Here is a 72,089-nt window from a genome sequence, read left to right as displayed (position 1 = left end):
ATGGGTTACCTCAAATTAGAAAGTATTTTAAAAGTTTTAAAAACCATGAAGTTGGTAGCTTATTTAAGAGAAATGTTAATAATTGGGTTGTAGTATTCAAACAACTCACCAAGTTCATTGCTTATTCAAGTGTCATGTTGATAGTTGATCAATCTGAATGAAGGATTAAGTAGATCACGAAGTGGCTCATGCTGCCTAAAGCTTGAGCAAGGTGGACTACAAAGCGTAATTATAAATACAAGTGCAGGATTAAGTGGATGAAGCTGTGGCTCATGTTCCCAAGGCCTAGAACAAGGTGGAAAACATAGCATAATTATAAATACAAGTGAAGGATTAAGTGGATGAAGGTGTGGCTCATACTTCCCATACCTAGAACAAGGTGTACTATAGTGTATAATCATGGAAGTATTCTATGAGTTAGACAATTGTTCTCTTTTATTGGTATTTTTATAGTAATTTTTGTAGGAAATTCTATAGGAATTTTTTGGAATCTTATTTTAAGCTATGTAATCTATTAGGAACCTTATTTTAAGCTACGTAATCTATTGTAATTGAGAATTCATATATACATTTCAAAAAAATACTTTAAACGACTAAAATTCACCATCTTTCTCGTGAATTCATCTATACATTCAAAAATACATTTTAAACAACTAAAATCCATTATTTACCAAAATATTATATCTTAATATTCATGTAAAAAAGAAATTTAACAAATACATTGCTCCATAATTATATTTATTAAAATAAATTATATCTACAAAAATAAATCATATCCCAAAAAGATTCGTGATCTAATTAAAAATATAGAATATAGTTATATTATTTTTTAAAAGAGATGCGACCCTAGAAGAAGCGCGATATAGGTATATCATTTCATTTTACATCAGGTCAAAATTTATAAAGGCATACATTCTATATTTCTGATTTATAAAAACATTCATACTCTATTTTTTATTTTTAACAATAAATATTTAATTCCATTATTTATATATTTCCAATTAAAAAAAATATAACAAAGCTTTGCCTATATTAAAATGAATCCCTGTAAATTCAAAACATTTTGTCATATTCAAAAGATATAATGCATAATAAAAACTAAGCCAACTACCTTGCCATGCTATACAAAATAATTAATATAAATATAAGCCATAGAAAATCTTAATATTTGAGATATTGAGAAGATGGAATTATACCTAAATCGAGTTTTATTAAAGAAATCTTAATATGCGAGATATTGAGAAGATATAATTATACCTAAATCACGTTTGATTAAATATGCTTGATGAAAAATCTGAACTCATTCTCATGCATTTTTCAGCTACTTCGAATTGAAATATTTGGGCCCCTGCCATGCCATATAGAATAATTGGTCTAAGCATAACGCATAACTAAAAAAAATGAACATGACCAAGTAGATTTGCTTTATGCAAATGAAGATTTGCTTCATGCAAACTCTAAACCTACTCTACCTTGCCATTTTATATAGAATAATTAATCTAAATGTAAGCCATAGAAAATCTTAATATGTGAGATATTGAGAAGATGGAATTATACCTAAATCACGTTTGATTAAAAAAATCTTAATATGCGAGATATTGAGAAGATGGAATTGTACCTAAATCATGTTTGATTAAGTATGCTTGATGCAAAATATGAACCCATTCTCATGCATTTTTCAGCTACTTCAAATTGAAATATTTGGGCCCTGCCATGACATATAGAATAATTGGTCTAAGCCTAACCCATAAAAAAGAAAACGAGCATGACCAAAGCTAAGAACATAATGTAGATTTGCTTGATGCAAATGAAGATTGGCTTCATGCAAACTCTAAACCTACTCTCATATGGGTTACTTCAAATTGTATAGTGCTCTAATAGCCACGAAGTTGGTAGCTTAAATGTCAATTAGGTTTGATGTAGATTTGCTTGATGCAAACTCGAAAACTACACTCTTATATGGGTTACCTCAAATTATAAAGTATTTTAACAGTTTTGAAAACCATGAAGTTGGTAGCTTATTTAAGAGAAATGTTAATAATTGGGTTGTAGTATTCAAACAACTCACCAAGTTCATTGCTTATTCAAGTGTCATGTTGATAGTTGATCAATCTGAATGAAGGATTAAGTAGATCAGGAAGTGGCTCATGCTGCCTAAAGCTTAAGCAAGGTGGACTACAAAGCATAATTATAAATACAAGTGGTGGATTAAGTGGATAAAGTTGTGGCTCATGTTCCCAAGGCCGAGAACAAGGTGGACAACATAGCATAATTATAAATACAAGTGAAGGATTAACTGGATGAAGGTGTGGCTCATACTTCCCATACCTAGAGCAAGGTGGACTATAGTGTATAATCATGGAAGTATTCTATGAGTTAGACAATTGTTCTCTTTTATTGGTATTTTTATGGTCATTTTTGTAGGAAATTCTATAGGAATTTTTAGGAATCTTATTTTAAGCTATGTAATCTATTAGGAATATTATTTTAAGATATGTAATCTATTGTAATTAAGAATTCATATACATTTCAAATTCATATATACATTTCAAAAAAATACTTTAAACGACTAAAATTCACCATCTTTCTCGTGAATTCATCTATACATTCAAAAATACATTTTAAACAACTAAAATCCATTATTTACCAAAAAATTATATCTTAATATTCAAGTAAAAAAAAAACATTTAATAAATAGATTATCCATAATTATATTTATTAAAATAAATTATATCTACAAAAATAAATCATATCCCAAAAATATTTGTGATCTAATTAAAAATATAAAATATAGTTATATTATTTTTCAAAAGGGATGCGACACTAGAAGAGGCGCGATACAGGCATATCATTTCATTTTACATCATGTCAAAATATATAAAGGCACACATACTCTATTTCTAATTTATAAAAGTATACATACTCTATTTTTCATTTTTAGCAATAAATATATAATTCCATTATTTATATATTTCTAATCAAAATACTGAATTATAGATAAAAAAAATAAAAACAAACAATTAACAAAACTTTTCCTATATTAAAATGAATCCATGTAAATTCAAAACGTTTTTTCATATGCAAAAGATATAATGCCTAATAAACACTAAGGCAACTACCTTGCCATGCTATACAGAATAATTAATCTAAATGTAAGCCATATAAAATCTTAATATGCGAGATAATGAGAAGATGGAATTATACCTAAATCATGTTTCATTAAAAAAAATCTTAATATGCGATATATTGAGAAGATGGAATTATACAAAAATAATTAAGATTTTTTGGAGAAGCAAGTAGCGGACTGTAGGGGAAGAGAACTGAACTAGGGTTTGCAATAGGGCATTAGTGTTGGTTACCATGGAGGGGTGAGGAGGGGGAAGTTCCACTCCCTCATACAATAATGCAGTTGCGAACCGCTTCAAGAAACCAATGGAGGTAGAAACTGGGAGTATCAACATAGAAAAATAAAATAACATCAGATCACAGGAACAGGAAGAGAATCATGAGGAAGTCAAAAGAGAGAAGAGAACAGTAGGAGGCGGTCAAAGAGATGAGCACAAGAATATGACAGGACTATGTAAACCTAGGTCATCCATCACACCCCGGGTTGTATTAAGTGATCCAACGGTGCAGGTGCATAGGGATCACATGGCAGCGTATGCAGTAATATGGAAATTTATGGGGATATGGCCAATGGAGAAGGATTTGCATGCTTGGATAAAGAACCACTGGAAACCTAAGGGAGAAATAAATCTTCTCCTTGGGTCTAAGGGTTTCTTCACAGTAGTTTTCACAAACTTAGAGGACAAAGACAAACTGTTCGAAGCAGGACCATATTTTTATGCTGCTGCAAGACTCTACATGCGAACATGGGTGATGAACTTTGTCACGAAACAAGAGACATTCACATCAGTGTCGGTATGGATATGACTCTACTCCCTACCTTTAGATTATTGGTTGCCAAAATCCTTAAAATCCATAGGCAATAATCTAAGTCATTTTTTAAAAATATCAGATGCGACTCTGCCAGAAAAATACACCTCCTTTGCCCGAATATGTGTAGAAATGGACCCATCTGGAGCACTTCCAAATGAAATCATTCTAGAAGTATATGATGAAGAATGGCTATAGGCGGTGGACTATGAACATGTCCCATTCAGATGTCGCAAATGTCATGATCACGGGCCGCTCTTCAGAGACTGCCCATTAAACAAAATGGAGAGCAATATTAAAACCAACACAGGCAAAGATACTGAAGGCTTTACTAAGGTTGGAGGCAGAGGGAAAGGAGGGAAAAAGAACCAGAAGAAAATCAATGAGGAGAAGCAACCAAGTCATAATAGATTCAAGATTTTAGAAGAAGAAGAGGGGAATAATGGAAGAAACCAGATACTAGAGGACAATCCTACAGAGAAGGAAATAGATGACAACATGGAGGATATACATGAGAACAACAAACTAAATAAGGATCTGCCAATCACTATGGAACTTGACAGGGACCTGTTGAGGCCTCGAAAATCGCTGTAACAACATAGGGGAAACCACCCGGTCCGAACCTTGATACAGCTCCTTTTCCGTTTGGAATAGTGGCTCCGACTGGGGATAATGGGACCAGTTTCCCAAAAATTATAGGTAGACGGGATGGATGAATGACTTATAGAATATGCTGGCGATAAGCGAATAACTAAAACTATCGGCAAAAATATAATAACTATGATCTATCCCGGGAACTTATCGATTTTCTAAAGCGTAGCGTTTGATGGTCTGTGCTTTTAAGACAGGCATATAGATGACTCCATCTCTAAAACATAGATATTAAATCATTCAAGACTGTTGTGCATAAATAGTTACGCAAAGCGATAACAGCGAAATTACTACACTTCATCATTTATATCATTGTTACATGCATGATTAAAGAAAAAGGCATATCGCAATACATCCAATAGTGGAATGAGATAGAGATTTGCTGTTACAGCACATACATGTATTCAACAATAGCAAGAATAATTACACAACAATTCATATAAAAGGAATGAATACAGATACAGATAATAGTACCATATATGCTGATTAACACTCCCGTATATCAATCGCTATGTCACAGTTCTTCCTTCAACTCAGAAAACATCTCCAACAAAAGACAGTAGTGCACAATTGCATAAAGAAACTTCCTTGTCAAATTAAGAACGATTGGTCGAGTTTCATAAAAGAATATAGGCTGAAGCAAAGTAGTGCAAACTTCAGTCTTTAAGTCTATTACAAAATTTTATGACCCTTTCCAAAACAATGAAAGGGTCTATAAATACTAAGCTAATCTAAATATCTAATAAACAGAAATCCTACATAATTGGTATCAATAACTATTGATCCTATTTCTTGGAAAAATCTGGCAGTCGGCAGCAATGATTCATCAGGTAGGCTCTTTGCCTTTAAACCTGAGCTGATTTATCACTAGCATTGGTTCTACTTCAGGCGGTTTGTTGAGGCGCGAACTAAGTTGAGCAGCGTATGTGGCATCTTGGATATCGGGAATTATACACCCGAGTGCATCAGTTAAACACTTTAGGGCAGACCTTTGTGTGTGTGGCTTGATCAGAAAGAGCCAATATGCATCGAAAGTCAAAGTGTTAACCCCAGCGATTAATCTTCCCTTCTCCTCCAAGTCAGGATAACTTGTTTTCTCAATCACATTTGCTGTTGTTATTCTTCCAGGTGTACACTGGGAGATCATGTTTGCCAGGTAGAGGGTGTTGTTGACTAGATCAATCATATTGCTTGCAGTTAATTTACATCTTGAAGCCGCCCTTTCTGCTTTCATCACTTGAGTGTGCCATTCTGTAAAGAGTATGTCCTTATATGTTTCTTGGATTCTAGGCAACTTCGCTGCTTTTCCCACATCAGAATCTTGCCAGTCAAGATATCCACTTATGAGCTCATCGGCCTGGTCCAATTCATTTCTGGCCTTCTCTACCTGCTGATTAATGGATTTAGTTAGCTCGCACAATGGTTCTGCCTCAGTGAGTTGCTGCTTTTCTTCCTGCAATTGCTGGGTTAATTGATTATTTATTTGTTGTTGTACCAGCAACTGCTCCTCTGCTTGCGCTGCCCTCTGTTTTGCCTCGGTCACCTCTGCCTGTAATGCAAAAATATCTTGGTCCTTAGTCTTCAGCAGAAGACTTACCTCCGATGCCTTGTCGATAGTTGCTACAGAATAGGCACATGCATACTATGACAGCTTTGTTAGGTCATCGGAGGGGTCCAATTCCTCCTTCCATACTACATTGCCCGTGACTGTTTGCTCTGGAAAGACAGAAGGTTGATCAATCCTTCGTCTTTTTCTTGATCGCTTCACAAATGCCATATGCCTTGGGCTGTAGAAAACATCCAAGGGAGGAATATCTTCCACTTGGAGAACAATTTGATCGGAAGGGTCTTTAGGAATTACCTCAACATCCTGGGAAATGGGTGGGCCGCTGGTTCCGCTTAGAACCTGAGGAGAAGTGATGTCCTGCGTATCATTTGTCTTTGAAGTGTCCCCATCTTTTGAACATTCCAATCCACTGATAATGGAATGAAATTGCTGCCATTCTTGAAATAATTTGGGGTCTATGGTAGTGTCTATATTGACATCGGTGGTTTGCTTCTGCTGCTCTTTTTCCTGCTCTTTCTTCTGTTGTTCTTCTTGTTCCCTTTTCTGCCTATCTGCCAGTTCTTTTTTCTGTTTCTCTTCTTGTTCCCTCTTCTGCTGTTCCTCTACCTCTTTCTTTTGCCTTTCCACTTGTTCTTTTCTCTGCATTTCTGCCTGTTGCTTCTTCTGATTTTCCTCCTGTTGTTTCTTTTGATCTTTTGTTATAACAGGAGGCTGGTTTGACTGTTGCCGACCACACTCGCTTGAAGACGTCGCTGGGGTTGTTTCTAGTAAATCTAGAGGCAGAGTTTGCAACCTCTGCTCCCTAAGTTTATCGAACTCAGTTACCCCTTGATCATTATATTTTAATCGAGCAATTTCTCTAGCTTGACCTATTTTTTCATTCGAAACAAATAGGTCGTCAAACCAATCTTCTTGATGATCAAATTTAGTTAATTTGGCCTGTTCTAATGCAGCATAGGCGTGTTTGCTTGGATCATATAGCCTATTCGGGATAGTGTCCAAGGTTAAAGACTGCATCTTTGTGGCTTCCTTTTCTGCGTGTTTGAGATCATGCAGAGTATATACACCAATTCTCAAGGGAAAAGAGGGCCAACCCCTCTTCTTTTCTTTCTTGAGAGTCTGTGTAGTACTCTCTGCCATAATTTGATAGGAGACCTCTCTTGCTAGCAGTTTATCTGGAATATACAAAGGGAGAACATGCGGATTGGCTTGGCTACCAAAAACTCTAATATAGGTAAATCTTTCTTCTCCAAACCAACTCGCTACTGCCGGTAAATCAAAGGAAGCTAGGTAGGAGATCCTAGGAATGGGCTTATCAAAAATAGAATAATGAATGGGAACCGTAAAGCCATTGTAGATTTGATACAAATGGTCCTTGTAAGAGGATTTCCACAATTTCTGGTGGTATATATGAATGGGTGAGGGGTCTTGGGTAGTCCACCTCCAACCAAGGACGGGAAACTCAGAATTAAAACATAACGTATCTAAATTGTATGCACTGTAATAAAACGGGGGAATTTTCCTTTCAATAACAACAGAACCTTTTCTAAAATCACGAACAGCTACAGCTAACTTATCAGAGAGAATAGTAGCCCAATCCATAATTATGCTGTTTACTGCTGCTTCCATTAGAGGAACCATCTCTATGGTAAAATTAGCAGAGTCATGTAATCCCCATAGCCTACACATCATTATCCCCGCATAACAATAGGGAGAAGCCAAAGAATCGACTGAGTACTTACCGGAAGACTCGTGCTTGTGTTTGGCTGGATTCTGCCTCCAATCCCGGATGGGTTCGGATTCTACTTCATTATCAGCTGCAAATTTCTCCAGGAACGTCTTGTTATAGACTTTCTCTGGCTCAGGCAAATGATACATTTGCCTTAGATGTTCTGGCTTGAACGATCCAAAAATCCTCCCATCTCTGGTGCAAAGATTTCTATCGAGGATTGGAATTTCCTCAATTGCCCATCGCACGACGTCTGTGTAGGGGAGAATCTGTTCTCTGCCTGCTATCCTGTGAAGGAAAGAGTCAGCTAAGTCTTTGAGAGTGGACTCAGACTTGCGAGTAGGATCTGCAGTAGCTCCTGTCACTGCCTTCTCTGGTTGTTCGGCTTCAATCAAATTATATGTGCCTTGCCATGTAGCTCTAGTAAGGCCCGTGCATGTAGTATCCGATATTAAGCCCTTCTTTTTATCTGTGGCAGCTTGTCCTGCAACTGATGAAGCAGCGGAACCCGCGGTCTTCTTAGATTTCTTTCCCATCATGCTCAGGCTTCTGTTAGAAGATGAATCCTGCACAAAGGCAAGAAAAACCGTAACATAGAAATATAATGATGAGGACTCATGGTGGGAAAGATATATCAATTGAAGCGTGCTGAGAGATTAATTCTCAAAAAATGGCTGTGGATCCAATCAATGGGCAGATATTACAGATATATTAAATGGCCGTTTAAGGCCTGCTACTCCTTAAATGCTTATTATGCCATTATCTGGTTGAATGACTCCCTTAAGCGTGCAATGGATATTTTGGCGGTTGAGCGCAAGTGATCGTTAATCGAAGGGGCAAAACTTTAAATATGAATACATCACCTTATCCCTCCATTTAATGGCTTTTTTGAAATCCGCGCTTCATTGATCGGAAATCAATAACACTTTAGATCTTCAAACTATACCTTTTGAAATTCCGATCGCCGATGGCGATATCGCATCGCATGGGGAGAATGGGCATTATATAATCATAAGCATAAGATCTTCCGAACGCCGATTGCGACGTCGCATCGGATTAGCGTGAAGAAATATGAGAAGGTGCATTTAGAGTGAATTTCCAATTTCCCGATTGCTGATATCGCATCGCATCGGGGGTAAGACCTAAGTGCCTTATTAATGTGCATGGGATGCTCCCGACTGCCGATTGCGCAATCGCATCGGATCAGAGTAAATGAGTTAAACTGCCTTGACCGCATATGGAGTATCGCCGATACCCGATCGCCGATATCGCGTCGCGTCGGTGCTTATGTTATGTGTGTTCTTTAAGATGTGCATAAACTTTTGCCGATCGCCGATTGCGATATCGCATCGGGGGTAATCAATGTGCCGCTTATTTATATTTCTTATGTCATTGCGATATGCGATCTTGCGATCGCTTTATCGCAAAGACAAAGATTTGCCTTATTTCTTTTTAGGGTCTTTTCAAAAACGGTTTTATGAAATGAATTAATTTGATTATCGGACCTCTTTTAAGCAATAAAAGAATTGATACCAATTAAATTTTTAAAGGGACCCATTTCATACGTTAATATTTATAAGTAAAGATGATATGAAATGGGGGGTTGTTGTAGAGCACAACAGGACCATGAGATGACCCCATGTGAGGTTGGAATGGAGGACCATGATCTGCAAGAAATTCTTGAAAAGGAGAATCTTGATGTAGAAAAGTTCTTGGAGCAGGCAACCACCAAAGGGGTTGATTCTCTACCACAAGAGGAGTTTGACAGAGTACAACAACTCTTCTTTTGGAGATCTCAAGAAAATGGTTCTGGAGTCAAAAGAAGCCATGATAGCTAGGAAAACATAGGGGTAAAAATGATGGAGGCAACATTAGGACATGCTCCCAAGAACCCAGGTAGGAAAAGAGGAAAGAAAAGACAGACTGAGCTGCTGATAGAGTGTGGGAAACTCATGATCAACTCAAGTAAGATGAGAGACCTTACTATTTACTCATTTACAAACCTTTCTTAATGAAGCTTACAACCTGGAATATTAGAGGCCTATGGAGCAAAAGGAAACAAAGAAATATTAGTAATAGAATAAAATAAGAAAAACAAGATATGGTGTTTATCCAGGAAACAAAATGTTCAATAGATAAAATAAGAGAGATACATAGCAAATGGCTCATCAAGTATGAATATCTAGAAGTTAAAGCAGACAACATAGCAGGATGGATTCTCACACTTTGGAACCCCCAGAAACTTGGTATCCTAGATGCTGAAACATCTAGGAACTACCTATCGATGGTGATCCATCCTTTGGGTGATAAGGAAGTCTATTTGGTAAAAAATGTCTATGTTCCTCAAAAACTTGAAGAAAAACTCAGGCTTCTTAGCGCACTGGAGGAGCTAAGAGAAAGATATCTTGTTATTCCCTGGATTCTGGGAGGGGACTTTAATATGATTAGATCTTCTTTAGAAAAAAACGCGGGGCTAGAACACTAGGCAAAGACTCCATAGCCTTTCATAACTTCCTAAAGGACATGAGGCTAGTGGATATGGAGACAAAAAATGGTACCTTCGCCTGGAATAATAAGCAAGGAGGGACTTCTCAAGTTGCCTCTAAACTAGATAGATTCATAATCTCTGAGGTCATCATTCTCATAGGCCATGACTTGTTTGCTTTAATCCTCCCTATTGGAGGCTCGGATCACTGGCCTGTCCAGCTTGAAGCTTCTTTAATAGGCACTCCAAGAAATAGAACTTTTAGGTTTGAAAATATTTGGCTCACCCACCGTGACTTCATCAGCAATATTGGAAACTGGTGGGGAGAAGATATGCCCATTCAGGGAACTAATATGTTCCTTCTACATCAGAGACTGAAACACATTAAACTCAAGTTTAAATAGTGGAACAGAAATGAGTTTGGAAATATCTTCAAAGCCAAAAAAGAAGTTGAACAAAAACTACAGGGAATTAACCAGGTCCTCATCATAGATGGATTTACCAAGGAAATGAAAAACACAAGCAGAATCTCTTCAACAAGAATGGGAAGAAAAATGCAAGCAAGAGGATATCTTCTGGAGACAGAAATCAAGAGTGCAATGGATAAAGGAAGGAGAAAGAAACAAAAAGTTTTTCCACAAGTCAACCATGGATCACAGGTCTCATAACAGGATTTCAAATCTCAGAGATACTCAAGGAAAAAAACTCAGCACCCACGAAGAAATAGAATCTGCTCTGGTACAACATTTCCAAAGCATAGTAGAGGAGCCTGTCATAGATAGATCACAATATATCAACAACTTCACAAAGAACATTCCTAAGCATGTGACAAGAGAAGACAATTACAATCTTAACAAGCCAGTGACTAAAGAGGAGGTCGGCGAAGTCATCAAAGAGATGCAAAATGGGAAAGCTGCAGGTTCGGGTGGTTTCAATGTAGACTTATTCAAAGCATGTTGGGAAATAATTAAACAAGATATCATTGATGTGGTGGAGGACTCGAGGAAAAACAAAATTGTTTTGAAGGTGCTTAATGCCTCTTTCATAACTTTGATTACAAAGCAGGAAAAAGCTATGACACCAGATAGATTTAGACCCATAGCTTTATGCAACGTGGTGTACAAAATTATATCCAAAGTAATTGCAAACAGGCTCAAGCCCCTTCTTCCAACTCTTATGTCTGAGGAGCAAACTGGATATGTGGAAGGAAGGAAAATTGTAAATAAAATCTTTCAAGCTCACAAGGTGGTTCATTCTCTCAAGAGAAATAAGCAAGCAGGTATGATCATACATCTTGACCTAGTGAAAGATTATGATAAGCTAAGCTGGGCATACATCAGGGAAGTATTAAAAGTGTATGGCTTTGACCATAACTGGATAAGATGGGTAATGGCCCTTGTCACCACAACTAGTTTTTCAATCCTGCTTAATGGCTCACCATCCAGAACCTTTAGGCCTTCAAGAGGCCTCAGACAAGGAGATCCGCTCTCCCCCTTCCTCTTTATTTTCATGATGGAAGGTTTAGGAAATGCGATCAAATCAGCCAAAGAAGAAGGAAAAATCTAGGGTCTCAAACTCACCCTGAATGGGGATGCCTTGACTCATTAATAATTTGTGGATGACACTATGCTGTAGGGTACACCCACGGTCAAGGAAGTTAAATATTTCAAGCAAACCCTGAACAACTTTTCTATGGCTCTTTGTACAGAGGTAAGCCTTTCCAAATCAAAGATTTCTTTTTTAATATTGACATTGCTATTCATAAAAACCTCACCAGAATTCTCGGCTTTCAAAGAGAACAGCTACCCACCAACTATTTGGGAATACCTCTAACGGACAAACCTCTGAACAAGGCAGTTTGGGAGACAGTCGCTAATAAACTCCAGGACAAAGTCCATAAATGGACAAGCAGGTCTTTGAATTTAGCAGGTTGGCTAGTGATAAGAAAAGTTGTCCTACAAATTGTTCCCGTCCTCATGTTTTCAGCCCTTCGTGCTCCTAAAGGATTTGTGCAACACATCAAAAATATCCAAAGAGACTTTCTTTGGGGCAAAGGGGAAGAGAAAAAGAAATCAGATTTGGTAGCATGGGATAAGATCTGTAACCTAAGACACATGGACGTTTGGGAATTCATGATCCTAAAACCCTAAGCAAAGTTTTGGGGGTTAAACTATGGTAGAGATGGCTAAAGGAATTGGTAGCCCCTTGGTCCAAGGTTTGGAAACAGAAGTATGCAAATAATTAGCAAGAAAGGGATCACATTCAAATGTCTAGGCTCATTAAAGGCTCCCACATTTGGAGCAAAGCATGGGAGAATAGAGCCATTATTCAGAAACACATTTTCTGGGAGATCATAGATGGAAACCTAGCTTGGTTTTGGGAGGACAACTAGCAACAGGAACCTAACCTGTTAAGAGAAGAACTAGCCAATCTCAAGAATGACACTGACAAAAAAAGTTTAATCAGGGTAAATGACTTCTGGGATCATGCTAGGAACAAGGGAAAATGGAGAATATGGAAGGACCTGGTATATAGTGAAGAAACCCCTTTGAAGGCCTAGGCAGAAGTTCTTACAGTGATCTTGGAACAGAGAAAGATTTTGATATCAACTTCATCAGACCAACTGATATGGGGAGGAAACAACAAAGGTAACTTCAACCTCAAAGAAGCTAAGAGAATGGCCCTAGGGCCTGAATTTCCAAATCCTGATAAGGTATGTAAGGACCTATGGTATAACCAACACTGGATGAAAATCAAACTGTTCATGTGGTTGGTGCAACATAAAAAAATCTGACTTGGGAAAACCTTCAGAAAAGAGGTGTAGATGATCCATCTAGATGCCAGTTATGTGAATTAGAAGAAGAAACAATAGAACATCTACTCAACCTCTGCCCATTCACCTCCACCTTGTGGAATTGGGTGGCTTCAATCTTCAAACAAATAGATAGGGACAATTTCAGCATTACCGGCACTTTGAAGAATTAGAGGAGAAACTTCTCTGAAAATGAAATAATTAACAAAGCTTGGACTATGGTTCTAGGCTTTCTAATCTGGGATGTATGGAAAGAACTCAACAATAGGATGTTCAAGAACATAATTGGCTCATCCCTGAGCATCATAGCTCAAATCATTAGACAACTCAAAGAGACTGTAGGAACCCTTCTAAAGAAACCCCTCGAGAACCCACCTTAAGACCAGGATGCACAAATACTATTACATTTGGGTATACAGGTGCCTTTCCCCCAGGGCATAAGCAAGGCTATAAGTCATATAACAAAAGATAACGACTTCTGGCAAACTCCTCCTCATGGCTTTTTGAAATTCAATATAGATGGAGCCTCTAAAGGAAACCCTGGGGTGGCTGGTTATGGTGGAGTCATAAGAGATGAGCAGGGATACATAAAAGTCATATTTCATAGTCATTTGGGGAAGGCCACTAATAATATGGCGGAACTCATGGCCCTAGAGCAATGCCTAGAAATCTTGATTGAATCAAATTTACATAATACTATCATTGAAGTTGACTCTGAATTGATAATTAATTCGGTCAAGAAAATATGCAATGGCACAACACCAGAAAGAGTGTCGAAACACTGGAGGTTATTGCAGGTCTATCAACGTATACAATCCCACCTGAGAGCCCTGAGAACCCTCAATTTTTTTCATGTACGCAGAGCAACCAATAGGTTAGCAGACCGTTTATCGAATGAAGGAGTACTCTATTCAAAAATTAATAGAAGATATGACTGGATGTCGAATCTCGCAGGGAGATTGCGTAAAGACTGTCACAGACAGGCTACCAAAGATAGGGAGTACTTTCAAAGCATGAGAAATAAGCAGAGAGACGAATGGTGCTCTGAGTAAAGACAGAGTATGGTAAAGAAACTGGGGTTTAAGTGTAAATCCATCGATAAGCAAAAGATCAACAACATAGACATAAAGGAATAGGAACCGTCAGATCTTTCAAATCGACGGATAGTAATGGTGAAAGAGCATGTAGTTAATTTGCAGGGAAAATGGTTTTGAAATAGTAAAAGTGGTATTTCAGGTGACCTCAAACGCTTAATCAGTTTTGAAGGGCGAGTAGCCGATGCCACTCATCAAGCAACACGTAGTAGCGAGGAGGAGAAAGGAAATCGCTTTTCAGGCGGTTAATCCTCGTGCTACTTGTCCGCCCAAAATTCCTATCAGTCATTGGATCTAGTACGAGCAGATCAACAGTTTTGGTTTTTCGTGCAAGTTGGCTAATCAGGACAATGACAACCATTGGATCTAGTGCTAGATCAATGGCCTAGATCTAATCGCTAATCGCATTAGAGAGAGGTCAATGGACGACGAAGATAGACTTGCGATATGCCGATGGGCGATTAAGAAAAGCGTTGATAGCCATTGGATCGGACATTGGAATCGACGACGAAGATTGGGCCAAGTAGAGATCTGTGAATGGAGAGTGCAGTAGATCGCCGATGGACCAGGAGTGCGGACCTGCTGATATTTATATTCGTGGGTGTAAATTTTTTTAAGTCCGGCATTTTCGGTGTTGAGCGGGATTTCCTGTGTTTTCCTTTGTTTTTCGATATATGGAATGGTCCCGGTTTTTCAAAGGAAAACCCGATAAAGTGTTATGGTCGGGTTTTAAGGCTTACAGCCTCAGATGAACACTCCCGATAGATTTTGTGGGCCATAAGCCACATGCGGACTGTTCATGGGTATTTCTTGGTTTCTCTGCACACTTGGTTGGGTAGATGTTTTGTTTACAGCTCCTTTGTAGTCTTGTTCAGGCCTTTCACAGTTTTTGGAGTTAGGTTCGGGTTTAGACAACCCGACTGCCTGTTGAATTTTAATAGAGCTGGTGCTGCTCTTTGTACATTATGTATTTTTCTTGATGAATGGAAGGTACCAATCTTACTTGATCAAAAAAAGAAGAAGATGAAATTATACTTAAATCACGTTTGATTAAGTATGCTTGATGCAAAATTTGAACCCATTCTCATGCATTTTTCAGCGACTTCAAATTGAAATATTTGGGCCCCTGCCATGCCATATAGAATAATTCATCTAAGCATAACCCATAACAAAAAAATGAACATGAAAAAAAGCTAAGAACATGGAATTATACCTCAATTAGGTTTGATGTAGATTTTCTTGTTGCAAATGAAGATTTGCTTCATGCAAACTCTAAACCTGCTCTCATATGAGCTACTTCAAATTGTAAAGTGTTCTAATAGCCACGAAGTTGGTATCTTAAATGTCAATTAGGTTTGACATAGATTTTCTTGATTCAAATGAATGTTTTCTTGATGCAAACTCTAAACCTGCACTCTTATATGGGTTACCTCAAATTATAAAGTATTTTAAAAGTTTTAAAAACCATGAAGTTGGTAGCTTATTTAATAGAAATGTTAATAATTGGGTTGTAGTATTCAAAAAACTCCCTAAGTTCATTGCTTATTGAAGGGTCATTTTGATAGTTGATAAATCTGAATGAAGGATTAAGTAGATCACAAAGTGCCTCACGCTGCCTAAAACTTGAGCATGGTGGACTACAAAGCATAATTATAAATACAAGTGGAGGATTAGGTGGAGGAAGTTGTGGCTCATGTTCCCAAGGCTTAGAACAAGGTGGACAACATAACATAATTATAAATACAAGTGAAGGATTAAGTGGATGAAGGTGTGGCTCATACTTCCCATACCTAGAACAAGGTGGACTATAGTGTATAATCATGGAAGTATTCTATAAGTTAGACAATTGTTCTTTTCTATGGGTACTTTTATAGTCATTTTTGTAGGAAATTCTATAGGAATTTTTAGGAATCTTATTTTAAGCTATGTAAGCTATTGTAATTGAGAATTCATATATACATTTCAAAAAAATACTTTAAACGACTAAAATTCACCATCTTTCTTGTGAATCCATCTATACATTCAAAAATACATTTAAACAACTAAAATCCATTATTTACCAAAAAATTATATCTCAATATTCATGTAAAAAAAACATTTAATAAATAGACTGCTCCATAATTATATTTATTAAAATAAATTATATCTACAAAAATAAATCATATCCCAAAAATATTTGTGATCTAATTAAAAATATAAAATATAGTTGTATTATTTTTTAAAAGGGATGCGACCCCTAAAAGAAGTGCGACAAAGATATATAATTTTATTTTACATCATGTCAAAATTTATAAAGGCATACATACTCTATTTCTGATTTATAAAATAAGACATACTCTATTTCTAATTTTTAACAATAAATATTTAATTCCATTATTTATATATTTCCAATTAAAAAACTGAGGGAAAAAAAAAAACAAAACAGAAAAACAAAACAAAAAAAACACAATTAAAAAAACTTTGCCTATATTAAAATGAATCCATGTAAATTCAAAACATTTTATCACATGCAAAAGATATAATGCCTAATAAAAACTAAGCCAACTACCTTGCCATGCTATGTAGAATAATTAATCTAAATCTAAGCCATTGAAAATCTTAATATGCAAGATATTGGGAAGATGGAATTATACCTAAATCATGTAAATCACGTTTGATTAAGAAAATCTTAATATGCAAGATATTGAGAAGATGGAATTATACCTAAATCACGTTTGATTAAGTACGCTTGATGCAAAATCTGAACCCATTCTCATGTAAATCACGTTTGATTAAGAAAATCTTAATATGCAAGATATTGAGAAGATGGAATTATACCTAAATCACGTTTGATTAAGTACGCTTGATGCAAAATATGAACCCATTCTCATGCATTTTTCAGCTACTTCAAATTGAAATATTTGGGCCCGTGCCATGCCCTATAGAATAATTGGTCTAAGCCTAACCCATAACAAAAAAAATGTACATGACAAAAGCTAAGAACATGGAATTATACCTCAATTAGGTTTGATGTAGATTTGCTTGATGCAAATGAAAGTTTGCTTATGCAAACTGTAAACCTGCACTCTTATATGGGTTACCTCAAATTATAAAGTGTTTTAAAAGTGTTAAGAACCATGAAGTTGGTAGCTTATTTAAGAGAAATGTTAATAATTGGGTTGTAGTATTCAAACAACTCACCAAGTTCATTGCTTATTCGAGGGTCATGTTCATAGTTGATAAATCTAAATGAAGAATTAAGTGGATCGTGAAGTGGCTCATGCTTCCTAAAGCTTGAGCAAGGTGGACTACAAAGCATAATTATATATACAAGTGTAGGATTAAGTGGACGAAGTTGTGGTTCATGTTCCCAAGGCCTAGAACAAGGTGGACAACATAGCATAATTATAAATGCAAGTGAAGGATTAAGTGGATGAAGGTGTGGCTCATACTTCCCATACATAGAACAAGGTGGACTACAATGTATAATCATGGAAGTATTCTATGAGTTAGACTATTGTTCTCTTTTATGGGTATTTTTATAGTCATTTTTGTAGGAAATTCTATAGGAATTTTTAGGAATCTTATTTTAAGCTATGTAATCTATTGTAATTTCAAATTCATATATACAGTTCAAAAAAATACTTTAAATGACTAAAATTCACCATCTTTCTTATGAATTCATCTATACATTCAAAAATACATTTTAAACAACTAAAATCCATTATTTACCCAAAAATTGTATCTTAATATTAATGTAAAAAAATACATTTAATAAATAGATTGCTCCATAATTATATTTATTAAAATAAATCATATATAACAAAAATAAATCATATCCCAAATATATTTGTGATCTAATTAAAATTATAAAATATAGTTATATTATTTTTTAAAAGGGATGTGACCCCTAGAAGAAGGGCGATATAGGTATAGCATTTCATTTTACATTATGTCAAAATTTATAAAAACATACATACTCTATTTCTAATTTATAAAAGTATACATACTCTATTTCTGATTTTTAGCACTAAATATTTGATTTTTAGCAATAAATATTTAATTCCATTATTTATTTATTTCCAATTAAAAAACTTAATTATAAATTAAACAAATAACAAAACAAATAACAAAATAAACAATTAACAAAACTTTGCCAATATTAAAATGAATCCATGTAAATTCAAAACGTATTGTCATATGCAAAAGATATAATGCTTAATAAAACTAAGCCAACTACCTTACCATGCTATATAGAATAATTAATCTAAATGTAAGCCATAGAAAATCATAATATGCAAGAAATTGAGGAGATGGAATTATATCTAAATCTAAATGTAAGCCATAAAAAATCTTAATATGCAAGATATTGAGGAGATGGAATTATATCTAAATCACGTTTGATCAAGAAAATCCTAATATGCGAGATATTGAGAAGATGGAATTATACCTAAATCACGTTTGATTAAGTATGTTTATGCAAAATCTGAACCCATTCTCACGTATTTTTTAGCTATTTCAAATTGAAATATTTGGGCCCATGCCATACATAATAATTGGTCTAAGCCTAACCATAAGGAAAAAACAAAATAAAAAATGAATATGACAAAAGCTAAGAACATGGAATTATACCTCAATTAGGTTGGATGTAGATTTGCTCGATGCAAATGAAGATTTGCTTCATGCAAACTCTAAACGTGCTCTCATATGGCTTACTTCAAATTGTAAAGTGTTCTAATAGCCACGGAGTTGGTAGCTTAAACCTCAATTAGATACGAAGTTGGTAGCTTAAATGTCAATTAGGTTTGATGTAGATTTGCATGATGCAAATGATTTTTTTTTATGCAAATTCTAAACCTGCAGTATTATATGGGTTATCTCAAATTATAAAGTGTTTTAAAAGTTTTGAAAACCATGAAGTTGGTAGCTTATCTAAGAGAAATGTTAATAATTGGGTTGTAGTATTCAAACAACTCACCAAGTTCATTGCCTATTCAAAGGTCATGTTGATAGCTGATAAATCTGAATGAAAGATTAAGTGGATCACGAAGTGGCTTATGTTGCCTAAAGCTTGAGCAAGGTGGACTACAAAGTATAATTATAAATACAAGTGGAGATTAAGTGGACAAAGTTGTGGCTCATGTTCCCAAGGCCCAGAACAAGGTGGACAACATAGCATAATTATAAATACAAGTGAAGGATTAAGTGGATGAAGGTGTGGCTCATACTTCCCATACCTAGAACAAGGTGGACTATAGTGTATTATCATGGAAGTATTCTATGAGTTAGACAATTATTCTCTTTTATGGGTATTTTTATAGTCATTTTTGTTGGGAATTCTATAGGAATTTTTGGGAATCTTATTTTAAGCTATGTAATTTATTGTAATTGAGAATTCATATATACATTTCAAAAAAATACTTTAAACAACTAAAATTCACCATTTTTCTCCTGAATTCCTCTATATATTCAAAAATACATTTTAAATAACTTAAACCATTATTTACCTAAAAATTATATCTTAATATTCATTTAAGAAAAAAGATTTAATAAATAGACTACTCCATAATTATATTTATTAAAATAAATTATATCTACAAAAATAAATCATATCCCAAAAATATTTGTGACCTAACTAAAAACATAAAATATATTTATAAAATATAGTTATATTATTTTTTAAAAGGGATGTGACCCTTAGAAGAAGCGTATATCATTTTATTTTACATCGTGTCAAAAGGTATAAAAGCATACATACTCTATTTCTGATTTTTAGCAATAAATATTTAATTCCATTATTTATATATTTCCAATTAAAAAGCTGAATTATAAATTAAAAGAAGAAAACAAAAATCAAAATAAACAATTAACAAAAGTTTGTTTATATTAAAATAAATCCATGTAAATTCAAAACTTTTTGCCATATGCAAAAGATATAATGCCTAATTAAAAGGGTAATTAAAAAAGGATTGCACGCAGTGGTAGTCCCTGCCACTTTGATAGGAGAATGAGGAAATGAAATTTTTTGTCATATACAAAAGATATAATGCCTAATAAAGACAATAATCAAACATAGATAATCAAACAAGGAGTGCAAGCATTGGTAGTCCCTGCCAATTTGATAGTAGAATGAGGAAATGAAAATTAATGAGGAAATGAAATTTCGATAAGAGATATACTTATGGTATTCGGTATTCAAAGATGGAAATAAATCGCAACGCAAATGCTGGCAATTTTTTTTCTAACTTTACTCAAGCATGATGAATTCCTTAAATAAATTAGTTGGATGCATCTTAGTTTCAAACACAATGTGATTATTCTAAATTGGCTCACAAGACGAGAATCAACGGACCTACGACGTCCTTAGGTTGAAGGAGCAGAGATGATGTTGGTTGACATCTATTTTATTTCATTAATCATTCCTCTGGATCTATCGTAGAAATTAATTGCAGTCAATTAGATATTGAAAAATAAATCTTCTATTTCGAAATTTTAATACTATTTTCCTTTAATATGGATTTGCCCATCCCTTAAGAATCCATTCCTTTAATAACGATTTGTCCATACACTAATACCTAGGTCTGGCAAGATGCCATTAAACCTCAGGTTATTGTGAACCGATAAAAACAGGATAGTAACTTGATGACATATATCATGAGAATTATTAATTTGTTTTATATTATAAAAATAGACATAATTTTTTTTGATATCCTTTTTTTTTTAAATAAATAAAATGTTATGAAACCAGCTCAAAAAAATATAGAAAAGATAGATCAGTGCCTTAGAATTCAGCCTCTTCGAGGGGGCAACCTCCTTTACATTACATAAATGAACAATTCTTAGATGATTCAAATGAAAAAACCTCCTTTCTATATATAGGAGTCTAAGGAGTCACAATATAACCCAGTCAACCTAACAATAATAATATAAAGCCGCAAAAATAACAATAGAGGGATTCTATGGGGCACAGTAATAAAAATATGGGGACAATAAGGGAAAAACAATATTAATAAGGGATACAACTACAATAGTAATGGGGTAATCACTAGTATTATAGGGACTTAACATGCCCCTCTCCTTAAAAAAAGTGTTGTCCTCAACACTTGAGTAGTTCTGGATGCTTCTGTATAAAATTTTCATCCTCCCATGTGTAATCTTTAGCAGATAAGTTCTTCCACATTATAAGATACTCTGAAATTGATCGATTTCATAGCTGTCGAGTTCTTGTTTCTGTGACTACTTCCGGTTCCAATATAATTTTTCCTTCCTCGTCAAGTTATGGCAATATTGTTTGAAATGGGAGCTTGTCGCCTATAACGTTCTTTAAACATGAAACATGGAAAAATGGGTGCAATCGAGAAGTTTCAGGAAGCTCCAATTTGTATGCCATAGTACCAATCTTTTGCAACACCTTGTACAGACCATAATACTTTGGTGATAATTTATTATCCTTCTTAGCTTGCTTGAGGGACATTTTCTTCTATGATTATAGCTGTAGGAATACCCAATCACCTACATCAAAACTTATTTCGCTACGATCTTGATCTGCCTTTTGTTTCATTCTATTTTGTGCCAACACGAGGTTATCCTTTAAGAGTTGGAGGACTTGTTGTTGACGTTCGATGTGATGTTCCACTGCTTGAGCCTTAGAATTTTCTCTTAAATATGATGTGATGGATGGTGGCTGATATCCATAAAGTTCCATAAATGGGGTAATTTTTGTTGTTGTATGGAAGGAAGTGTTATACCACCATTCAGCCAGAGGCAACCATTTGACCCATTGTGTCTGTGTATCATATACAAGGAAACGAAGATATCCTTCCAAACATTTGTTTACTATCTCTATTTGCCCATCAGATTGAGGATGATAAGATGAGCTATGAGCTAACTGAGTACCAAGGCAAGAAAATAATTTTGTCCAAAAATTTCTAGTGAAAATGGTGTCTCTGTCACTTACAATAATCTTTGGGTTTCCATGTAGCTTTTGAATTGTTTCCATAAATGCAGTAGAAACTATACTAGCTTTAAATGGATGTGATAATGCACAAAAGTGTCCATACTTGGTAAGTCTATCAACTACCACCATGATGACACTCATTCCCTCAGACTTGGGTAAACATGTGACAAAATCCATTGAAACCTCCTCCCAATGTTGGCTTCGAATGGATAAAGGTTGTAATAGACCCGGTGTCTTAATTGTTTCAACTTTATTTCGTTGGAAAACCAAACATTCTGCCACAAAATTTTGAATATCTAATTTAAGGCAATCCCAAAAAAATTCATTCTTAACCCTATGGTAAGTTTTTAAAAATCCTGAGTGCCCTCCTAAGGGAGAAATGTGAAATTCCATAAGAATCATTTGTTTTAGTTGGGAATTCTTACAGAGGTATAGTGATCTTTGCACCATAACGAATCATTTTGCCAGCTAAATGTTTCAGATGTACTGGCATCTTGTTGTAACTTTCGAATAAGTGCCCACACTTCTTCATCATTCTTCCATTCCTCCCTTGCTTCATTTATCCAATCTGGTTGGATAATAGAAATGGCGCACAACAATGCTTCTACATCCTCATCCTTTCTTGAGAGTGCATGTGCCACCACCTTTTGCTTCCCTTTTTTGTAGATGATTTCAAAGTCATAACCCAACATCTTTGTGACCCATTTTTGTTGCTCTTCAGAGGATAATATTTGTTCTAAAAAGTGTTTAAGGCTATCATGATCCGTTTTTACCTTGAAGTGTCTACCCATTAGGTAGGGTCGCCATTTCTTAAGTGCGTGGAGTATTGCCAACATTTCCTTCTCATAAATAGCTTTGTGTAAAAACTTTCCCTTGATTGGACGACTTTCAAAAGCAATGGGTCTTTCATCTTGCATTAAAATAGCACCAATTCCATTTCCTGAAGCATCCAATTCCATAATAAAGGTTTTTTTGAAGTCTGATGTAGCTAAGACCGGTGCTTGGCACATTGCCTCTTTAAGATGTTCAAAGGCCTTTGTTGCTTCTTGAGTCCATGAAAATGCATCTTTCTTCAATAATGCTTCTAGAGGTGCTATTATTATCCCATAATTCTAACAAACTTCCGATAATACCCTATCAACCAGAGAAATCCTCACAAATTCTTAATGGATGTGGGGATTTTCCATTCCTTAATGGCTTTAATTTTGCTAGGGTCTACCTTAATTCCTTCATGAGATACAATATGACCCAGATATTCCACCTCTTCTACTTCAAAGAAGCATTTGGATCTTTTCGCATATAATTATTTCTCCTCCAATAGCTATAGCACGCTGTCAACATGTTCAACATGATCCTTCCAAGACTTGTTGCAGATTAGTATATCAACAAAAAATACTAACACAAATTTTCTAAGGAAGGGTTTAAAAATGGAATTCATCAAACCTTGAAATGTAGAAGGTGCATTGGTAAGGCCAAAAGGCATGACCAAAAATTCATAATGACCCTCATGAGTTATAAATTTTGTTTTCGTAATTTCTTTAGTCTTCATTCTAATTTGATGATATCCTGAACAAAGATCCAACTTAGTGAAGTAAATTGATCCATGCAATTCATCCAGTAATTCATCAATGACAGGAATGGGAAAATTATCTTTAATAGTGAGCTTGTTGAGCTCCCTATAATCTAGACACATGCACCATGATCCATCCTTCTTGTGCACCAATACTACTGGAGTAGAGAAAGAACTTTGACTAGGTTTAATTATACTAGCCTCTAGCATTTCTGCAACCATACGTTCAATTTCACTCTTTTGCACATAGGGATATCTGTACAGCCTGACGTACGAATAGGTGGGGGACCTTTGGGAGTCTCAAATACCTTGGAATGATTGTCCAAGACTTTTTAGAGATATGTAGAAATAGATGATTCCAATGTGGAAACATCTACAAAACATAATTGTGCAATTACACCTCTTTGTTCCCTTTTTAGAAGCTCTGTCATACCGTTGAAGCTGATTATCTTTCCCGGTTTCCCTGCAATACCCCTTAATTAAAATTCCTTTCCTTCCACAGAAAAATTCATGAAAAGTTCTTGAAAATTAAAAGCTATTGTACCCAAGGATTGTAGCCATTAGACTCCCAGTACAACATCAGCACCTCCCATTGGAATGGAAAGCATTGGGCTAGTCAATACATATTCTCCCATGGATAGCTTGATATTATGGCACTTTCCAGAGTAATTTATCGTTCCTCAATTTGCAACCATCAGTTGACACTCTGGTGTTGGATATAGGAAGCAATTCAATTCTTTTGCTATGTTACAATGAATAAAATTGTGGGTACTTCATGAATCAATCAACACTATTACCTTTTTCTTCTTGATTTGTCCTTCTATCTTGATGGTTTGAGGAGTGGTAATTCTAGCCAATTCCTTACAAGATATGGTCGGATTCATTTCTTCTTTATCTAGGATTTGTTGCTGGAGTATATCCTCTTCTTTTGACCTTTCTTGCTCCTTTTCTTCTTCCTCTTCACAATCGATGTAGAATAATTTCTTCTCAGCACACTTATGACCTTTAGTGGATTTGCTATCACAACTGTAACAAAGCCCTTTTTCTCTTTTTTCTTCCAATTGTTGTGGTGTCAACCTTATAGGTTGTGGAACACTAGGGAAAAAAACACTTCCATATTTATAGTTCTGAGTGGTATGCTTCCTGGTTTCCATAATTTTGCTTTCTATTTTTCTTGCTAACCTAAATACCTTCTCTAATGAATCAGGTTCCCAAAGGCGAACATCATGTTGGATATTATCCTTTAAAGTCCCTATGAACACATCAATCTTATGCTCCTTTGGAATATTTTTCACCCTTATGTTCAATTTTTGGAACTCCTCAATGTGCTCCATTATTGAACCCTTTTGTTTGAGACTTATCAATTGGCTAAAAAAAGTGTTGCTTTTTGTATCCTCATAATGTGCTGTCAATTATTCTGTAAAAGTTTCCCAAGTGATAATTTGTTTACGAGAGCAAAGCCATTGATACCATACAAACTGATTTGGTTCCAAATATAAAGTTGCAATACGTACCTGTTGTGTGTTTTGCACATTATTGAGATCAAAAAATTTCTCCATTTGTAATATCCATGTTGTGGGATCCTTGCCATCAAACTTCCTCATATCAATTTTTGGAATATGGTGGGTCTTTGGTCCAACATTAGAGTCTATGAAATCATGATTAACATTTCTTTTGTTTTCTTCATGAGTTTCCTTTACTACCCTTTCACCATTAGTAAGCATTTCTTGTAGAAACTTTGTCAAATCTGTCTTCAAATTTGTCTTCAAATCTTCCATGCCTGTCTTCAAATCTATCTTCAAATCATCCATCTTAGCTTCCATGCCATTCATCGTAGCTTCCACGCCGTTTATCTTAGATTCCACTGCATTTATCTTAGATTCCACTCCATTTATCTTAGCTTCTGTTAGCTTTTGTGAGAGTGACATTTGTTGCACTTGGTCTTGTAATTTTGATATATCATGTAGCAGTTCTTCCTCTTCTTCATGAGTCATGCTAGCACTTTCAGGTTGCTTACTAGGTGCTTTCATTTTCTTTCCTTGGGGCATTAATTACCAGTAATAATGCTCTACTATTCCCTTTGAATTCTTCAAAATAGTTTTTCAAACCAAGCTTAAGAAAAAATTTAAAAAAATCTACACATCTTTTTTCACTTTGTAGGAGCTTGATATTGCCTCTGATGTATCACTGTAATTTCGGATCATCTAGTTCTGAAATTGCGAGGAGTAGCCCTCTGTGTCCTCTTTCCAATGCCACTAGTCTGATCCCAATTGGATTCTCCAAGGAAGAGTTATGCCAAATCTCCCACAATGACCTGACTATAGACTAGCTCAGTAGAGCGAAGTTGTACGACATGCCATGAGTCACTGTTTCGACCTTTTTCTCTGAAACTATATACAATAAACTAAATTCCGTCTTCTTTCTGTACCTTCTTACAAAATTTCAATCCGATGCTTAGAGAGAAAGTTATGACGATTTTCCCCTGGTCACCTATTTGGAATGTAATTCAGGAGTCTACAAAAATACCAACTTCCTCATATCATATCTCCACAAATATAGCGTGAAAAGCTCTGAAGTTCGGACTCGAGGTTTAGTGTGATTTCTTCTCAAATGGGTTTTCTTTTTAGCTTCTGAAACGTCGTAGAAAATTTTTTATAGCAAAAATTCCAAGATCACCTATTTGGAGTAGCGAAAGCCTAGAATCCAAAGCTCTGATACCAAATGTTATGAAACCAGCTCAAAAAAAGATAGAAAAGACAGATCAACGCCTTAGAATTCACCCTCTTTGAGGGGGAAACTTCCTTTACATTACATAAATGAACAATTCTTGGATGATTCAGTTGACAAAACCTCCTTTCTATATATAGGAGACTAAGGAGTCACAATATAACTCAGCTGACCTGACAATAATAATATAAAGCCACAAAAATAACACTAGAGGGATTGTATGGGGCACAGTAATAACAATATGGGGACGATAGGGGCACAACAATATTAATAAGTGATACAACTACAATAGTAATGGGGTAATCACTAGTATTATAGGGACTTAACATAAAATTTATTCTCTATTTAATAATTTAAAATTTAAAATTAATAATTATTACAGTTAATTGTTCGCTGCTTTAATACCCATTGGTGCATCTCTTAATACTCTGGTCTACCAATATCGGATCAAGACCATTGGGAATGAGATTATATAATCTATATGACCATGTAGCACATTGTTATCAAGATCCAGATAAATAATATTACTATATTTTCAGCAAAATCCCTAGATATTACTATATTTACTCTCATATGTATGAGAATTAAACAGCTGCGTACCTTACAATACAAATCCAGTCAAACTGCAAACTACAAACTACAAACACCCAACACTAAGGCTATACTAGTAAGTTGTAGCAACCACAATACGGTGAAGGCCCAATACAAAGTGTCTACTCATTTTATTCTCGATAAGATCTACCTTACTTGAGATAATTTTTTAAAACCAATGCAGTGTTTTCTCTTCATATGCGACAACATAACAAATCAAGTAGCGTCAAATCATATTCCAGCAAGTTAAGCCAGAATAAAATAAGCTGCTTCCAATCATACTCTAGTCACCTGGGTATTGTGGTGCTTTGGGTTTCTCAGCTGTTTTAACTCTTCTCTAATTGGAACTATTGGCTGGTTGAAATTAACAGCGTTAGGTGCCCTTTTTTCCGAAAAAAATCATATTACCATTTAAACTAAAGTTTTAGGCTTACACTTCAGCCTAGATGTAATTTAAAATGATGGTATAGTAATAGGTATATTAAACATAACAAATTAACAAGTATATATTAAATATATAAGAAATTTCTATAAAACAACATGATCGAAACCATATCTCAATATTAAAAATTTTAATAATAAAATTTTATTTTTTCTATTTTTGAAACAATTTACAAAATATATGTTATATATCGAAAATATATAATAATATTAATATTCAACATTTAATACATGCATCTATTCAGGTTTAAGTTGATCAAATCATCAAATAAGAGTTAATTCTGAATTGCTCTTTTAAAAGAGGAGAATAAAAGGACACGACATTGGAACAAATGACAGTTCAAGAAACTTACTGCATGCATGCACTCCACGTAGTTGTGGTTCCAAGTAATTCCCAATGCGCCTAAACAAACAAACAACAATGTCGCCTTTATTTTAATGGTGGTGCCTTCGTCATAGGCTTTCTAGCTTGGATGTTATTTCAATTGTGGTGCCTTCATCATAGGATTTCTAGCTTAAATGTAATGCCAACAACAACACTGCCTTTATTTCAATGATTGAATCAATTATGCCTTTATTTCATTGATTGAATCAATTCTGGGAGGCCATGGGCCGGCTAAAGCTAGTCTATTTTCTCATCGCTCTCTGCATGGAAAACTAGTACCAAAAGAAAACCTTTTCTCCTCCATAAATGAAATTATTGTTATAAAGGATGGCATTTCCCCATGTAAATTATACAATGGAGACTTAAGCATTAACAACATAACGCATGAAGAAGAGAAAGTAGCAATCAGGGAAACAGAAACAACATGAAGGTCAACATGAAGGTGACATATATTATCTTCTCAACTTATTTAGGTAAATGTCTATCCTCTTAATTCAATTTATTTTACTCTGTTTCTAAAAAAAATTGATCAATAATAATTTGGGCAGTAGGTAAATTTGATTAGTCATAATTTCAACAGTAAGCAATGCTCCAATTAGAGACAAGCTAGCAGTAGCAATAAACATAAATTCCACCAGGTCATTCACAAAGCATTACTGCCCTCTGTTATTACAGAGGACTTGGATATCTTGGTGAGAAAGTATGCATTCCAATAGATTTCCATAGGCCTCAGTTGAGAATTTATGTTGTCTGGCCTAAAAATGCAAATAAGAATGCAACTGATATCTAATGGTTGAGTGATGCAAAGATTGCACCTTCTCCTGAAATAGAGAACTGCATGTTATCAATCTTAGTAATGCTATGTATAATTCTATGTACAAAGGCCTAGTGGGAGACACCCACTACGACAGAGCCAAGCTCCAACCTTCAGGTTAAATCTATCTCCCTAATTCATTCATTTTTCTTATAATGAGAATATTATTCATGACTTTTGTGAAAATTTATATTATTCATTACTTTTTTGTGAAAGATAAAAGTAATTGAGATTTTGTGGAAACCTTTCTTTTAAGGAACATGTTGATGCCATTGCCTCATTTTGGAAGTTCTTAATGCAACAGACTGTATTGACATCCCATTGAAGGATATGGTTGTCTACTTATAGTAGATAACATCATCCACAACCTCCCTTGTTTTGTAAGTATTTCTGTATAATGATGGCTGAAAGAGAATTTAAGCATTTCTCGCTAACAATCATTGAAAGATCATGTTAAATGAAGGAATCTATATTTGATAAAGGACATCTATATTAGGCCATAAAATATCAATTCTATCATTTTAAAATTGGAAAATATTTGTATATGGAAAATATCAATACGTTGTAATTAACATGTTGTTGACCTCTTATTGTTTATTCTTTTGATTCATTTAAAGATCTAGAAAATGATCCATATATGTAAGAGCATACCTTCAATTTGCAGCAGCGACAATCCATCAATGTCTAAATGGGCAGATAAATTTTGCAGTAGTGACAATCCATCAATGTCTAAATGGGCAGATAAATTGGAAGATATATGTAAGAACATACTTTAAGTTTGCAACAACAGCTAAATGGGAAGTTGTGTATAAATGTGAATCCAGATAGACTTTCAACAATGCCATACTAATTTTAGTTTGCAGTAGCAGCTAAAAGGGAAGCAACAACATACCTTCATCAGCGGCTAAATGGGAAGCTGCGTATAAATGGGAATCCAGATAGACTTTCAGCAGTGGCATACTAATTTTAGTTTGCAGTAGCAGTTAAATGGGAAGGGATCATGATCTAAAGTTTTAGCGTCATTGTGTTTTAGTGGCATACATAATGCCGGCCAAGTGACAACAAAAGAAGTCAGGCAATGAAGGCACTGAGATAGCTAGCCAGCCAGGTGCCAACGTCGTGGAAGCGATTAGGCAGTGAGACAACTAGCCAGCCAGGTGCCAATGTCGTGGAAATGGTTTGATAGCCTTGAGATATCCAAAATTTGAGATATTAAGGTTTGTTATTTTTTGAACTCATATAAATGTTTATCCAAATTTCGCAATTATCTGCCAACCAACCAAAGTCTAGATATCCAAGGTTACTTTTATCCGCGAGCCAGCCAAAGTCGAAATATCCAAAGTTTTCATTGATGCATGAATGAAAACTTTAGGATATCCTAAACTACATTGCATTGGGATGCATGAGTCTTGCAATAAGGTTGTTGAAACTTAATCATAGGGATGGGGTGAACAATTGTAATTAGTTTAAATAAATAATAGATAAAATGGAGAGTCATCGAGAGATGAACTTTGCAATAAGGTTGTTGACACGTAATCATAGGGATTGGGTGAACAACTATAATTAGTGTAAATAAATAATAGAGAAAATAGAGAGTCATCGGGAGATGAACTGAACAACCACTCCCTCTTGTATAAAATAATGAACAACCTGAACGAACAATACGATTACATTTTGAGGAGTTACCTCCTCTTCTGACATGGTATCAGAGCTAGTGCCATTTTTGGCTTCCCTCTCTACTCTGTAATTCCCTTCTGCCTATTTTGCAGTACTGACCTCTTACAACCACTCGACAGGTGTCCGTCTCTCAAGAATTTGATAACTGTTTTGCAGGTTTTGCTCTCTCCTGCAACTACTGCCCCTCTCTGGCAACTGTTGCAGATGTTTGGCTGGTTACGCAAGGTATTTTTCTCTGTCCATAAATTTTATGTATAAATCACAGTCAATTAGTGTTGAGCGTTAATACTAAGTTTTATCGCGAAACATTTCCTTAAGCGCCTTTATTAAAAGTATGAATTAAGCATGTGGGTGGTATTGATAAGTGGGAAGCCATATCTCATGCACCTTAAAGGCTGTAAATGGTATTCCTAAAATTCACACGATTGACCTTAGCAAGCAACACGTAGCATGGGAAAACCACTTTTCTTGTGTGCTCTTGACATGATATCGGTCGTGCAAGATTTCAAGCGAGATTGTGCAACAAATGCTTAATTGGATGGGTCACATCGATGGTGGAGATCGTCTGGGTTAGTTGGTGAGCATACGACGTCATGTCAGTTGGATCTGGAGAAGTGAGATCAACAAAACGGATTGAAGCGCTTGATAAGAGGAGAAGTCAACGAGGGATCGACAGTGATTGGTATGATAAGCTAGACCCTCAGGGGGAAAATCGATGTACAAAACCAGATTTAAGATCCATGGTGATTGTGCGGGAACTTGCAAGCAAGTTACTTTGGCTAGCGGAACCAATAAAATCATTAAAAATAGTTTAAGGTTCGAAGTGATTAGACCGTCCGTTTAATGGGTAATTAGACACATATCACGTCAGAAAATGCATGTGATATAATTTAAATTTTGGATGCGATAAGGTTTTATACAATGGGATTAAAATCTCCTTGAGTTCCAACCATCACGACCATTCGTTAGTTGATTGATCGTACGATAATTGCATCACAACATGCATATAGGTTAACATTTCTGGTGGATGTGAAATGATCATAAAGGAGATTAAATTTATCTGGGTTCCGATCATAAACGTTAAAGAAATCATGTTCATTCCAGCTGTGATAAATAAATTATTAAAATGTTGAGGGCCCATAACCTATAGGTCCATGAATTGTGTAAAGATGCAGCTCTGCTGATGAGGTTACAAATTTAACCAATAGTCGAATTACAGACTACCACCTCATTTTTGTACACAGCAAAAGACCAATTTCTTTTACATAGTACATATTTTTAAAATGCACTCATTGATATCTATTGTGGGAGTCGTTCTCAATGGGAATGAGAACTATCTTGAGTGGTCTTGAAAATTCCAACACACTCTCATTTTTAATGAGTTGTGGAAAGGAGTGTGTGTCAGAAACGGAGACAAAGAGCTAGAACAACCTACCTCAGACAAGGAATTCGCCATTTGGGAAAATAAGAACAACAAGGCTTATGCATTGATTGCAGCATCAATAAATGAAGAGGTGAGTCGCTATATTTCACCATTTTCAAATGCTTTCGAAGCCTTACAAAAACTAAAGGAACTCTATGACTCACACTCTGCACTTGAAGTTGTCCAACTCATGATTAAATTGTTCACCCTTGAATTACAAAATAATGATCCTCTTGCTCTTGCATGAGAAGTAAAATCGATTATGCATGATATCAAAGTCACTAATGTTGAACTAAACATTCCTCTTATAGCTTTTCTCAAGGCACTTTATCCCACTTACTCATATTATATTGAGTCATTGCAAGCAAATGGAAACCTCAAAGACATTACCTTTGACTCCCTTGTGAAAAAATTTGCTGAAAGAGAGAAAGCTTTTGGGAAGAAGACAACTCCTCAGTATTCTCAAGAGGTTGTGTGCCTTGCACATAGAGAGAAGAATCTTTCTTAAAACTCTTTGAGAGGAAGAGGTGGTAGAAGAGGAAGAGGAATAAATTTCAGAGGCAGGGGGGCAGATACTCTCAAGGAGAAAAGTTGGATTTGCATTGCATACACTACAAAAGAGATGGATCACATTATGAATCCACATGCAAGTTGCCTTGTGACAGAATTGAGCATGAAAGAAACCAACCCAAAGGTAAAACTAATGACAAAGAGAAAGGTATAGCACCTGAATCTACTCACTATGTTGTGGCAGACCATAATATTGGAGCAAATGAAGACTTATTTAATGCTTCACTTGCTTCTTGGAAAAATGATTGGCTTCTTGATTAAGGAGCAACTTGCCACATGACTTTTAGAAGAGATTTTTTTGAATAATTTACTAACATTGTTGATGGAGCAGTATACTTTGTAGACAAATCAAAACTCAAGCCCTCAGGGGTTGGTACAATTAGGCCTAAATTACTTGGTCTTCCAAACATTCTTCTGCATCATCTTTTATATCACCCACAACTGAGGAGAAACTTTGTCCTTGGTCCACATCCGCCAGCAAGGACACTACATTCATATGTTTGATGGCAAGATTGAGGTGAGAAAAGCATCAAACCACTCACTTCTCATGACAGGGATAGAAGAAGAAAGGCTTCTCAAGCTGCAGGGTACCTCTGCTCGTGCATAAAATTTCTCATACAATTCTCATTATGAAGAAGGTACATTTCCCTCAAGTTTATTATGGCATGCTAGATTTGGACACTTGAACTATGACAACCTCCACTTGTTGAAGAAAAATGGTGTTACTTGTTTGCCTACAATTCCTAGGAAACTTAAGCAATGTGATTCTTGCATTTTAGGAAAGCATAGCAAAGAGTCTTTTCATGATTCGCATTCTAGAGAACATAGAAAACTTGAATGCATTCATTCAGATTTATGTGGTCCAATGCCTATTCCTTCTGCAAATGGAAATAAATTTATGATGACATTTATTGATGACTACACCAGAATGTGTTGGGTTTATTTATTGAAGAACAAATCTAATTCTTTTCAAGCATTCAATAACTTTCATACATGGATTGAAAATTATGCACAATCTCATATTGGCTCTATTCGCATTGATAATGGAAAAGAATACACTTCAAATTAATTTGAAAACTATCTTCGCCAACATGGGATCAAACATCAAACAACTATGCCTTATAATCCCCAACAGAATGTAGTAACTGAAAGAATGAATAGGAAAATTTTAAATATGGTGCGCTCCATGATGTTTTTCAAAAATGTAAAATGATGTTTTGGGCTGATGCAATTCTATGTGCTATATACGTAAAGAATAGATGTCCATCTAATGCTATTAGAAACAAGACTCCTTATGAAATGTGGTATGGGTACATTCTTTTGGTAAAGCATCTCAGGGTCTTCGGTTCCACATGTTATGCCTTGATACCAAAGGTACATAGAAACAAACTTGGTGCAAGAAGTCGTAAGTGTATCTTCCTGGGGTATTCAAACACATCCAAAGAATTCCGTCTCTATGATGAAGTCAATAAAAATTTTGTTGTATATAGAGATGTAATCTTTCTTGAATCATCCTTCGATCGAGCCCACTCAAGGAGAGTGGCGCAAGGTCGAAAAAAAAAAGGGGAGAAAAACTTGAAGTGTGAGTTTTTACTCACTGCCGGAATTCAGTTTTTTGCCTCTTTCTTCTCTCTTCTCTTTTCTATATTCTTATTCTTTTTATGCAAGTTAGTCCTCTAACGTTGCGTGGGGTGCGAATGCACTCGAGCCCATATGGGCAGCTTATGGAAATGCTTCAATGCATCTGCTAGTGTAACTTTTCATTTTTTAAATAAAAGGTTACCGTTTTTTCCCCTGGAAAAAAAAATCTTTCTTGAATCATCCAAAATTGACCATGTTGTTGAGCGGCAACTTGATCGCTTGGATAGATTTGCAAATGCAAAATCATTTCAAGAATTTGATAATCAAATTCCACATCTTGAAGGGGGGATTCCTATATTAGATCAACCTATGGAATCTTCTTCTGAAGCACTCTCTCCCCCGCATGAAACTTTAACAATGGATGATACTTTGATTGATGTGATTGACAAAATTGGGAGACTTAATCTTGATTCAGTCCCAAATCAATCAATGGAGCAACCTGGACCATCTCAGAAAGGTCCCCCAAAGTGGCTAACAAAGACACTTGAAAGTGTTCATCCTGGTGAGGTTGGAAAGAGAGGAACTAGAAATTCAACCCAACAAAATGGAGGTGATGTAGATGACTCTGGTTCACCTATTGGTGTGGATGTTTCTTATGATTGTGAATTGAATTTGTCTACAGATTTTGAACCAATTTCCTTCAAAGAAGCTGCTTCTCATGATGAATGGAAAGAAGCAATGCAAAATGAGTATGATGCCTTCATAAAGAATGGCACTTGGAAGATGGTTGATCCTCCATTGGGAACCAAACCAATTGGTTGCATGTGGGTCTACAATAAGAAGTATAAAGCTAACGGCTCACCTGACAAGAAAAAAGCCAGGCTTGTAGGAAAAGATTTTACACGGAAGGAAGGGGTCGATTATGAGGAGACTTTTTCCCCCACAGCAAAATGTGCTATCATCCAGACACTCTTTTCCCTAACAGCTCAGAACGGTTGGAAAGTCCATCAAATGGATGTAAAAACTGCTTTCTTGAATGGATATCTAAAAGAGAATGTTTTTATGTCCTAGCCTGAAGGTTTTGCTATAAAAGGACATGAACGTAAAGTATGAAAACTTGTGAAATCATTGTATGGCCTCAAATAAGCATCACAAGCCTGGTATGAAAAACTAACTGAGCATCTTCTGAAACTCAATTTCAAACATTATGATCTTGATGATGCAACTTTGTTTGTCAAGAAGGTTGAAAAAATAGTTGTATATCTTGTGGTATATGTAGGTGATCTTTTGATGACAAGGAACAATGAGAGCTACATTTCATCCATAAAGAAGGAATTGAGGAAAGGTTTTGAAATGACTGATTTTGGCTATGTTCATTACTATCTTGGTATTGAAGTAACTCAACATCCGAAGTCCATATTCCTTTCTCAAAAGAAGTACATTGGAGATCTGTTGAATAGGTTTCACATGACTAAATGCAATCTTCTGACTACTCCAATGGAACAAAACTTAAATCTCACATCCATTGAAGAAAAAGAATTTGAGGATGAAACAAAGTATAGACAACTTATAGGAAGTCTCAACTACCTAACTACTACCATACCAAACATTTCATTTGCTGTTGGAATCCTCTCCAGGTTTATGCAAAAGCCTTGTGAGGGACATTGGTCTGCAGCAAAAAGAGTTTTAAAGTTCTTGAAGGGAACTTAAGACTTTGGAATCAAGTCTGCACAAGTGGGCGAATTTAGCTTGATTGGATACTGTGATTCAAACTTTGATGGAGACAGAGAAACTGGGGTATCTACTTCAGGTTATGCTATGAATCTTGGATCAGGAGCTGTCTCCTAGAGATCACGCAAACAATCAGTTCCAGCAGATTCCACAACAAAGACAGAATATGTGGCAGCAGCTGAGGCAACAAAAGAAATTGTGTGGCTCAGGAAAATTCTGGAAGATTTGCAGGTAAAACAAGTACAATCGACTCCACTCATGAGTGACAATACCTCGGCAATAAAGTTGGACCAGAACCCAAAGTTCCATGATCGAACGAAGTACATCAATACAAAATATCATCTCATTTGACATCATGTTGAGGTCAAAACAATCCATTTTCACCATTGTTCCACTAATGAGCCGATTGCAAACATCTTCACCAAAGCACTTGGAAGAGAAAATCTTGAAAGATTCAAAACGATGCTTGGACACACCAACATCCCTTCAAATTAAAGGGGGGAATGTTGATACCTAATCATAGGGATTGGGTGAACAATTCTAATTAGTGTAAATAAATAATAGAGAAAATAGAAAATTATTGCCAAATGAAGTAAATAGTCACTCCCTCTTGTATATAATAATGAACAAATTAAATAAATAATACGATTACATTTTGAGGAGTTACCTCCTTCTCTGGCAAAAACCCTAAAAATTATAATTATCGATCACTAGTAGCTAGTAATCCCACGCAGGGACTAATAATGAGTTTTTTTACTTAACATTCAAATCTATGTTTTAAATTAGATTCTCAAACAAATGGTCTCTACCGAACTGTCTCCGCTCGCTGGTTAATCTTTATTCGGTTCCGATAACTCATCACGTTAAAGCCTTTATGTGTCATGCCGTCATGCACAATTTTTTCACTTTTATGTGATTTTTCAGCTAAAGTTTTATATATATATATATATACACCAGCACTGAAGTGGATGGATTATACTTGTTACAATATTTAATTAATTTTCTTAAAAAATCATAATTTCAAAATCAAAAATAAAATAGGTATGTTTTTATAAATTTAACAATCAAATCATACAATTGAAATATATCTTTTATCTCATAAACAAAAAAAATTATTACACTAATATAGTGTTTACTTTTAATATAACCTTAAAATTAAATAATAATAATAATAATAATATATATATATATATATATATAAAATCAATTCTTATTATAATAATCACTTATTATTAATACTTTAGTACCTATCAATATATCCCATCCAATAATCAACATCCGATGAGCATCAATTTCCGTCAGCAATGTCTTCTTAACAAAATACTCTAATCACACCTTAATAATTAAGTTTCTCACAATTATCTTTTTTTTCAATAAATTTATCGAATAACGACCTGCGAAGAAAACACGGCATTTGTTTGGGATAGTTATAAATATGATGGTTGTTTTCTTTTTCAAATTTAATTCTCACACCTTTATTATGATTTTTTATTTTTATTTTTATATTTAAATAATTATCGTGACTTGGGTAAGCTTAAGTGATTAATATCGTAAATTAAAATCATTTTACATATTTTATTTTAATTTGATAAATAATTCATTTCCAAAATTACAAAAGTTGAAATACATTGTAACTAGCCAAAAAAAATTGTAAAAAAAAAAATTTCTAAATAATATCTTAAAAACTTATATATATTTATTAATAAGAATATAATAAAAATATATACATTGTAACTGGCCAGAAATTCTCATTCTCGGTAACAAGCAAACATCACATCTAAATAATATCTAAAATTAAAAAAAAAAAAAAAAACAAAATATTCAATAATAAAAATATTTCCCTGAAAAAATAACATATGCACATCCTAATCTTATTGTAATTCCAAGCACAGTTATATTATACATCAAAGATTACGACAACCACTTTACAAACCTACCACAATCATGTGCATCACGTAGGCAAAGCTTATTTCCAAATCTATTAATCCCTTAATGCATTCCCTACAGACCTCAAGGCCCCGACAATCTGAAATCTATTTAATTTTCATCACGTAACCTCTTATATTTCTAATCACACGGGTCGCTGCCTCCCCAGTATTCCATTATCATCTTTCCATTGACCTGAATATGAATATTTATCTCTGAAAGACCATGACACCTACTTATTGCGAAATATCACGATCGCAGGATCACAATCCAACGACTATTATTCCTATTACAGTTTGAAGAATGCGATTGGTCAAATTACACTAAGCATAGCTAGAACTCTCTTCCTCTAACATTCAGTTTTTGGAAACAGGTTTCAATCCCACAAATAAGATAATAATAGCAATCGCGGTCTCCATCATCCAAAGCAGATCCTAATTGCAGATTCAAAATGACAACAAATTCCTACTTCACTTCTTAAACGTATTTCAGTCACACACATAACTGCCAAAACTTCAAAAGAGCGTACCCCAATTTCGCAACCAAACTACAAAGGGATAGCTTGAAAACAATCAATTTTGGGAAACATATGTCAATCACACAATTGAAAAAACAAATATTCGCTCCTAACAAATAAACTCGTCACTGAATTGATGAATGACATCATAAAATCATGAGAGTCGCACTATATTCACACGCAACGGCAGCGCCTAACGAGCCATATATCAAGTATTAAATGCACCCGGAGATGCACGCGATATAGCTCGTTAACACGCAAAATGCAAAACTCGTCACTAAATAAAAAAAGGCATTTTGCGTGTTAACGAACTATATCGCGTGCATTTAATACTTGATATATGGCTCGTTAGGCGCTGCCCACACGCAACACTCAAAAATCAACCTTCATCATATTCGTAGAAATTCAATATGAACATTAATGGTAATAGAGCTTATTAAAATATTCCATATGCAAATTAAACCAACATAGCTAAATATGTATTCGTTACAAAATCTGTCTACTTATTTAGCCTCTCATTACAAATTAATAAAGTTTTTCTGAGATTGACTGCTTTTCGGGGGAGAATTGACCATCCACCATCGCCATGAATTCGAATGTATTCGGAGAGAATCATATCCTCCCTTTTGGTCCAGGCCCCGCTGTTGAGCCCTTCTTCTGAGCAGCACGGAGACCAACCCATTATTGAAATTCTTTATCAGTAGTTCCACATTCGATAATCCCCACTGCTGGGAAGAGACACAATAGAAGCAATTAGATTCTCCTTGCTAAAATTAGGTGGTTGTTGGAGTAAATTTTTGGCACGCGAACGATCGAAATAGAAACACAATATCATGGTAGGACGAGATTAGGTACAAGAATGCAACAGTTGAGTCAAATAAAAAAGCGGTAGGAAGATAAGTTACCGTGGAAGAATCATATAATTGTCCCCGGAAAAAGCAATCGACGGTCAACCTGTCAGACTGGAAATGTCACCAACGGGGACGACGGAGGAGCCGTCCAGTATAAGGGCGCTTAGCTGTCATTCCACAACTTAAGTGCCGAAGATCCCAGGCCCAACTTCATGCTTACGATTAAAAAGTAAAGAAGTTTGCCACATTTATATTTAAATATAAATTTATTTAACTATTTATAACAAGGACTGCACGCAGTGGTTGTCCCTGCCGGTTTGATAAGAGAATCACGAAGTTTGATAGGAGATATACCTATTGTATTTTGTAGGCGATATACCTACTGTATTCAGTATCTTATTTTAAGATAGAGAGAAGGTGTATTCGGTATCCGTACCGTATTCTAAGAGAAGGTGTATTTGCTATTCAAAAATAGAGAGAAGGTTATTGTATTTTGTTATTTTAAAAGAAGCAAACTGAAATAGTAAATTAAAAGGCGGCCTCTTAAATTCATTGCTAAAAGGTGGCCCAATTTCCAAGAAAGCAGATGGCAAAGCAAACTGAAATAGTAAATTGTAAATTGGTGAAACCAGCCCACTATACATTGTTCTTGGCTGCGCTTTGAAGTGTTCAAAAGTAAGATCAGTGTGAATTCGATTGTCAAGATTAACTTTTGTGAAGATTAATTTTTTGTGATTCACATGGACCAGTGCACTGATTTAAGGCTTTCCAATGAATGCTATTGCACACATTAATTTTTGTACATATTAACTTTTGTGATTTACATAATTTTAAAACTTATAAAAAATTTTCAAGATTTTTTGAATGCTATTGCACAGATTAACTTTTGTGAGTTACATAATGCCACACCCAGTTTCGTCTATATAACACATGAAATCTAATTTTTCATAATGCCATGCGGAGTGAAGAGTTAAAGAGTTTAGATCTAAATAGAGATAAATAAGAAAATGGTTTATCACAAGAATTCAAAATTGTCTATCTCAAAATGCATTTTATGACCAGTAATAAAAAATGATGATTTTAAAGACACTAAAATTTAGCATCGTGCAAAGAGAGCCAAACATAGTAAAAAATTTATCTATCTCACCTTTTGAGAAATTTGATAGCAAAAGATTTTATTGAAGGGAAGTCTAATTCTGGATAGATCCAAACAATCTGTATTCGAACTTTACACAAATAATCAACCATCAGCCAAGATGTTGGTGTTCAAAAGATAGTGTTTAAGAAATTTACAGGGGTTGAAACAATGATTAACGTTGAAACAATGATTAAATCAACAATAAACCCTCCATTAATATAATAAACCTAATTTTAATGACACTATAGACCACGACTTCACGCTATTTCAATGTTTCACAACACATAGAGTTGACCACGACTTCACGCTATTTCAATGTTTCACAACACACATAGAGTTGACATCGGCCCTGAAGAATGATATAAATATGTTGTATGGGTTTTTCCAAGAAATATATTGCATATGATATATCCCAATATTATACAGAAATAATTAGACTCCTCTGCTAAGAATTTCCTGGTAGCGCTCCTGCGCTCGTAGTCACTTTGTTTCCCATTTCTAATGGAACTTGGCAATGAATTCTTCTACCAATTTGTCAACATCCCCGTCTCCAAATTGATCAATGTTTTTTCTCAGATTATCTGCGATGCTAATTTGACTTGCGTGTTTACCAACGCCAGCACTGATCTCTTTATTTACATCTCTTTTTTCCTCGTTCTTTCACTAATTTGTCAACATCCTCATCCCCAAATTGATCAGTATTTTTTCTCACATTATCTGTGTTGCTAATTTGACCTGCGTGATCACCAACGTCAGCACTGGTCTCCTTATTTACATCTCTTGTTTCCTCTGTTCTTTGTATTGTAATTACTTCTAGTTTTACTGAAGAAGAAAACGATAGAATTGCCTTTCAATTCGAAAATTTTAATGCAGAAGAGATTGATAATGTCAAACGATGGTGGTGCTGACAAGAAATTTATTGAAGGCAGATGAATGTTAACGCTCTGCCTGTCAGGGAGAGTTGTGCGCGTAGTTATATATCCATCCTGGAATGAAATATTAATGGCGACTAACGTTATAAATAGATAGAGACATGAATGAAATCTTAATGGCAACGAAAGCTATAAAATAGAGAGAGATTGTTTACTAGGTATATATGTAATTAATTTCAGTTTTATTGCTATTAGTTGGAATATATACAAAGAGGCTAATGTGTCAGTTAATTAATCATACTTTATAATTTGCTAACACCTTAAACCATGAAAAGTTGGAACAAAAGAGTACTCTATGCTTAATTTCTTCCATTGAAGACTTCAACTACTAATCAACCACTTTTTTAATATTTCCAATGCCAACTAATATTTCTTAATGAATTTGCCACAGCATATGAACACCCCGAAAAATATTCAAGTTATTTAGGTAACACATGGCCCTACATTTATTGGTTGAAATCTAAGGCAAGAACGATTTTGATATCCAGGGAATAATATTTTCTGGTGGGTTTGTTGTTACGAGGAATTATAGAGAGAACAGGGATGCAGCCTGTGCCTAATGCGCATCCACGACTTGCCATATGAGCTATATCGTACGCCAAAAAGACGAAACACATTTTGAGATTGAGATTCATAATCCTGAAGCCAGAGAGAGGTCGTCAAACTAGTTACCTTAAACATAACTTCAATCCAACTATCTCAGGCAAGTTAGCGACTGGGGGAGAGGATTAATTAGCTGCTTCTGTCGAGAGACGGGGTAAACCGGCAACAACCCAAAGCTCTCAGGGGAACCGACAACAACCCAACACTTTGTGATTCAGTTTTGCAAACCAAAAACACATTGTGGAAGCGATGGTCTGGCATCTAGACCGGAAACAACATACGAATTGCAATCGGCCACCCCAAAATGAAGCGGTTTCATGGTTCTTCATTACAATCCCTTCCTGTTGGCCTTCTAGCTTTCAGTCTCTCAACCGCAGACGCTATGGATTCAATGCCAAATTTCGAAATTGCATAGGGTTGAATTTAGAGGGTTCTGATTAAATTCATCTAACAATTACAGGAAAGGACTTCCAATACTACTATTCAAGTCAACATTAAAACTAAATTAATTTAGTTTTGAACTAACCTTGGAATCGTTCATGGCAACTTTTTAATTTTTTTCTAATATATATACATTTTGAGTAAAACATACAATTTTAGCTTTGCATACTGCCATTTCTTTGTCCCGAATCTTCTCCATAGATATCTTGATTTTGTCCTCCAAATTCCTCAACGCAACTGGTGACAACCTATGTTACTAGAAACGCAACGGGAGCATTCGTTTCCCAAAAAAAACGCAAAGAAAACGGAACGGTACGGAAAACGCCGTTTTGTACGGTGGTTTTCGTTTTTCAACTGATAAAACGGGTTTCTCGAGAAACGGATGGGTTTTTGATACAGTTTTGAGAAAAGTCGTTCTGGTTCGTTTGTGATGCTGGTGTCATTCCAATTGGACGTTGAGCCTAATTAAAAAAAATAATGAAGGTTGGTTTTGTGGATAGTTTTCGATTTCATGATGTGTTGTGCTCAGCCTAAAATTTCTTTAACATTGTTTATTTAGGAATTTTGTTCGTTAAAATTATATTATTTTGATGTGTTTCTTATTGTTATGTTTTTTTAATGTTTTAATTATTTTTTTAGTGTAGAGTTTCTTATGTAGTTTTATTGTATTTAATATTTAAAAATTATTTTTTATACAAAATTATAAATTTAAATGCACATGGTTACATTATATATTATTTTTATTATTGTAAAGATTAATTACTATTATAATGGATTAACGATAAAGTTTTGAAAGTTTGATGGTAATTTTTTTAGGTTTTGTTTAGTTGTAGCATTTGTGGTTCTCAACTCTTCCACTTTTTCTATACAAAATGTTTGTGGAGGGAGCAACACTTCTTCCTATAGCAAGATTTTTGAAGGTAGTAGTAATTCTAAACAACCCTCTACTTTTGGCTCAATTCCGGAATCCCAATAGAGCTCAATTCAATCTTCACCATCCTATTATCCAACTAGGGAAACTACAACCTACTAGTTGCTTGCCAAATACTACAATATAGCCCAAATTTGAGGTCCGCTCAAATCATATGGGAGAATATACACATGATATGCGAGATCATGTACTCATCCAGAAATTTCTAGGGATATGGCCTTCAAAAAAATCTCACTCTCACTAGGTCCAAATCAAATGGAAATGGAAAAGTCAAATCAAGCTTGAGTTCAATGCCAAAGGTTTCTTCACTATTACAGGATCAAACATGGGTATTTGAGAATGACCCATGTAAGCAACACAAGCTTTGTTTCTCACTATGAATATTTGAGAATGGTCTACGTGAGCAAGGAAAGCCTATAAACAACTACCTATGAACCACATTATTGGAGAATGCAGATGATGTTTACTTTGTTTTATTTTTTTCACATTTTTCTTGTTTTCTCTCTCCTCGTTTCTTAAATGCGAAACCTCCAAACTCCGTTTCTCGTCCCGTTATCGTTTCTCGTTTCGTTTCCCGTTTCTCGTTTCTGGTAACATAGGTGACAACATCAAGCCTGCTCATGCGAAACGGCAATCAGAATCTGGCCTTTCTAATGATAAATCAAAAACAGAATTAAGCACTTCACTTGAAGATGAAAATCGATCACAAATTCTGAGATGAACTAACACAACAAGCTTATTCTATGGCTAAAAGGATTAAAATCTTTTCAATGAATAAACCAGAAGACACTGACCGAAACTTGCGTCTGTGGAATAGGAAATTGAATCCGGTGTGACTGTGAGAATGAAAATTGAATGGCGCTGAGCATGAAGGAGAATGATTCTATTTTTTTTAAGGGCCCATTGCAGAGCGTTGTAGCTGTTCTTGGTGTCATTCATGGCCACTATTACGGTCCTGCTTCCAATCTTCTGCTCCTCCGTGGACCTCACTTGGTATCGCAGATTACACCCACAAAATGTTAATGGTTGTCGTTTGGCAGGTGTAAACTATGGTGGTTTGGATGGTGGCACATGTAAACAATGGGTAGGTATAAATGAGTGAGGTAGTCACCCATGCAACTTTGGTTAAAAACACTTGCTCAACCACCATTTTAAAAACTTTGCATAAAAAAACTTGTTAGAAGCTCACTTAGGTCATGTGAAGTTTGTAATAAGAGGGCAATTTTAAAACTTTCGTTAAAATTTAATAAATGGAAATAGTCAATTTTAAACTTTGGTTAAAAACTGGAATGTGATGAAAATTTGCGGTCAAAGAATCAATTAATAGCTGGTCAACGCTCCAGCGATAGCAATAGTCCCTGCTCTGTTGTAGGCAGGCACTAATAATAACCTCTAGTGGGGGTGTTAACAGAGAAAATACGACTCTTGGATTTGTGTGCACACCATTTTTGGCATTTATGCTCCCATTTAATATGGGAGTATCCGGCATCTTCCAAGCATGTACGATTTGTGGGGGTGGTTTTAAATAACAATGTGTTGTGAGATAAAAGATTGCTAGAGTCGAGGTTTATTCTTTAGTGTTATGTAGCATGTTGTTTGATTTTTGGTTTACGGGAGCTCTTCTGGTGTGTTTGTTCCAAGGGCGCCCTCGGTAGGGTGAATTAGAGATCGTCTCTCATGTGGTTTGTGTCAACTACATTCTTGGTGCAAGCTCTTCGTTGGTTATCAAAGTGGCGAGCTGGTCCTTGTGGTCCGACGAATTGGGAATGTAAGTTTTGGTCCCCAATTTTCCTTTTAGGTCATGGTGAGCTTTTTGTTTTCATCTTTCATTGGATTCTGTCATTTTCTTGGGCATGTTTATCTCAACTTCGGTGAGTTAATACTTCATAATTGAGTATCCTCTATACGCCTAGCCTTGGGTTTGGGGTTTTGATAGCAAGCTCTATTTGTGTTGTGTCATGGGTGTTTGTTTAGTTAACTCTACTTGTGTTGCATTGTAGTTAGTAGGTGTAGGTGGTCTCTTGTGGAGGGTTGTATTGGCCTCTTGAGGTTTTGTGGCTAGGTCTAAGAGCTATGTTGTAGTCCTCTAGTTTTGGGTTTGTGGTTGGTCTCGTGTCTGGACGGGGCATTGTATGGGTCAAATGGTGGAGACATTTAATGAGGTTGTGGTGTTTGTATCACGTTTTGTTTTATGCTGGGAGTTTGCTTTGCAAGTTCAATCATTACATTTGAGGCTATTGTGATGACTCTGTTTGTTGGTGTCCTCTCATGGTTGAAAAAGAGAGAGGTTTGTATGTTTTTCCTTCTGAAAGTAAGGAAAATCCCTATAAAGATTTTATTCAACCCCTTTACGACTCTCACATGCCTCCAAGACAATGTCAAAGAAGCAGGAGGGGTAGGGACGGTGCCTCTCGACCTAGTCAGAGGGAGAGAGTGGCAGGGAGAGTGGGGAGATTGTTTTTCTAGGAATTAGTGGCATCCTATTTCAATGTTCTCCCTCCTAACATGCATATGGAAATAAGAGACTTAGAGGTGAAGGTAGGAGAAGAAAGGAAGTCACTTTGTGATTTAGAATTTCTTGAAGATCTGGGAGGATTAGTGTCAATTCGAAACATAATAGAGGTAAGAAAAAATAGTTCTTAAATTTAGTGGCTCTCTACTAGCAAATGAAAACATTTTTGGGTCTTGTTTACAGAGACAAACAAGTGGAGGAATACAATCTCTTTGCATCCCTAGAGGACGTTAAGAGAATGTTGAGGAGCATTCCATTCAGTGTGGATGGAATTGATGCCCTCATGAGACATGTTGAAATCCACATACCTTGTGAGTTGGAAGCTTATGACCATGGTGAGACACTTGGCTCTAGTGTTTGTGCTTCTATGATAGCGTCCTCATCTAATGAGGACTAGTGTGGAAGGGTTGCAACTAGTTTGGTTGGTCGACTTCTAAGATGGTAGCTTTCATGTCCATTTTGGCCTAGGATGGGCACTTCTCTATTGGGTTTATGGAAATGTATGGTGTCGTGGCCTAGTCTTTGGTATGGTTGCAAGTTTGTTTTATAATGTTATCAATGTTTTTAATGGCTCCAAAATACAAAGTTCCTCCTACTATGTGGGTTTTGAGAGAAGCCTCTGGCTGCTCATATGTTTGATTCGAGTATGCAATGACTCTTAGTTTTCCTTTGTGTATCTAGCGAAAGTATGTAAGCCCCTTTAGTTGTTGACTATGTAAATCTTAATATGGCAGTAGTCACTTTCTGTTGGGTCTATGCATAAGATGTGAAGTTTTGTTGGAATACCCTCCACTCACACCAATTTATCCATGTATCTCTATTTTTTATTAATACTAAAGTTTGAAATGCACAAAAAAAAATAATAGTAATAAAAAATAAAATATTTATAATATAAGAAGATGCAAAATTGTAATACATGTTAACTATATATATAATGCATGTAATATATTAAGGGAAATGATATTATTAAGTTAAATTTATATTAAATTTTAATTTATTAAATATTAGGAAAATTAAAATGTGAATATAGATCTTAATTTAATTTTGTGTTGTTTAATATAGATCTTATTTTCTTGGGAACCTTGAGCCTCATATAAACCTAGTGAATATCATCATATTAGTAGGTAGATCTTTCCATCTTACTAGATGATTAACTGTGACCTAAGCTTAACCTAGCCACAAAATAAATATCTCTCTCTCTCTCTCTATATATATATATATAATTTATTTTCCTTCATATAATTTTTTAATGTAATGTTATATTTGATTTTCACAACTTATCTATATTCAATTATACAATACATTTCAAATTTTAACATAATTAGTATAATCACATACAATTTAATGAATATTAAAATAAATAGATAATTAAAATAATGAAAAATTAAATTTAACATGATACCACAAAATTATATTATGAGCATATTCACTTAGAATTATGTTGATATTAAATGGATATACTAAATTCAAATAGAGAGAAATTGGAAATATTATTTAATGTAAGTATGGTTATATGTTGATGAGACGCTTCTGCAATAGAGTAAGGGAAGAAGGTTTTTCAAAGAATGGCGAGGGTTTGTGTGAGGAAAATTGGGGCCGAGCTCAACGAGAGTGCAGGCACGCTCCAAACTGGTAGCTGGGGATGACGCAAACGCAGCTAGGGCCAGGGAGAAATCGTCAAGGTTTATGCATGTCAGTTTTCAGACCAGCATTTCTTAAACGCAGATCCTGGCATGCAGCGGTTCAGGCGATGGATTTCAAGGACTGATCGGGCCTTTTTCCCTCTGATCAGAGGTTTGATGCATAGATCCAACTTAGTTTTCACCTCTTCAGACATTCATTTGCCGGATCGACCCCTATATTGGTCGGATCTGGGAACCCTTATCGGTGGGGATCGAGATACTGTAATAACAGTCAATGTAAAGGAACAGGACTGGCATATGATCGATGCCGCTGGCCCGCAGATGGATCTCCGGTTCCAAGACATCGCCATCAACCTAACGGTGCTTCAGAAGCAGCTGCAGGATAGGTTTTGGATCCGAGCAGTACTAAAGCGGGGATCAGGGAACAAATCAATTTTTTTTCCCACGGACCCGTTTTCAAGAACAAAGGAACTGTGTAAGGGAAGTGAGATCCAAAGCTACGCTCAGGAAACTAAGCTTTTTAATAGATCGGATAAGGTATGGGATGGCTTAGATCTAACAAGAATAGAGCCATCCCAGATTGCCAGTCCCGGTGGGCAAATTTTTGTAAAAACGCCAAAAGGAAATACAATCGTGATCAGGTCTTTTGACAGTGACAGGGTTTCAGACCTGTAGAATAAAATCGCCGAATAGTCTGGCTACCCGGCTGAGGAACAACACCTTTTATATGAGGGCAGATCGTTGCAGGAAAGCAGAACCTTGCAAGAATACAACATCCAGGCAGGCTCTACAATCATTTTTAATATGAGGTTACAAGGGGGTGCCGAAAGCGCTGGAACTAGCTCGCAAAGTAAAGGGACATTTAAGGAAGCAGTGAAGGGAAAGAGGAAAGAATCTACAGCTGTCACTGAACCCCAGGGGCAGTATATTGTAGATCAAATACCGGAGAGCCCCTTCATCTCCATCGACATACCAGAGGTAAATAACATATTCTCAGATCTACAAAAAAATGCAGTTATTTGTAGATTCAATGGTTTCTGGCCTAGAACTGATGCATTGTATCAATGGATCCACACGGTTTGGACAAAAAAATTGCCAAATCTACCTTTACCCTGAGGGGCTCTTCATAGTATTTTTTCACACAGAAGAAGAAAAGGAAACAGTTCTCAATCAAGGGCCATGGTTTTGGGGCAGTGCTGGACTTTTTATTACTCCATGGTTCCCTGAGTTTGATGCCAACACCATGGTGGTATCAAGGATGCCAGTCTGGGTTAGGATGCATAACCTTCCTTTACATTTCTGGCATTCAAAGGCTTTAACAGCTATTGGAAACACCCTGGGGAGAATGTTAAAGATAGACGGAGAGAGACATATAAAAGGGATTTTTACCTTTGCCAGAATATGTGTCGAGGTAGATCTTAGCCGAGGACTACCTGAAAGCATAATCCTGAACTTCAATAATACACAGTGGAAACAACCCTTGGACTATGAGAATACAACTTTCAGATGCCGGGGATGTCAACAAACAGGTCATTTGTATAATGCATGTCCAAGCCTCAACAAGAGCAAGCCACAACAAAGGAAGCCGAAAGGATGGCAGAATATAGATGCTGCTTTAAAGAAGGCAGATACAACAAAGAAGGAAGAACATAAAACAACAAAGGATAAAGATCAGGACAATAAGGAAACAGAGATAAATGAGGAAAAGGAAAAAGACCTCCAGCTGGAAATAAGTGGTAATAAACGAAGTCTCAATCCTGATGGATCAGATTCAGATAAGGAACAACAAATGAACACAGTAGAAAACCAGCTCGCCATTATTGCCTCCACGCTCAACACTGATGGTTGGCGAAAAGCGGAGAAAAAGAAGGGCAGGAAGACTCAGGCCAGCTGGTTTTTGAGGGCTGCTCTTTGGTTAACTGGAGAGCCTTTTTCTTTATTATGCTTGTAGGAAGGAGTGTATCCTGTGGGCTGTATGATCCATTTTCATACAGTCAAATTGAATGCTTAACGCATATACTTGTAACTTTTTATTTTTATTAATAAAAAGTTCATTTTTTTCTTTGGAAAAAAATTATGGTTATATGTTAAATTTAAGTGCTACAAATGGAATATTGGTGTAGTTTGACTTAATTAATAGTGTTTCTATATAAATTAACTAGCTTGTAAATATTGATAGACAACAAAATGTTCACATTATACAATTACAATGTATAGTGAATATTCATATCTCATACAATGAATAAATAGATTGTATTAGTAGAATGAATATTGTGCTTTACATTGCTCTTTATTGAAATTTTCTCAACTATATTAAAATGATGATTTGTTTATTGACATCCTTTACATGCTAGCCTCTTTATTGAATTTTTCTTAGCTATATCAAAATGATAGCTTTGTTTATTGACATCCCTTACATGCTAGCATTTCTAAACTCTAGCATTGATATTTTCATTAGAGTGGGGGTGATTAGACATATACTATTATGATTACTAACATTTGGGTCGAGGAGTTGGGGAGCTAAAGACCAATTAATTGACATATCAAATTGCATATCCCCTTGGTTCATTGTGTTCCCCCTAAAATTTGAACTCTTGTAAATTGGAAGTATTAGGGAGTGGATGGAAATATCACTGAGTAGCCTAGTGTATTTTCTTGGCGTTGCTGAAAAATTATTTGGGCTTTTGTGCATTATCCCTTGTAAAACTAGTCATGGTTTTCTATGTTTTAAAATATTGATGGGTTTGAAATCCCTCGCCTAAAAATTGAGAATCCTGAAATTGTTGAAAAAAATGCAACAGAAACTAAGGAATCAAAATCTTCTCCTCAATAGATGACATTAGAACCAAGGTCTCCTATATTTTCTTAAATTCAATCATCAAGACAATAATTTGGTTATTTTGGATCTTTGTCACAGTTTCATTACTTTTATGCTTGTGCAATGTTTATCGCCCATGTCACAAGTTGAGCATGCAAGAATTTGTCTAGTTTGAATTTAAGATAGACATTCATTCATTCATTCATTCATTCACTTGTTTTAAGTTTGAAATACCATGCATTTCTGAAAATGAAATCAGGTAGCATTTTTTGGACTATGATGATGTTGTTGTTCTTATGCATCATTACTTTTTGTTTTTGATATTCTAACGATGTTTTTCATTCCCATTATATATCTACCTAGTTCTGAATACTTTTTAGATAGGTAAGAAGCAAAGAGGAAAAAATATATTTAGGACCACATGGAGCTCCACCTACAATAGTAAAACAAAAAGAACTTAATACAGTTGGAAGGAAAAAACGATTTAGGAAAAAACTGAAGGAAGCAGATGAAAATATCAATTTAATATGGCATGAAAATAAGGTAGAAGCTTTGCGAGACCTAATTGGTGGTAACAAAGTGTAATGGCACCAAGAGGTTCTCGTGGAGAGTGACGTGTTCCTCATTACCATGAAATCTAGTTTAAGCGATTTGCTTAGTTTTTCTTGGACTTATTCTTAAACAACAAATATTTTATTAAAATTCTATTACAAATTTGAACTTTGAGTCAATTTTACTTGAACAAGGATGATTTGTGACTTTGAGTCAATTTTACTCGAACAAGGATGATTTGTGGAGTTGATCATCTTTTATAAATGCATGCTTTCAAGAAGTAAACTTTATTAGGGTAAAGTTCCAATTTCTTTTTTTTTTATCAAAAGTGCAAATAATATTGTACTTATTTGTGTGCAAAGTTTCCTCCTTCGGCCTATTCTATAATATTCTGAACAAGTATGCATGAATTGTAATCATAAGTCATACCTTTGAATTATATCATCTTCTTTTAAGGGAAATTATATTTGTTAACTATATTTATGATTTAGGTTGAGAGGAATTATATTGTAGACTTTTGTAGTTTTATGCAATTCTCTTATGGCAATTATGATGCTTCAATCTAATTTAAAAAATAAATTCATAATAGCTCACGATAATTTTACAAGAATGTTATTATTTTCTATTTAATAAAATGATTTGTAGATTAGAGTTTTTTCAACTGTTTTTTACATACCCAAATTGGCAAATTTATAACATGTGTATTTTGCAAATGAACCAATATGATGGTTTGCTATATATTATTTCAATTTTTTTGTGATATTTATATTCTATTTCGTTATTCTTTATTTTGAGAAAACAACATTGAATGTCAAGAAGAGCAAGGTAAGGGTAATGCTTGAGGAAATGCCTATGTGCAATTATTCAATTTCTATTATATTTTACCGTGGTGGAGCTTTGATTCCTTCTCCTTTTTTAATAGTCATTGGTTTCCCTTGGATTTGAACAGTGGATTTGCTACACTTTCAGGTCCTTATTTTTATTTTTATTTTTTTCCGAACCTCCACTCGTTCCTTTCGATCAAAATTGAAGGTTGGAAATTATTTAGGTAATTTATTGTCATTTTTTGTGGAATTCAAAAAGTTTCATGTTATCTTTCATAAAAGCCCCTTGTTTTCCTATCATAATAGCTTAAAATTGAGGAGTTTCATGTTTTGTGTTCATAATCTCTAAAAATATTTATTTTCGATCTATATACGAAAGTTTATCGAAAAGTTGTGACAATTGCTTGAACGTAATTAGAAAATTTTGTAACAAGCCAAGGCACTTTGGATATTTACGATTTATAATCTTTGATGATAAATTTAGGTAGAATGGGGAGTAATCCATCAAAACTAATCAGTGTGAATTGTATATTTCCAAAGTGAGAAAGCACAACATGAGATCCACTTGTTAAAGCATGAAAATTGTGGAGCAGTGATTTTCTCTTCTCAATATTATGAATCAATTACATAAGATTATATTGGAGACATCAATAATATATGATTGTAGTGAGACTAAACTGATCTCAACATAACTGGACTAAACTAAAACAGACTGTGATACTTGGATGGACAATTGTGACACCTAGGAGGTCGTTGAAATTATATTCTCCAACATTCTCCCTTAATTTAAACAACATAAATATTTAATTAAGATGCCTATTGGTCTAAGTCTCAACTAGGTTTACAATATAAAAAATTGAAAAGAATGAAGAGAAATCATGGAGCGAAGATTTTCTCTTCTCAATATTACGAATCAGTTAAATAATATTACATTGGAGACATTAGTAATAAATGACTGCAGTGAGACCTAACTGAACTCAACATAACTGGACTAAACTAAAATAGATTGTAACACTTCTCAATATTATGAATCAATTAAATAATATTACATTGGAGACATTAGTAATAAATGACTGCAGTGAGACTGAACTGAACTCAACATAACTGGACTAAACTAAAACATACTGTAACACTTAGATGGACAATTGTGACACCTAGTAGGTGGTTGGATTTAAATTCTCCAACACCACTAGCACTAAACAAATCTGACATAAATTAAAAGTAAAGTTAAATTAGTTATTGATTTCTTTATTGAAGCTTTTAAATTTTATTGAACATTTTAGTTTATTAATATAACCTTATTTTATATTAAAATATAATAATCTAAAAATAAATGATGATGATGATGATAGTGGTTAACGTCCAATGAGACCGAATTGGTCTATCAGACCTATAATTTTCTTAGTTTTTAATTGTCTGGCTCCTCGTCTTTCTTGGCGAGATTGGTGTTGTAGCTTTCTTCTTTTTCTCTATGGTCTTCCAACTTCCTTTATCTTGCATCTCCTTCATCTCTTCTGGTTCTTGGGACATTGGTGTCTTAGCTTCACGATCTATTGTGTTCGTCCTTTTGAAGATAGTCAGAGAAGAAGTTTGGTCTAGGAGATCTGCTTTGTTGTTCAATGGAGATTTATTTTGTGCAGTATTCGAATCCTCATCACTGTTGATGCTTGAGGGGTTATCGAGTTCACTTTTTTGTTTTTCGGTGGGACTTTCTCCTGCTTGTCTTGAGAGTTGTTTCTTTCTTGCCCGATTTCTTTTGATTCAGAGTTTTCTCTAGAGTATTCTTCTTTGATGACAATGTAGTGTTCTTTTTGTGCTCCTTCCCACCATGTAGATATGTGGTGATTTTTTCTAGCAGAAATTTTATAGGAGGCTTTTGGGCAATTTTTGGCTAGGATCGACATCTAAAGAGGACACTTTCATAATCGACTTTCTGTTCCACACATATTCTCTACCTGTTAGGTTTAGTTTCTGTTTCCACACATCCATGTAAATGCTTTCTGTCAAATAAGTCTAGAGTGCGTATGTCTAAGGTAATAGTGTTCAGGGTGGAGTTTGTAGGGCATGGTTGCTTCAGTGCCTTTGTAAAAGTGGTGTCCTCCGCTAGATAAAGCCTATCAACTAACGATAGTGACTGATATCGAAAGTGTGTCGGCCTGAAAATATATAGAGCCATAACAAGTCTCAGCAGAATAGAATGAAGGAATGTTTTTGAAATAGTTACTTGCCATAAAACATTTACCTTCGAATTGAAAACTTACGTGACAACAGAAAGACTGTATTGTCGAACTATTTACAATATCTTTTAACTACAATAGAAATGATGAGAAGATGTAATTATTATATCGGTAATATCACAATGTATTTAAAAACGATTTTAGATATAAAAAATAATTTATATATTAAGTAAACAATTATTATAAAAAATTATTTGATTAAAATGAAAAGAAATTTAGCGTTCAAATAGTTAAAATCATATTTTTTTATCCTAAGTTAAATAGATATAAATTTTATATTACTTTTATTCAGTAAAATCCAAAAGAATTATCATATTTGTGTAACCTGCAATGAAGAGCCGAAATCCATATTGATTTAAACCAACACTCCAAACACTCTAAATCTCTACGAATGTAAACCAAATCCTCATCTATTTATAGTCATATGAACAATGCAAAAAATTATACTTTTTAGAATTTGTAAAAAGGGTTTACTATAAAAATTAATAAATGAAACCCTAATGATTTAATTGAAGATGAGTAAGCCATGCCTAAATTGGAAAAAGATGGATCTAGACATTGTAAACATTCACCATTATGTCATAAAACATAGCCAATTGAGTCGTTGACGGTTAGTCTAGAGCTTTTGCTCAAACAGATCTGCTGCAACTAGTGAAAAAGACATAATTTTAGCCTTGTTCAACATTTAATTTCTCACGACTATGAAGAATTTTTAAAGTATAATGATCTAGACATAAAAATAACTTGAAACCAAATCAATTTGGTTGATTGAAAAAGACAGTAATATTTGTCGCGTTTGTATTTAAACTGAAGCTAGTCTTTAATGGAAATAATTCTATGATTTCCACATGATTTGATACCTTAGAGAATCGATTAAAGCCCTTGGCCTCATGATTGCAGCGAAAGAAATTGGCTTTCAGTAACACTAAGGAAGTAATGACCTTTGGTATTATTTGGTTCAAAAGTCAGCAAGACTGTAACTGCCAGGTTAATAATATACATTAATTTCATGAAAGAAATTGACTTTCAGTGATATTGACGAAGTAATGACCTCAAGTATTATTTGGTTTAAAAGTCAGGAAGATTGTAACTGTCAGGTTAATAATATATATTAATATATGTGTTAACTTATCAACTTTTTTAGTTAGGTTAGAAGTTGCCCATGTAAATTGGCGATTTCCATGAAAATCAACAATGTTTCAGAGTGAGAAAATTTCCATAAAAAACACTGAAATAAAACATAAAAAGTTTTAAACCAATAAAATGTTAATAATATTATTTTTTAATTAAAATAAAAAATATTTTAATTATTTATAAAATTAAGCATTCATAATCCATGTAAAACTAATTATAACCCCCACATATATATATATATATATATTATCCTATTGGGGCAGAGACTAATAAACCAACTATTATATCCTATTTACAGAGTTCTCATAAACCAAAATTGAAATTATATAAAGGTCATTCCTAATTTCACATTGTTACCAATATTATTAGCAAACTTGTATGGGGTTGGTATGGTAGGAAAAGTTTGAAAAGTGAGTTGTCATAAATCTTTTTATATTGATATTGAAAATAATTTTTTTTAAGAAAACTAAAAAATAAAAAATAAAAAGTATATTATTTAAAAAATTATATTTATAATTAAAATATGAGTGTTTTTGTCCATAGTAGAAAAATATAAACACCATGACCACTAGGTTTATACAGAATGATCATACTAGAGTTTATTCTAAGCATATATATCTACATAATAAATTGGAAAAATAGCCTGTTTTGCATAGAATCCATAAAAAAAGACGTTGACTTATCATAGACAATAGTTAGTAAGCACTAAGAATTATTAGAAAAGAAAAAATAGTTGAAAACCAACATTTAAATGATAGGAGGAGGTGGAAACCTAAATAGGAACATAATATATTGGGCTCTCGAAAGGTTCTAGTCCTTTCCCTTATGAAAGTGAAGCCTCAATATGAGTCGAATGACTACCCATTCCCCTATGCTTAAGTTGAATTTCATCTAGCTGTAGAAATATTTCATCTTTGCCATTATTCCTTGAAATGAATTTGGAAGGTATGTATTTTATTTACAAGTAGACATCTATGGTATGCCAATTTATTTTGGTGTCCTCTTTTTTGTACGGTGTTGGTTACCCAATTAGCAACAGTTGGAAATGTCTCAAAATCATAGTGGAACTCTTGGTCCTTAATGATCTCCTCTTCATCCTCTATAATTTCATCTTTCACTTTTAGAGGATTATACATGCAATAAAATCCTCTTGACAATTGTGCCCTAGACTAAGATTTTGAGCCACTTTGATCACCTCTACCTCCTACTCCCCATTAAGGTTGAGTTATCTGTCTACACATCAAGGAAGGAGGAAAGGGACAAAGTGATAGAACGCGGGGAAAATGTTGAGAAATAGACAAAGAGAATATATCAAAATATGGAACAGATGTAACATTCCCTACAATTACTATGACATTTATAAACATGTTGTAATAATTGTGCAGTATAGTGGGTTACCCATTGCTTGCAAAAACTCTATTATGCATAATGGAATTATTGATGTTGAAATGCATTAATGATTTATTTACATTTAAAATTTATTAATTATATATTAATATTTTATTTTAGCATTTAGTAATTATGATATTTAATTATTTTTCATCATTGGAATTAAAACCTACTAGAGAAGGGATAATGGGCTAATGTAACAGCTCTAGTGAAAATTCCATGTAATAAAAGTTAAAAGTAATAACCACGGTTGATGGGACACTTATTCCAAGTTGAATGGTGGGAAAAAAATCCTAGTGCATGTTCATTTGGTTTATTATGACTAAGAAAATTGACAAAGGGAATGACTAAGGCTTTAGAAAGGAAAAATGGAATTTTTTCCACATTTATTTATGAAAATAATGGAGATTAGGAGAAAAGGAAGGTGAAAGGTCACCGGTTGCATGTGAGAAGGAAAATGAGGGAAAATAATGGAAAATGAAGGAAATAGAGGCCTAATTGATAAAAAGGCTTATGAGGATTAGTTTAAAACATTTTGTTAGTTCATTTTTGGAGCTCTCTTATTATTCTCTCTCTCTCTCTCTCTCTCTCTCTCTCTCTCTCTCAGACACTTATAGTTTTCTTGGAGCACTTTGGCATTAGATCAAGGAAGGCAAAGAAGACAAGAGGAATGAAGGAGAAACCAAGGAAAAGCAGGATCAAGAAGCTACAGCAATACTCTTTACAGATATCTATTTGCATGTCTATTTTCCTTGCTCAATTTGGCATGCATGGTCTTGCACACAGATATTTTTCTGTTATGGCATGGGATTTTCCAAGCGTGACAGTGTTTTCATCCTAGCCTTTCCATTTCTGGATAGCCAAGGTGTGATGGAGTTCTCATGCTTTGGTTAAGCTAGATTGCAGGATGGATTTGAAGCTAAGTGAGGTGGATCTCCGAATGATAGAGCACATGGATTAGTGGTCCCTGAACCAGAATATGGATCACGATAAAGGCACTCGCCTAGTAACCCCTGAGCCAAACTATGGGCTAGGATAAATATAGGATTATGTTGCCTTGGTGGGCTTGGGAATTCTTTCCAGTGAATGGCAGGATATACGTTAAATACAAGAGGTGGATTTCTCTCCATTGGGCCTAGTAATATAGGGTTGGGATATATGGTAAATCCTAGAGAGTGGGTTTCAATTTAGGGCCTAGTGATCCAGTGTGGATTTCGTTAAAGATTGAGAGACAACGAGACATGAAAATTCCTCACAGTGTGAGTGGGGAAATCTAGTGGATTCCATGCTTGTTTGGCCTAGTGATCAGGTGGAGATCATGGTAAAGCCTATTATTACATGTTTATTGTGTTGGCATAGTGATCTAGGATGGATTACGATAAAGCCTGGTTTCTATTGATGAGGGTGGGGTGGTCTATCCTTGGGATGCCTTGGTTGGTTCATTTGGTTTGAGTCTTGCATTCATGGTTAGAATATGGCACGAGGGTGAATGGTTGAAGAGAGATTTGGCTCATCCATTATATGATCAAGTGGAACGCGGTAGTCCCATCTTGGATTTGGATTTGGTGTCATCAATATGATGTTACTTCTCCTTATATTTCTATGAGTATTATACTGGTTTATATGTGGATCATATGTATGTGATTTAATTGGTATTTATGTTGTTATTATGTTGGTTATGTATGTGTTTTATGATAGTGCCTATGTATGGCTCTCTTCATGTTTTTACTTTTAAATTAATTGAAAATGTATCTATGACCTAATATATGATAATGCAGAAAATGATATGAGGGAACAATGGTTCTTAGCAATTCTCAGAAAAATATGAGATCCCTATGCTTAAATCTATTGTTTACACCTGTAGATTACATATTTGTGATATGTTTGATGAAATTCCTATCATGGCTAGTAGGGGTTCGGTTAAGGGCTTATTCAAGTATTTACTTTGGCATCATTGTTTCCTTGTTATCTTACTATTTTGAAGGTGTCATTCAATTTTGGGTAGTGACCTGGGCTCTAGGCTTGAAAAGGTGGCTCAAATCTCAGGGACGATGGAACAACACTGAGAAAACTAGTCCTTCGATGTTGTCATGCCTTGTCATGAGAGCATCCATAGCCTCCTCGACATTGGAAGACCTTTAACATGGGAGCGTCCAAAGGTCAAGTGGTCAAAAACTTGAGTGGGACCCAGGGGCTAGCTACCTGGGTGGTTGTGGTGGTTCTTAGGAATCTTGTAGCTAATGTGGAAGGTTTGTATGTTGTGTTTCCATCGATTCCACTTCCTTAAGGTCACATAGGACATTGAATCCAATCATAGTAGTATGTCGTCACATGTTTCCCTGGTTGGTTGGTTACTTGGGTAGATGTGGAAGGAGGGTGTTACATAGTGGTATCAAAGCATGGTTCACCCTTCAAACTAGATGGGCGGTGTGTTGGTCATGCATTCCTGTTGTTTTCATGAGTGGTTAATCATCCTTGTGGTCTATGTGCTTGTTGCATATGCATGGTGTCATTCATTGTTGTAGTGATGTTTCCATGTGAAAGAGGATGTTGTTGTGTTGAAGTATGTCATCATCAGTGTATAATTGGTTACATGTTTTTTACGCTCGTGTATTTTCAGTGTATGTTGGTATGGTTTTTATTGTCATGTGGGAGGTCATGGTGTGTGTATTTGATATGGTCATGCATTAATGACTGGACTCTAGCTAGACTGATGGTTACATGGTTATGTGGTTATTTATTATATGTATATATGTTGTCATGATTATGTTATACATGTAGTATGTTGATTGGTTGATCTTTCAGATGAGATATCCTCCTTGAATTGTGCCAAGGTACGTTGGTTTATTGTGATTTAGTTTAGCTCACATAGTATGCCTTGTAGGAAGGAGATCAAATAACTAGCAAGATGGCAGAGAAAAAAGACTCTTCCTATGAATAAGATAAGCATTGTGGTGTTGGTCACTCTTCCGATTTGGCAGAAACATTGAGAATCTTGAAGGAAGAAATAAGGAGTTGTAAGGAAGACAATGACAAAATCATACATGCACAAGAGAAACAAGTAGAGGTTAATGCTATTCTTCTTCAAAGTTTGTCATAATTGTAGTGACAAGGGCCACTTCGGATCAACCATGAAAAGAGGACAAAAATAATGGGGGATATGATGGTTGGTCTCACTGTGGTCATAGGTCGGATAGATATGACACGGTTAGAGATGGTCGATTTTTGGATACTTAGGATAGGAGAAGTACTATTCTAGTTCTGGTCCTGATAGGCATCATGATTGTCATCGTTATCATCCTTACAGGAGTAGTGGTAGGGGATAATTTCCAGATGAGTTTAATAAAGCAAAGCCACCTACTTTTGATGGATATGTGAAGAAGTCGGAAGATGCAAAGGCTTGGATGCTTGGGATGAAGAAAATATTTGAGTTGTATGAGTACACAGATAATGTGAAGGCCATAATTGCTATCTTCAGCTTGAAAGGTAAAGAAAATATCTAGTGGAAAGATGTGAAGCAGGTTAGAGATATTAGGATGGATGAATTTACTTTGCTTGAGCTCCAGAGGAGTTTCAGGAAAAAGTACTTGTTAGAAAGGTACTATGAAAGTAAGGCCAAATAATTCGATAAGCTAAGGATGGGATCAATGACAGAGGAAGAGTACATGACTAAGTTCTTAGAGCTATTGAGTTATGTGCTGTATCTTAAATATGAGAAGGCTAAATTTCAGTGATTTGTTAGTGGATTTGCAATAGAATTTATGGATTGGATTGAGTATGATGAGCCTCAATCACTTGAGGAAGTTATTTGAAAATTTAAGCATTGCTCTGAACAATGACAGTGTAAGAATGAATCTCAGGAAGGATGGAAAGGGAAGTACAAAGTTTGTTGGAAATAATACTGAGAGCGGGGGGTGAATCAGTATTATCAAATTAATAAAACTTTTTCATTTCCATACTTAGATACATATACGCTACTTCAATTAAGGGAACCCACGTGTATACGCAACTGTGTCTAATGCAACTAGCGTATATCCATAATACTTATGATTTAGTTAATCCATTAAATGTTGATCTTTAGTTAGTGCATCAGAACTTCATTAACCATATGTACAGTAAGCAGGTGCAGTAAAACATAATAGATCATCACACACAAGAAGCACACATGAACACCATTATATAAGGTGGAAACCCAATGTGGGTGAAAACCACCTGCTGCAAGTCTCTATCTCCTTTTAATAATAAACTTCATTTTACAATAGTGTTGTACTGGTCTAGTCTTATACTAGTACGCAGGCTTCTACCTGTAGAGGGCTACAACCCTCTCTTGTTTTCCAGACTCTCCTAGATGGGAGCTACAACCCCCTTAGCTCTTGTACTAGCTAATCCATTTACTAGTACGTAGGTGCCTGCCTACTGAATGCTCCAATCTTCACTTATTCTGTAGCTACTGCTGGAAGGGAGCTACCACCCCCTTTGCTCTTGTACTAGCTAATGTAATAGTATGTAGGCGCTGACATACAATATCCTTTCATCCTCCAGGGACCACATTTCATACATTTTCAGGCTGGATACTCCTGAAGTACAACACTATAATCTGAAGGCCACGTTCCATCCAATTTTCATACTGGACCCATAAATATCATTGAAGCACAAAACAATCAACACTAGCATCATCAATTTCTAAATCATTGAAACAATGAAACCCTGTCAAAAACACAGTCACCAGAACACAGAGCAGAACACTGAAGTTTGCAACAATATTCAGAACCAACTGTATCATCAAAATCATGCATCAGAGTGCATATGCTACTTGGAAGTTCTGAACCAGTGTGTATACGCAACTTCACCAAGGTGAACCAACGTATATGTCATCAATTGCTTACTTATAGCTTGATGCACTTCCTGTCTTCAAACATATCCAGATTATCACATATAGAAGGATAATATTTGTGTTAGCACCCAGATCTAGTCCATCAGATCACATAAATATGAGTCATTATGATCTTGATCCAATATTAGTTCTCATCCATCAATACTGAAGCTAAACACAACCAACCAAACAGGATATGCAGAATACTAACACCTTTAAACTGTCATAAGAAATCATCAACAACCAGAACCACCTGTAACTTGAAACATCATAGCTCAAATGGTATATGCTACTACAATGAACCAAACCCGCGTACATACGCGCTTACACCAAAGCCAACCCGCGTACAGATCTATAAATATTCAATCATGACTTGCAGTGATTTCAAACTTAAGTTATACCCAGTTCAGATCATTACATGCGTCAGTATACAGATCTAGAATAAACATAATCAATCATATAGAGATAGTTCATTTCAAACCATTTGATCCCGATATATTCTTAGATCTTGTTCTCCATCAACCGGTGAGATCCCTCCTTAGCTCAGATCAAGCAATGCATCATCAACCCATAACCTGCATACTGGATCTCATCATTCATTAGATATTCAAGAATTTTTCAATGCACTTGCCTAATGATCTTATTCTCCTTTTATATTCTTAGGCCTTGCTCAGTACCATGGTGCAAAACCATAACAAACCAATAGCATGGACCCAATACTTGGGATCAACACATATGACGAGATACTATGGTCCAAAACCATAGGTTCAAACACCAAGGACTAACTACCATGGACCAAAACTCAATGTACGCGCCTTCTCTTGCATGAAAGTGCGTGTATACACATACGCATCTTTTCAATGACTAACCCACGTGTATACGCGGCTCGGTCACAATGAACCTGCGTATATATATTTTCTCTTCATTCTTGTAGTTTGGTCATCTAATCCTTGTTGCTGACCTGCTGCACTATGATCTGTCATCAGTGTGATTTGCCATCAAGGACAACACTTGTCTCACAATTCCAACAATCTCCACCTTTGCACTTGATGGCGAGGCTGACTTGTCACACTTAGAACTATCATATGTTCCTTTAAGTTGTCATGCATCCCATGCATTTAGTCACATCTTGATATCTCTTCTGAAGATTCATCTATTTATAACTAAGTGAGATGTTCTTCTATGAGTGGGTTGCCATCAAGTACAACACATGCATCATAATGCCAACAATCTCCCCCTTTGGACTTGATGGCAACAACACCAAATAACTCTCCCCCTTTGACATCAAGGGCAAAGGGCGGATCAAGATATTCTCTTTCTTTGGTAAACATTCCATTGTCCATACTCCCCTGCTGAAATATCTGAGTGAGCTCCCCCTTTGTATATGCCAAGGTGTGCCAACATGAGCATGCTCCCTCTGAGTACATGCTGAAGTTTCTGCTCTGTTGAAGTGTGTCATTCATGCTCCCCCTGACTGTAAGCAAGGTCTGCAAAAGGATGTTCTACAAGAAGAATATGACTCTATACATCATAAGTGACCTTCCTAGCACCAAAGACTCATACATACATCCATCTACCAACCAAGTGGGGATACCAAAGGTTTACACATGATAATAAGAGTATAACATCATTCATCCCAGGCATAGTGGGGAAACCAACATAGGCCATTACATGACCTTGATACATGACTGAAATATTTCATCATCCTTCTTATACATAGAGGGGTTACAATCTACACCATGTGACCAAAAGAGATTTCATCAAATGACTACAACAGATAGAGACACATTATTACATCATGACTCTTGATATGACCTTTACATGAGACCAAACATCTATATAAGAATATTATAGTCATTAGCAACTATCATACATAATGTATGATCTGCTCCCTAAACATCTTTCAACAACATCTAGACCACCAATCATGTTCTCCCTCTGTACCTGTTCCATCTGTGCTAGATGGTTTCTGTCAGACCCATATCAGACTCTTCTCATTCTGAGTTTGGCCACCTGATTTCCTTCAAATTAACATATATGCGAATGTATCCACAGAAACAGGTGTATATACACGGATACTCCTTATGAAACTCGCGTACAACCATTTCCAAATCAGCAACCTGTAAATGTCATATGACAGGGTATGTCTGCATACAGATATCAACTCATCATCATAAAATCGTTCACATTATATCATATGTGTAAAACACCATAGCCACAAAATCATCCATGTATCATCACTTGGAAATATCTGCATCAATCAACATATGTAAGTATCAACCTATCAACATATAGGTAAGAACTCATCATCATCATGTCTCCAACAATGCAACTTTGAGTAATCATTCATGTGTCTAGCACTATGTATCTTGAGCTTTTGTCAAGGCTTCTTTATATCATCAACTTCAAAAATCCTCATCCACATGAGCACCAAGAACTATAGGAATCCTGCATCATGATCTTTATGCATATGACAACAGTAGCATATGAGAGACTCATCATCAAGTAATGAAGTTGTGTATTCAAGATTTATACATCTTCTTATCCTTATGAAGATCACCATGTAAGCATCATATATGCACCATCTAAGAATCAATCCACAAATATGATCTGAACATCTACTATGTAACCCCAAGAATCATATGATATTTTATCATGGACAACTCATAACCACATCATAGCAAGATATTTCATTTAGCCATATAAGCATCATCACCAAGGACTATTAACCATAATGCCAACAATGCATTATTAAAGGCATATTCTCCCCCTCAACCTGTGCCATCCATTTACTGTTAGATCTGATCATGCATATATCAGCAATAAGCATCAAGACATCATCATCATCAAGTTAAGATCAAAACACTTCTAAACATCTTACAAGTATCAAGACATTTCCACACATCCTCAACAGACTGTAACTATTAACCAATAGAGCAAATAATGGACTGAATCATATCAGACCCTTTTTCTGAGCCTGTCCCCACTACTTTTCCTCAGACTGACATATACGGGACTGTGAAGTGTCTAACTCGCGTATATACGCTACTTCCCTTTATGAAACTTGCGTATGAGATTTAGGACATTGAAGTTTTACACTTTCAGCTCCCCCTGAGTCTGTTATGTCTGTGTTGTGCTGTGTCTGAGTATATTGTATTGTGCCACATCTTTCTGGCTGTACTTCCTTCTTATTCCATATCTTCAAGTGTGATGATGTTTTCTCCTTTTTGTGTGGTGCCCGAACCTTCTTCCTGCATTCCTTTGCTATATGTCCAAGCTTGTTACATGCATAACATCTCATATGTTTCATATTCCTCCTGTAGGAATCAACAACTTTGTGACCAAACATATTGCAAGAAAAACAATATCCCTGAATGTACCTGGAATGTGATGATCTTTTTGTGTGATGATCTTGAACCATTCTTCTTCTACATCTAGCTGCAACATGTCCAAGATTATGACATACATAACATTCAACATTACGCATTGGAGGAGTAAAAGATTTCCTTTGAAGAATTTCTTTCCTTGGTTGATGATAGGGTTTTCTTCTCATCTCTTCGTTGTGCATTTCAGATTTCTCATTAGAGTTTCTTCCCTCTCCTTGTGAGCTAGATTCACTTTTAGTGGATTCATAAAAACCAAGACTAGTTTTGATAGCAGGAGACCTTTGACTACTAAGAATATCATCCAAGATCTTAGTACTATTGTGAAATCGTAAGAGCTTATCCTTCTCTTCTAAATTATCATTTATAATATTTACCTCAACCTGAAGATGCTCTTTTTTTTCACAATAGTTCTTCTTCATGTCTTCTTCAGCTTTCCTTCCTTCTTCCAACTGATGCCTCAATTTAAGAACTTTGTTTTCTTGTTTCTAGAGTAGATCTTTATTCTGCTTCTTTGATTCTTCAAGATCTTCGTTTAGTAAGTGGATCATAGCTTCAAGCCTTTCATAATAACTGGATCTATCTCTGAGTTTCTTGATGATTGAGCTCCTTTCATTGACTTCATTTCTTAATGATGTCACTTCATCCTGCAACTTTTGACATTGATCTTCCTTGTTCTTGAATAACTTCCTTACCTTGTTTCCTTCCTCTAGTTGAGCTTTTAGTTTGGTAGCTTCTTCTTTGAAAGCACATTCCATTTTGTTCAAAGGATCTTGTTGATCTCTAATTTTTTCTGTAAACCTTTTAAATTCTGCCTCTATTTGATATATTTCTTGCTCACCCATAAGAGCAAATTCAGTTGTTTCGCTATCACATTCATCATCTTTAAGAGGATAAATAGATGTATCACCAGAGGATAACAAATTCATACCTGATAGATCTTGTTCATCTTCATTCTGAAATGATTCTGAATATGATGTGCTCCTTCCACATATTCCCCAATCAATACACCCATTGTCATAGTTCTTCTGAGATGTCTTCTTCTTCTTAGGTGCTTTCTTCTTAAGCTTCTTTCCCATAGTTCCACGGATCTCCTTCAAGTGGTCAAGCTTCTACCAAAGGACCTGCTTTGATACCAACTGTTGGAAATAATACTGGGGGGGGGGGGGGGGGGATCAGTATTATCAAATCAATAAAAATTTTTCATTTCCATACTTAGATACATATACGCTACTTCAATTATGGAACCCACGTGTATACGCAACTGTGTCTAATGCAACTAGCGTGTATCCAGAATACTTATGATTCAGTTAATCCATTAAATGTTGATCTTTAGTTAGTGCATCAGAACTTCATTAACCATATGTACAGTAGGCAGGTGCAGTAAAACAAAACATATCATCACACACAAGAAGCACACATGAACACCATGATATAAGGTGGAAACCCAGTGTGGGTGAAAACCACCTGCTGCAAGTATCTATCTTCTTTTAATAAGAAACTTCATTTTACAATAGTTTTGTACTGGTGCAACCTTATACCAGTATGTAGACTTCTACCTGCAGAGGGCTACAACCCTCTCTCATTTTCCAGACTCTCCTGGATGGGAGCTACAACCCCCTTAGCTCTTGTACTAGCTTATCCATTTACTAGTGCGTATGTGCCTGCCTACTGAATGCTCCAATCTTCACTTGTTCTCTAGCTGCTGCTAGAAGGGAGCTACCACCCCCTTTGCTCTTGTACTAGCTAATGTACTAGTACGTAGGCGCCGGACTACAATCTCCTTTCATCCTCCAGGGACCACATTTCATACATTTTCAGACTGGATACTCCTGAAGCACAACACTATAATCTGAAGGCCACATTTCATCCAATTTTCATACTGGACCCATAAATATCATTGAAGCACAAAACAATCAATACTAGCATCATCAATTTCTGAGTCACTGAAACACTGAAACCCTGTCAACAACACAATCACCAAAACATAGAGCGGAATATTGAACTCTGCAACAATATTCAGAACCAATTGTATCATAAAAATCATGCATCAGAGTGCATACGCTACTTGGAAGTGTTGAACCAACGTGTATACGCAACTTCACCAAGGTGAACCAGCGTATATGTCATCAATTGCTTATTTATAGCTTGATGCACTTCCTGTCTTCAGACATATCCAGATTATTACATATAGAAGGCTAATATGTGTGTTAGCACCCAGATCTAGTCCATCAGATCACATAAATATGAGTCATTATGATCCTGATCCAATATTAGTTCTCATCCATCAATACTGAAGCTAAACACAACCAACCAAATAGGATATGCAGAATACTGACACCTTTAAACTATCATCAGAACTCATCAACAACCAGAACCACCTGTAACTTCAAACATCATAGCTAAAATGGTATACGCTACTACAATGAACCAAACCTGCATACATACGTGCTTACACCAAAGCCAACTCGTGTATAGATCTATAAATATTCAATCATGACTTGCAGCGATTTCAAACTTAAGTTATACCCAGTTCAAATCATTACATGCGTCAGTATATAGATCTAGAATAAACATAATCAATCTGTTAGGTCCCTATAATACTAGTGATTACCCCATTACTATTGTAGTTATACCCCTTATTTATATTGTTGTGCCCCTATTATCCCCATATTGTTATTTATGTGCCCCATAGAATCCCTCTATTGTTATTTTTGTGGCTTTATATTATTATTGTTAGGTCGGTTGGATTATATTGTGACTCCTTAGACTCCTATATATAGAAAGGAGGTTTTGTCATTTGAATCATCTAATAATTGTTCATTTTATGTAATGCAAAGGAGGTTGACCCCTTGAAGAGGCTGAATTCTAAGGTGTTGATCTATCTTTTCTATTTTTTCTTGAGCTGGTTTCATAACATTTGGTATCAGAGCTTTGGATTCTAGGGTTTCGCTTCTCCAAACAGGTCATCGTGGAATTTTCGCTATAACTTTTTTTCTGTGACGTTTCAGAAGTCACAAGAAAAACCCATTTGAGAAGAAATCGCATTGAACCTTGGGTCCAAATTTCAGAGCTTTTCACGTGATATTTACGGAGATATGATCTGAGGAATTTGGTCTTTTTGTAGACTCCTGAATTACTTTCAAAACAGGTGACCTGGGGAAAATTGTCGTAACCTTCTCTCTGGGTATCAAATTGAAATTTCGTCAGAAGGTACAGAAAGAGGACGGACTATAGTTTCTTGTATATATTTTTTATAACCAAAGATCGAAAATTGTACACGTGGCACTTCATACAGGTTCACTCTTCTGGAAAGGTCTATAATCAGGTCATCTTGGGAGATCGTGCATAACTTTTTCTTGGAGAATCCAATTTGGATCAGGCTAGTGGCATTGGAAAGAGGACACAAAGAGCTACTACAGATCACAAATTCAGAACTAGATGATTGGAAATTACAGAGATACATCAGAGGAAATATCGAGCTCCTACAAAGTGAAAAGATGTGTGTAGATTTTTTTTAATTTTTGCTTAAGCTTGGTTTGAAAATTTATTTTGAAGGAATTCAAAGGGCATAGTAGAGAATTATTATCAGTAACTGATGCCTCGAGGAAAGAAAATGCAAACACCTAGTAAGGAACCTGAAAGCTCTAGCATGACTCATGAAGAAGAGGAAGAAATGCTACATGATATATCAAAATTACAAGAACAAGTGCAACAAATGTCACGCTCACAAAAGTTAAGAGAAGCTAAGATAAATGGCGTGGAAGCTAATATGAATGGCATGGAAGCTAAGATGGATAATTTGAAGATAGGTTTGAACACAAAGTTGAAGATAGGCATGGAAAATTTGAAGACAGGTTTGACAAATTTTCTACAAGAAATACTTACTAATGGTGAAAAGGTAGTAAAGAAAACTCATGATGAGAACAAAAGAAATGTTAATCATGATTCCATAGATGCTAATGTTGGATTGAAGAATCCCCATATTCCAAAAATCGATATGAGGAAGTTTGATGGCAAGGATCCCGCCACATGGATATTACAGATGGAGCAATTCTTCGATCTCAATAATGTGCAAAACGCACAAAAGGTACGTATGGAAACTGTATATTTGGAACCAAATCAGTTTGTATGGTATCAATGGCTTTGTTCTCGTAAACAATTTATCACTTGGGCAATTTTTACGAAAGAATTGATAGCACATTATGAGGATACAAAAAGCAACACTTTTTTTAGCCAATTGATAAGTCTCAAAGGAGCACATTGAGGAGTTCCAAAAATTGAACATAAGGGTAAAAGATATTCCAGAGGAGCATAGGATTGATGTGTTCATAGGGTCTTTAAAGGATAATATCCAACATGATGTTCGCCTTTGGGAACCTGATTCATTAGAGAAGGCATTCAGGTTAGCAAGAAAAATGGAAAGCAAAATTATGGCAACTAGGAAGCATACCACTCACAACTATAAAGACGGAAGTGTTGTTGCCCTAGTCTTCCACAACCTACAAGGTTGACACCACAACAATTGGAAGAAAAAAGAGCAAAAGGGCTTTGTTACAGTTGTGATAGCAAATACACAAAAGGTCATAAGTGTGCTGAGAAGAAATTATTCTACATAGATTGTGAAGAGGAAGAAGAAAAGGAGCAAGAAAGGTCAAAAGAAGAGGATATACTCCAGGAACAAAGCCTAGATGAAGAACAAATAAATCCGACCATATCTTGTAATGCATTGGTGGGAATTACCACTCCTCAAACCATCAAGATAGAAGGACAAATCAAGAAGAAAAAGGTAATAGTGTTGATTGATTCAGGAAGCACCCACAATTTTATTCATTGTAGGGTAGCAAAAGAATTGAATTGCTTCCTATATCCAGCACCAGAGTGTCAAGTGATGATTGCAAATGGAGGAACAATAAATTGCTCTGGAAAGTGCCATAATATCAAGCTATCCATGGGAGAATATGTATTGACTAGCCCAATGCTTTCCATTCCAATGGGAGGTGTTGATGTTGTACTAGGAGTCCAATGGCTACAATCCTTGGGTACAATAGCTTTTAATTTTCAAGAACTTTTCATCAAATTTTCTACGGAAGGAAAGGAAGTTGAATTAAGGGGTATTGCAGGGAAACCAGGAAAGATAATCAGCTCTAATGGCATGACAAAGCTTCTAAAAAAGGAGCAAAGAGGTGTAATTGCACAATTATGTTCGCTAGATGTTTCCACATTGGAATCATCTATTTCTCCAGATCTCCAAAAAGTCCTGGACAATCATTCCAAGGTATTTGAGACTCCCAAAGGTCTCCCACCTATGCGTGATCATGATCATGCTATTCATCTGATTCCAGGAAGTGTTCCTCCAAACATCAGGCCGTACAGATATCCCTATGTCCAAAAAAGTGAAATTGAACGTATGGTTGCAGAAATGCTAGAGGCTGGTATAATTCAACCGAGTCAAAGTTCTTTCTCAGCTCCAGTAGTATTGGTGCACAAGAAGGATGGATCATGGCGCATGTGTCCGGATTATAGGGAGCTCAACAAGCTCACTATTAAAGATAAGTTCCCCATTCCTGTCATTGATGAATTACTGGATGAATTGCATGGATCAATTTACTTCACCAAGTTGGATCTTCGTTCGGGATATCATCAAATCAGAATGAAGATTGAAGACATTCCGAAAATGGCATTTAGAACTCATGAGGGTCATTATGAATTTTTGGTCATGCCTTTTGGCCTTACCAATGCACCTTCAACATTTCAAGGTTTGATGAATTCAATTTTCAAACCATTCCTTAGAAAATTTGTGTTAGTATTTTTTGATGATATACTAATCTACAGCAAGTCTTGGAAGGATCATGTTGAACATGTTGACAGGGTGCTACAACTATTGGAGGAGAAACAATTATATGCAAAAAGATCCAAATGTTTCTTTGGAGTCCAGGAGGTGGAATATTTGGGTCATATTGTATCTCATGAAGGAGTTAAGGTAGACCCTAGCAAAATTAAAGCCATTAAGGAATGGAAAATCCCCACATCCATAAAGCATCTGCGAGGATTTCTTGGGTTGACAGGGTATTATCGCAAGTTTGTTAAGAATTATGGGAGAATAGCAGCACCTCTAACAACATTATTGAAGAAAGATTCATTTTCATGGACTCCGGAAGCAACAAAGGCCTTTGAACATCTTAAAGAGGCAATGTGCCAAGCACCGGTCTTAGCTACACCGGACTTCACAAAAACCTTTATTGTGGAATGTGATGCTTCAGGAAATGGAATTGGTGCTGTTCTAATGCAAGATGAAAGACCCATTGCTTTTGAAAGTCGTCCAATCAAGGGAAAGTTTTTAAGCAAAGCTATTTATGAGAAGGAAATGTTGGCAATACTCCATGCACTTAAGAAATGGCGACCCTACCTAATGGGAAGACACTTCAAGGTAAAAACGGATCATGATAGCCTTAAATACTTTTTAGAACAAAGATTATCCTCTGAAGAGCAACAAAAGTGGGTCACAAAGATGTTGGGTTATGACTTTGAAATCATCTACAAAAAAGGGAAGCAAAATGTGGTGGCAGATGCACTCTCAAGAAAGGATGAGGATGTGGAAGCATTGTTGTGTGCCATTTCTATTATCCAACCAGATTGGATAAACGAAGCAAGGGAGGAATGGAAGAATGACGAAGAAGTGTGGGCACTTATTCGAAAGCTACAACAAGATTCCAGTACTTCTGATACATTTAGCTGGAAAAATGATTCGTTATGGTACAAAGATCGCTTATACCTCTGTAAGAATTCCCAGCTAAAACAAAAGATTCTTATGGAATTGCACACTTCTCCCTTAGGAGGGCACTCAGGATTTTTAAAAACTTACCACAGGGTTAAGAAGGAATTTTTTTGGGATGGCCTTAAATCAGATATTCAAAAGTTTGTGGCGGAATGTTTGGTTTGCCAACAAAATAAAGTTGAAACAATTAAGACACCAGGTCTATTACAACCTTTATCCATTCCAAGCCAACGTTGGGAGGAGGTTTCAATGGATTTTATCACAGGTTTACCCAAGTCTGAGGGAAAGAGTGTCATCATGGTGGTAGTTGACAGACTTACCAAGTATGCACACTTTTGTGCATTATCACATCCATTTAAAGCCAGTACAGTTTCTACTGCATTTATGGAAACAGTTCAAAAGCTACATGGAAACCCAAAGATTATTGTAAGTGACAGAGATCCCATTTTCACTGGAAATTTTTGGACAGAATTATTTTCTTGTCTTGGTACTCAGTTAGCTCATAGCTCATCTTATCATCCTCAATCTGATGGGCAAACTGAGATAGTAAACAAATGTTTGGAAGGATATCTTCGTTGCTTTGTATCTGATAAACAGACACAATGGGTCAAATGGTTGCCTCTGGCTGAATGGTGGTATAACACTTCCTTCCATACAGCAACAAAAATGACCCCATTTATGGCACTTTATGGGTATCAACCACCATCCATCACATCATATTTAAGAGAAAATTCTAAGGTTCAGGCAGTGGAACATCACATCGAACATCAACAACAAGTCCTCCAACTCTTAAAGGATAACCTCGTGTTGGCACAAAATAGAATGAAACAACAGGCAGATCAACATCGCAGTGAAAGAAGTTTTGATGTAGGTGATTGGGTATTCCT

This window comes from Pinus tabuliformis, chromosome 6 (genome assembly GCF_031772625.1).
Source record: "Pinus tabuliformis cultivar Carrire ecotype Pingquan chromosome 6, CPIR1, whole genome shotgun sequence".
Lineage (NCBI taxonomy): Eukaryota > Viridiplantae > Streptophyta > Pinopsida > Pinales > Pinaceae > Pinus > Pinus tabuliformis.
The sequence above is the reverse complement of the archived record's forward strand: the minus strand, read 5'-3'. Positions refer to the sequence as shown.